Here is a 60,948-nt window from a genome sequence, read left to right as displayed (position 1 = left end):
CCCTTTGTCTTTCTTGCTATTTTTTAGCCTGTAACTGAAGTCAATCTTGAGTATTTGGGAAGGAATCTCTTTTTGAAAATGTTTATTTAGCCAACTTGTCAGCATTTGGGCGGTAGGCTTATGATTTTTTGGTTACTCCTTCCATTCTGAAACACGAAAAGCAGCTAATTCTATCCAATTCTAATTCTTCTATTCTTAAAAAACTATATGGGCACACAAAAACCAGCTAAGGGCATCACTGTAGCGTTGTTAAATATGCAGAAAATAAGTTCACCACACCGAGCTCTGTTCTTCTGTTTAACTGAAGCACCAAGAGATCTGCAACTTCCAGGAAACCTTCCCAAGGTTTTTCCTAGAAGACCTGTCCACCCTCACAAAGGTTGCTCACAGTCCCTGGAAAAAGCGACAATAACCTTGACACAGCTTTGAGCTCAGAAACCAAATGTGCTTTTCATCCTGCCAAACTTTCTTGCACTTTTGATCCTGAGTGAGAATTCCATTGCTCAGAAAGAGATGTTTATGCTGTGGGTACAACTGTTCATCATTCCACAACTATAAAACACACCGATTAATAAACAGAGTCATGACAAACAGTGTAAGAGTACGGGTGTGTTCAGTGGTAGAGCGCTTGTCTACCAGGTTTGAACCCTGACACATTTAATCTAAAGACAGTATAAGAGAAAGGCTGCAAGCCAGACAGTGGTGGTGCACGCCTCTAATTCCAACACTTGGGAGGCAGGTGGATCTCTGAGTTCGAGGCCAGTCTGGTCTACAGAGCTAGTTCCAGGACAGGCTCCAAAGCTGCAGAGAAGTCCTGTCTCGAAAAAAGCAGAGGAAGGGGGGGGGGGGAGGTTGCCCAGGTAATGATTGTGTCAATGAACCACTTCAGGCCATTTGCAGGTGTACCTACCAGAAATTTGCCAAACAAGCAAATTTCTATTTCTTGTATCCCTCAATACAGGTCTTGGAAGTAGCCTGTATTAAACTGAAAAGGATTTGAAATAAAGATTTGTATCCATGTATAAACCTCTTGCTCTCATGTTAAATATAAACACTATCTCTTCTCAAGAGAGATCTAAGAAAGATTAAAAACTAGCCGTAAGATGTTTCCACAGCACAGAAGTCCAGTAACTCCTGGTTTGAATGGTGCATAGGGTGGAGAGGTGAGGGAAGGAAATGGTAAGAGTAAAGCTTTTACCACAATAGTCCCTGGAATAAAACCACACATGCTACCAAGAAGCCACATACATTTATTGCATGAACATGGAAAAGCAAGGTTTTAAAAGGCAAGGTGGGATCTCTTCTCTGCCTTCTGATGGGCTAGACGATTAAACCTCAAAGTAGAACAGATACTGTAACGATGTACTCCTGGACTCACTTTTTCTTTCAAGGTTATGGAAACAAAACAAAACTTTTTGTTCTTCTTTGTACTTCTGGGCTCTTGGTAGGTCGATCAGCCACTGCTTTGTCACCAGAGTTCTCAGCTGAGTTTACAAATGGATGTGTCCAAGGCTGCCATCTGGTGGAAATGATAGACATTGAGACCATTTGCTTCTAAGTGACTAACAGCTAAGCCCTATTTTGGGGGTAGAGGGACAATTCATTCATAACAGCACTAAGAAATATGAAATAAGGAACTAATTGAGAAGAGCAGACCATATAAAGAAAACCCAAACTGTAGTTGGGTTTTATAAACACTTGTGTAATTACAAAGCGTAGCATCTTCCTGAAATGGATCTAATCCCTGCTCAAAATATTACCTGCCAGCAATTTAATCTATGCATGTTTAAACACAGCCAACAGTGAAATACTGCCCACATTATCCAAAGCTCATCCCGAGGAGTAAACACATTTAACTTTTGTTGTTGTTTGAAGTAGAATGAGGGGCACAGATAATCAAATATATTATAAAGCTGATATTCAAGATGACAAGATCCGGCTACAGTACAGTGACGTGTAATGTCCATACAAGCAAATGCAACAGTGAGTATAAAGAATGGGAAAGGCTGGCTTCTGCAAGAGCTGGAACCATGGGGCAATGGGAGAGTTAGAGGAAGATGCTGTGTTAGATTTTGATCCTTAAGTTCCAGTTGTATTAAATGTTTGTACCTGTATTTACTAAAAAGAACAAAGTCATAAAGGAAAAATTGCATTTACTTACTCATAATATGAATACATTGTCAGTGAATGCAATTGAAGGTTGGTAAAACTGTTGAAGAAAATGATAATATTCTAAAACTTTTGAATATACACGACTCCGTACAGTTCATCAAATTTAGCATGTAAGATCTTCACTGCTTATATAAACTATCTTAAAAACTTCAAAGTGAAAGCAAAGAAACCTCACCAAATTTGAGTTAACAATGGACCCTCAAGGGAAGATATTCTGATGAGTAAGAACTCTACAGTACTGTGCACATCTGAGCCTCGCAGCCTTCTGGGGTCCATCTCCCACTATAGCTGAGAGCACTTACTCTGCCAGAGGGAAAGCTGCCCCAGTAGAGGGAAAACCACAGCAGGATCTGAGACACAGGGCGGCTGTGGCGACACTGTGCTTACTTTAGTAGGAGTTTAGTTATTCTTGCACTAACAAACCACAAACAGCATTAGAGGGAGGTGGAGGAAATAACTCATGAATATGTAAGACTAATAGTTAATTTGTTAAATTTAAAGAAAAATTAACAGAATATACAAGCATACTTTAATAAAAGATATACCTAAACAAATGAGATTAAAAGTTCACATACTATAACAAAATAATTGGGAATTAAACCAGAAAAATACATTACGATATTTACCCACCAAACTGGAAAAGTGCAAAATGAGAAAGTGGAAAAAAAGATGGGCATTGTTGTAAACTACAGGTATAAAACTGACACCATCATAAAACAATTCAGAACCATTTAAATTTTATTTCTATATTTTGTTTTCATTTAAAAACTCATTTTTAAAAAAATCCTAGTACGTGACCAGAACATGAACTCTAAATGAATGTGGAATCTCCACCCCACAGAAACTTGGCGCCAACAATCTATAACTCCTATTGACGAGCTTCCCAAGGATTTATTGGTGCTCGACTAAAACAGACACCTGACAACATTTCAATTGAATATAAGTTTATACTTCCTTGAGAATAAAAGCATGTAACAGCAACTTGAGCTTTAATAAAAGGGAAATGAGCTTGAACTGAAAAAGAATTACAGAAAGCGACACTCACTCACTTTATAACTGCTACACAAATTTCACGGGTGTTAAGGTCTTGATGTCTTTTCTGTAAGGAAAAACTTACAAGCTCACCTTCCCAATGCCTATCAGGGAGTCACTGGTCTAGCTGTAATTCCTAAACACTGGAGGCTGAGCCACGGGTGAAGGTACACAGCAAGCCCCGTCTCAAAAAAAGTAGCTAGTCCTGTAGAAGAGTTCATGCGCACAACTTGTGTACTTAGCCCACTGACATACCCATAGGCTGTCAATGCTAAGACTGTACACATTCTTCTGAGGTGTAGCATAAGGAAAAACGACGATCCGACTTCAGAACAAGGCTTTACTAAAATTCATTACACACTACTGTAAGACTTAAGCTTTCACTTACAGCTAAACCAGGGTGGTCCTCTGGAAATAATTTCAAACACCATTTGAATGTAACATATGCAGTTCAACAGGACACAGCACTTAGTCACGAACTAAACTAGTAACAAGCCTGACAAAGTGGGCAGAGCGCCACTAATCATTACGGCTTTGCCAATGACAGCAAAATTCAGATATTATAGAATAAAGCAACTTGTAATCAATTTAAGCTTTTAAAAAAGACATCATCTAATAATATATTTCTCTCATGGGGCTACTCTTCCTTGGTAACATCTGCCTTAAATTAGGAAAGTCTAGAGATAGTCACTTCAAATACGTTAGGGTGCACCTGAAAGACACTTTACCTGATGACAATTAAGGAGTGGGAATTCAGTATCTTAAATGGGATAGTTTTTAAAATATAAGAATAAAAGGTCAAAATCAAAACGATATTAAATATCCTAACTTTGATTAACAATTAAGACTAAATTTTCCTTTTGCCCAAGCTGTAACACGGCCTAACATGGTAAAGAAGGGAGCCATGGGGTGGATGAGATTGAATGAGCAATACAGCACTCTACTGTTCATAAGTACACAACACAGGGGCTGGCAAGACAGCTCATCGGGGAAAGAAGTCTGTTGTCAAGAATGACATGAGTTTGATCCCTGGGACCCACACGGTAATAGGAGAGAGAGAACTCAGTACTGCATGTTGTCCTAATTTCTATGTGTACTTTGGGGCATACATGCCTACACACATAGACACACAAATGACATATATACAAAAGAAATATATAAGGCAATATTCATGAGAAGGCACCCAATTTTAGATTCCAAATGGATCTATTAAGAGAATATATATTAATTCCATTTTTACTAAAAAGAACTAAAGTCAAGTAAAATGAAGACATGACCACCAGGAATCGGCTTTTGAGGCTATAGTAGCTAACAGACAAAAGGCAACAAAATGTAGGTAGCAGAAATGGACCATGCATGGTTAGGTAAGCAGTATTTGATAAGAGGCTTGGTGTTGACACAGCAGCTACATGAAAAAGCAATTATCAATACTATGAATCAAAAAACAAACAAAAACCCTAGAGATGTACATGGGGAAAGAAAACTTCCAAAATCTCAGGACGAGGGCATCTTCCTGTCTGCTGTCAAGGCTTCCTACTCAGATCCAAGAGGCTCTGCACTTTCTCACTGTGGCATCCAAGATGGATTCAACACAGCGAATGGGGCAACATGGAAAGATCTGGGCAGTGAGTGACCTTGTCAATAGGAGTGCAGCCTGCTTACTTCAGAGCTTGAAGCAAACAGATGCAAGGAATGCTCCCACTCACCAGGACTGGATCTCTAAAAGCTTACACAGCAGGCAGCTCAGCATGTACCCCTGGCAACTGGGAGGCTGAGAAAGAACTGTCCTGAATTTGAGGCCAGTCTGGACTAAAAGACTGAGTTCTAGACCCACAAAATAAAATATCCCTCAACAACAAAAACCCAACCAATTAAAAATGTAAGAAAACATAGGGAAAATGTTAAATAACAAGAGGCCCCATGTGCTACTAAAGTAACAAGTGATAAAAAACAAAGATAGAGTTTGAACTCAGCAAACAAAGACTAGAAACTAAAAAAGACAAATGGGGAAGAGACTGACTCAAAAGAACAATGTGCAAAGGATTTGAGAACTGACTTCAGAGAAGGAACTCAGAAGGCCTATACACATTTTCACATGCAATGAGAAATCTGAATTGTATGAGGTACTGCACCGCCTGCCTCACTGATGAAACTCAAGGTACACAATATGGAGTATCAATGAGGATAGAATGGGACGGATTGGAAACACCAACTTGGAAATATGAATCCTTAATGACCCAGTCATTAAGTCACCTTATTTCTAGAATAAGCAGTATTACTACATGCCCAGAGCACATGCAGGATGCCTGGTGCAGTACAATCTGGAATTTGCAAATAACCAATACTTGAACGGTACAGTCACAAAACTGAATACTACGCTTGTTAACAACTCTCTTTCTCAAAGAGGGGGATATAGAAGAAACTTAACAGGTTAAGTTTAAACCTGAGGCTAGGAAACACAATTTCCTCTTCATAACACCCAAAACAAAACATGGTGGGTGGATCTGTAGGGAAGGGGCGACAGTTTTGTGCTTGAGACAGGGTTTCTCAACTATGTAGCTGAAGCTGTCTTCAAACCTGTAATCCTTTTTGCCTCCTATTCCTGAACACTAGTGTGCGCTGCCAAGCCAAGCAGTGACAGCAACGATGATCTCTTTTAAGAACACCAGTGGTGGCACACACCTGAAATCCCAGCACTCAAAGAGTGAAGGAGTCGGAGGCAGGTGGATCTCTCCGAGTTCAAGGACAGCCTGGTGGTCTACATAGTGAGTTCCAGGACAGTCAGAGCTACACAGAGTAACCCTGTCTCGGGGGGAGGAAGGGACCAAACCAAACCAAAGAAAAAAACGAACAAAAAAAAACCCCGAATGAACCCCACTTTTCTTTTCCACCTTCCATGTACAATCCCATCACCACTAACAACCAAGGCAAGGGCTTTTTCCAAGTGTCCTTTCTTATAAATCATTTAGTTTCATCTGCCAAAATACTTAGGACAACTGACTTCCTAATTTCCATCTTCTCAAAGTCAGTCTTACTCACCTCTAATTCACCTTTCAAGAGATGGACCTCTGAGTTTGAGGCCAGCCAGAGCTTTGTGAGACCAAACAGGAAAAGACAGAAGCACTCTGGGGTTGAGACCAAGAAGCCATGGAATACACATTAAGGAGAACTTAAGCTTTACTTCTAGATCACACTGACATAAATCACCAAAAAGGAACAAAAACAGACCCCTTAGGCTGCTAGGAAGCATGAGTCTTTCCTGTCATGCTGAAGATCCTGGGTTCGATTCCCAGCAGAACAAAAGCAAATAAACGAACCGAAACCGATTACCTAGTCTTTTCTTTTGGACTCAAAGAAAGAATATTTCTAAATATTAATCTAAAGTTAAATATGGAGGGTGGGGAGACAAGCACGGAAATAAAATCGCTTAAATTCTAGTGTTAATGACCACTACATCTAATTTCCGTACACCTAGGGATTCCTCAGCTTATGTAAAAATTACAATATAATTTTCACTGAACACTATTTGGCTGCCTTCAGCAAATTTAGGGGATCCTAAATCTGAGGCCACTCTAGCTATATATTTATCTATCAAGACCACCTCGAAACAAAAGTAACTTCTCTCCTTAAGCGTACATCGTCTTTAAAATCCTGTGTAAAAATAAAGTGATTAGTACTGGTTCTAAGGGACTATTATTTGAGCTGTGCACTGAACTAGCCACCTTTCATGGGGGAAAAAAAAACCAAAACCACACTGCTAATGTCAAAGAATGACTGACAGGCTGTGATTATCCAGGAGACATTTTCTCTACAGTAAACGAATCGAACGTGTCGCTCTAGGAGAACAACTGACAGTATTTGTTGCCAATGATAAAATGTCACCTTTCAAAAGAAAATTAAAATCCTGAAAACTCTTTCCAACACCATGAGCTTGATAGCTTCTCAATACTTCCAAGATTTAAAAAAAAAAAATCAATCATATTAACAAATACATTTAACTACTGCATAATAAAAATGTCAGCATTCAAAAAAATTATACAATTCAGTATTTTCTAAATGGCCAACATGCACAGATAGAAATCTGACCTCACATTGACAACACACACAGAGTCTTCTCAAAGACAGGCTTCAACCTCCACAGTCTCTTTCCTAGCTAGTATCTGTGTATTGCCAGGTTTCTACAAACACCAGAATGTGACAGGCAGCACACAAAAGAAAAGACATTTAAAAGGCAGAGAGAAGAATCCAGCCACTTTTTATGTCACTTCCTTTGTTTACTTGGAAAGTTCTTGTCATAAACCAATGTTATTACTACTAACAGGGGTTTTATAGTTCCACATAAAGTGCACTCTAAACTCCAACACAATGAACACCAGTAGAATCCACAAAGCAAAAAGTACTTTGTGACATCTAAAATTTAAGGTTACAAATGGGTGCTGAGACAAACTTTAGAAATAACTGGACTACAAAGTTCACAAGAGTAAACATTAAACATGGATGCAGTCTTTCTACCACGAGGACCACTACCCTCACGTGGCAGCAGCAGGTAGTCTGGAGCAGAGAAGTTAACTAGTACTGCCCTACCTGGTCTGGCTGATTTCATCCATCTATGCTCATATCAGGATTTCACAAGTATGCCAATGATATGGATTTAAACAGCCAAAGTTGCACTTTTATTTTTGAAAATCACACCAAAGAGTAGTATGTCACAGTGTTTTAAAATCAATTCTTTATTTAAGTAACAAGTTGGTTACTGCATCGTACGAAGCATCACAATACCATTCTGGACAGGTACTCTCAGGACGGGCCGGAGCAGAGTGGAAGGTTAAACAAACCATTTTACGTTCTTCATTCCCCATTTTTTAATACCCCCCAAACCTCAATAAAGGGACAAGTAGCTTTTTAACACCATCATGTAAAGCACTTTAACTTACAAGGCTAAAATCTAAAGAATAAATAAAATATGTTGTGGCAGTAATTCCTTTCAGAGCAAAAATCAGGTGCACAGGAACCCAAGTGGTCAGGAAAGCCATCTGCATGCAAACATGTGGCTCCCAGACAGCTCAGGAAAATGATACAGAAATACCAGGAATTCCATTCTGCGCAGGACCAGATGATGACTCATTTTTAACTACACACAAAGGCAACTACAACCTGTTCAAACACAATTAAACAGAGAGGAAAATGTTTACAAAGCATCCACAACATGTAAACCATGTACAAATGGATACATTCACCACTTCTCTGAACTCTGGTAACTTCTTTTTGATAAATATTTACTCTTCAAGTTCAGCACTGACTGAATTTAATACATGCAAAACTGAGGGATAAAAACAGAACTAAATAATTTAGGTACCTTATGTGACGGCCACTCTGTACCGTGCTCAATGTTATAAAAGGTTACTGAACCCATGAAAATATCTCTGTAGATTTCCCTTAGATCTAAAATAGATGCTTTTAAATGTATTTATAGTATTTCAATGTGATATTCGGAAACTTTTAAAATAACAGTTAAAAATTATACCAAATTACATAAAACTTGTATCTTAAAAGCTGAAAAATCAAAACTATAGAAACCCACATGTAAAACAAAAGGAAAATCACAATTTACATTATAAAGGCAAATCTCATCAATTAGAAGAATTTGAAGCATTAAGATGACAAAGCAAATTATAAATAGTCATAAATTAATTCATGTGGTTTCAAAAAAGATCTAGAAAGAGTTGAAGGATGTAGTAGATACATGCATAAAATTTGTAAAAGTTTATATTATTGCCAAAGACCGTATCTTGAAGCAAGGCAATTTTACAAAGTGAATATTATTGGAGAACCCAGTTTGGTAATACAAGGAAATTGGAAAAAATTTAAATAACAGTAATAAATACATATTCTATAGTAAATTGCTCAAATGAAATTAAAACCCACAAAACTACAAAAAGCTTCCAACTTGGTGAACTGAAAAACTGGAACTTTTCTTACAGTTCTTTACTCTTATATGCTTATATGTCGTGTTTTGTTTTGCTTTAAAAAAAAAAAACCCACAATGTATCTTCGGAGTATAGCTAACTATATTCCCATGCACCTTAGGCACATGTTATTTGTGGTATACAATTCCGTTGTTTTCTAGGGCCAAAACCTCACTACAGCTGTAACCAGATGCCTGAGCTGTAAAATACTGTAGAGAGCAGGCAATGCTCTGCGTGGGGATTACCAGGAAGTACAAATGGGACAAATAATGGGAAGGGCTAGCGGGTTCTGCTCATATCACAAAACAGTGGGAATCCAAAGAATATTTCCCCTTGTATTGAAGAAAATGTGATTAAAAGTTTTTCCCCCAATTTCAGAATCAAAAGCATTTTAGAAGGTTTCTAAGGCTATCATGGGTCTTCTAGATCTCCAGCGCCCTACAAGAAGAGAAAAGGAAGAATATTGTTATTATGTACCTGTACCACTCCGGGTGGACTGACTTTCAAAAGAAAACAAATTAGGTGAACAATTTACCTTCCTTTCTTTATTAGAAAAGGTCATTTTAGCAGAGAGGTGTGTGTAATGTATACTGTGTGCATACATGTATATCGAATATAGAAAACTGTTGGGATTTGTCCCCTCCCCTCTTCACCTAATGGCCTTCCTTTCTCAAAAACACTTTAAAAATATTCAGGCTTGGGAAAAAAATGTATCAAAATATCAGCTACATGCGAAGATTCCAAACTTTTAAATTATGTTACCTTAAGCAACTTTAAACATAGACTATCGAATAAAAACCTAAGTTAATGTATAGCAAAAAAAAAATGTTTAAAATATTTTGTAATTTAAATTATCTATTTTAAACAAGGCAAAACTTAAATCTATTTTTAAAACAGCTTAGGATTCGTACATTTGCTAATTAATGCCTGATGAATACTTATAACGAAACTGGAAAATGTCGCAACCTTTGATGTGCTCATGGGAAAGCTTTCTTAAACAGCTACATGTGCCAAACTATTTGAAAATGAGTGTTCCACACCACAGAAAAAGGCAGCAGAACTGAGGTACTTTTAAGTAAGCAAGACCTATTTTTTAATTAAGATGTTTTTCTCTTTCGTTGATAACAGCTAATCCAAATTGTTCGGAATTTAATAGTTATAAATTTACTTTAGTTTTCCAGTATCCCGAACCTGATTGTTAAATAAATAAAAACTAAAAAAAGTACAACATGCATAGATTATTCCACATCACATGCTTTATTTGGACTTAACACTGATAATTTCATTCTAAACACTTGGTTGACATACATTTTTATATGTATAGTAATAAGCTATACAGAATATACAGATGAAAGCTATGAGTAGTACATAGTTCTTTTAAAAATGTTTCATAAAGAATACAGAGAAAGGAAAAATAACCACACATCCAGTATCTCAACAACTTCTAAAAATAAAACTACAGAGATGTAAAATATAAACAAATCAAACAGCACATAGATTATCAACTCTGAAAGAAAGTTATAGGCCAGCACCAGCCATTTTTTCAAGAACTAAAATAATAATTAAACACAAATGTATTACAAAGCTAACTACGCATGTATGATATATAAAATAAGCAGTGTAATTCTACATTAACAAGTTTTTCACAATGTATAGTTGTCTTTCCAATCAATAATTTCTAATCCTAGTTATTAAGAATTAACTGCTGACTTTCATAATGGCAACCTAATTTCTGGCATACAATGCAAAATAACTTCATTAAATTCAAAATACTATAAATAGTCAATTTTAAACTATCATAAATGTTTATTCAAAGGCCTTTAAAAAAACAAGGCTATAGGAATATAAGAAAACTAGTTTTCCAACATTCAAATAACAAAATGGTTATATAAATGCACACATTATACTTCCTAAGTAAAAACTGTCAAATCAAGATCACAAAAATATTACCCAAAAAAGGTCATATTTTTTCACCACTCATCTTTGTCCCTGCATCTTCATTACAGCTGTCTAATTCACCAAGACCACTTTCTGATTCAGTGAGTCTTTCCTGCATGGCCACTGGGTTTTCAGCGTCACTGTTCGAAGCAGCAGCTGCAGCAGCCGGGTCGGCCGGGCCTTCTTCTCCCTCTACTTTAGCTAGCCTGTAACTAGTCAGCATCTCCTCCAGAAGTTGTCGGTAGTTTCCCCTATGATTAATTCTCATTTGCCTGAGAGCTTCCACCAATTTTCCCTGTGATCCACTTTCCTCTGCTTCATCGGAGGCCTTTTTTTAAGATTTAAGACCCCAGCGTCAGTAGACAAACGAGGATATCACATGTATCTCATAACATCACACAAAGCACTATTTTTCTCTACCATAAGCAACACAGTTAAGCGAACATTTTCATTAATTATCAGTTCTTACCTGTGCAGATTAATAAAAACTTGTAATTAAGTTATTGTTATTTTTAGTCAATTACCATGAACTAGTTTGTCTTATTCTAATTACTACTTGAAGTTTAATCTGAAACTTTGCTTTTAGAATTCTTGTACGAACATTTTCTAAAATAACTTACTTTTAAAAAATTGCAGGCTTAAATGACTTAGTTCAAAGGGAAACAGTGTTTGAAAGCGAGACAGAGGACAGGAGAGCGGTCATCAGAATGTTAGTGTCTTCATTGCTGCTAATGGCGAGCAGGAAAACAGAGAAAGCAAAACTACAAAGATTGAAACTGGATTCTTTTAGAGATTTAAAACTTTTGAAAGACATTTTTACTTGCCTTAAAATACAGTATTTTAATAAAGCCGCCTCTAGATAAATTATTTTAAACCCTAATACTGGAAATTCCACAGGTTTTTGAAATTATGACTACTCTTAAGTAGTCTTAAGTATTCTTAAGCAGTCTTCTTAGCAAAGAAGGATCTCATTACCTGATGAAGTGAACACAAAGCAGCCTCACACGTGCCCCTCCTGCACACCACCACGGCAGCCTCACACACGTGCCCCTCCTGCACACCACCACGGCAGCCTCACACACGTGTCCGTCACGCACACCACCACGGCAGCCTCACACACGTGCCCCTCCTGCACACCACCACGGCAGCCTCACACACGTGTCTGTCACGCACACCATCACGAGTCTCACACATGCCCCTTTTATGTACACCATCACGAATGAATCATAGCATGCACTCTTTCCAAAATGTGCGATAGAAACCTAATTGCCCTGGCTTTCTATGTGCCAGAAAAGAGGGATGGGGAAAGTAACACTAATGGAACCGTAAGAAAGCAGTAACGCAAATTCAGAAAGTAGGCTGGGATACAGGAAAGCTGGCAAAGGCTCCTCAAAAGTGTCAAGCACCAAAAAAACCCACAGCAACAGTTATTTCAGGAACAAATAAGAAAATTTAGATTTGGCATTTTATGGAACTATAAAATTTCATTTCCCTAGGTATAATGGTATTATTGCCACATAAAAACCATTCCAGTTCTAAAATAAGCCATGCCCTGAAATGCTAAACAGGCAAAATACTATGATGCCTTTAACTTGTTTTCAAAGGGTTAGTTACAAAAAGACTTGATATATACTGTATATATTTCAGATATTAAGATATACAAAGAAACTAAAGCAAAATGTGGACACAACTGAAATCTGTAATAGTCGTTGTCATTTTAATGTTTAACCTATTAGGAAGTTATCACCACCAATGTTAAGAAAATTTTTAAAAAGGTTATTGATGGAAACTCTAAGATACAGTCTCAACTACCCTTGGAGACCCAACATTAATAAATCCACATATTAAAAATTGTAGTGTTCATGAAAAAGGTAGAAAAAGGACCCACGTGCTTAAAAAAAACTGTCCTCATGGCAAAAAACAAAGAATGAGTGTGTATTCTTATGTGTCTTGGGTTGTTCATTTTCACATATTTAAAGTGCTGGGAAAGAGGTGAGAGAGATGGCTCAGTGCTTAAGAACACTAGTGGCTCATCCAGAGGACACAGGTCAATTCCCAGAATCCATGTGACTGCTCACAATTGTCTGTAACCCCAGTCCCAGGAAAATCGAAACCCTCTTCGGTTCCCTGGGCACCAGGAACATAAGTAATGCAGACATATATGCAGCAAAGCACCCATTTTCATGAAATAAAATAAAGTGCTTAGAAAGATAAACATGATGATACAATGGCACAGCATAAAGGGTGGTGGATTATGCTTTCTTTCAATTTCCTATATTTTCTATATGCATATTATTAACTATCAAATTAACTACTTCTGCAGAATAAGTTCTCTGCTAAGATTTTCTTACATATTTCCCTTTACCCTTCTACTGCTAAAAGATGTACTCCCCTCAGGCTCCTCATCTGACTGCATTCAGGAAGAGCTATGATTGAGGTAACTGCGTTTCCAATCACTGTCAGTTTTAATCTGATCTTCAAAAAAGAAATGTTCCATTTAAAGGTGCATCAAAAGCCCGCCCCTCCATCTGTAATAAACAAAAGGCTTCCCTATTATTTTAAAAATAAATTGTAGGACATCAATACCTACTTCAAATGGGCAATGACATACACGAAGAGTAACTAGCCAGACTTTACTCTACAATCACGCACAAGGCCTTTAAATTATAGAGACACCAAAGCTCTATTTCAAGACACAGAGAAGCAGAGGCTCTAAGTATTTTATAACCTACTTTGTAACTCTGACATATAGTCATGGCCTACTAAACCTACTTCAAGTTGGACTGGAGTAAGGCTGTTATGTGAGTCCATTGTGGTGAGTTATCGTACGTCCTTTACACTAAAAACAATCTGCCAATACAGTAGTGGCAGCTTTACAAGAGTAGTTACTCCCCCGCCCCCTTTGTCTTTTCAAAACAGGGTTTGTGTAGCCCTGGCTGTCCTGGAACTCACTCTGTAGACCAGACTGGCTTCAAACTCAGAGAACCACTTGCCTCTGCCTTCTGAGTGTTAGAATTAAAGGCCTACACCAACCCTGCCTTGAAAAGGAGTAATTCATCTCTTAAAAATTAACTAAACCAAACCATGAAATAAAAAAAGGGACTATTTATAATGTCTGGCATCACAACATCATTACACTAAAATGACCATATTTTTAAAAATTTAACCATATTTAAAAGTCATTTTACTTTATAGGAAATTGTATTTTCCCATTGTTTGGAATAGGTGATGGGCAACTAAAAAAATCTTCCCCAGCAATTATAGCTCTCAAAATACTAGTATGGAACTCTCTTGCTCATATCACAAGACGCTATTAACTAGGTTGTGCTTTCTTTACTTGAACTTTAAAGTTCACAGAGTACAGCTATAATGTACCTATTATAGTAATTAACTCTATCTTGCAGGCACATTTTTTTCATACTCTTTTCTATATCATTGACACCACTCAGGAGGGAAAATCCAACATCTGTGCTAAGAACTTTACAAGGTCATTTCATCTTCACAGGCACTCTCTGAAATAATACTGTTTAACTGACACTCTATACATGAAGAGATCTGTCCTTTGTATTAATGAGGTGCAGAGTTCAGGCCTGTGACAAGATACTAACATCAATCTGAATGCTCCAATGAATGCATTATTGTGAATTAAAAGTTTTGCATGAGATATGTCCCATGTATCTAGATACTTATTTAGAATGGATGTTTAAGAGGCTGAAGAGATAGCTCAGCAGTTAAAGAGAACTGGCTGCTCTTCCCCTCTTCCAAAGGACCTGGGTTAGATTCCTAACATCCATATGATAGCTCAAAACATCTGTATCTGTCTTCTTTGGCTTCCTCAGGTACCAGGCATACATGTGGACAAAGACATGCATACAAGTAAAATGGCCATGGTTTAAATTAAAAAAAAAAAGTATCATTTACAGGAATCTGAAGGGATGGCTCAGCAGTTAAAAGTGACTACTGCTCCCACAGAGGGATTAAGTTCCTAGCACCTACACACAGCTCACAACCATCTGCAGCTCCAGTTTCAGAGGCTCTGACCCCCAGTTCTGTCTTCAGACACTGCATCTCATTGTACACTTAATATACAGACAAAAACACTTGCATGCATAACAGTAAATAAATCTTTATAAAAACTTTATGCAAAAAATTTAAGACACAGTGACCACAAGAATTAACTTCCCTTAATGGCTCTGTCATCTAGATCAACATAGTTTAACAATCAAGTAATTTATACAAAACACATCCTTGGCACTAGCTGCTCAAGCCTGAGGACCCGAATTCAGACCCCATAATGCACAGAAGAGATGGGTGTGGCTGTGTGCATGCCTATAACCCCACTGCTGTGAGACAGGAGAATCACTGAGGCTTGCTGTCTACCAACCTGGTGCTGGGTTCATTAAGAAACCCTGTTTCAAAGGAATAAAGTGGGGGAGCGACAGCAGGCCACCTGACAGCCTCCTCTAGAATTCCACACACATAACACATTCATACACAACCCCCCATAGCAATACCAAATAAAACGTAAGAATATAAAGTAAATCAAGTAAAGAACAAATAGGGCAATGAAACTTAGCGTTGAAAAGATTAACTAGTAGGCTGCTGAGATGGCTCAGTGTTAGGTAAAAACACTTGCTGCAGAGCCTGTCATCCTGAATTATGATCCCCAGAACCGACATAAAAGCACAAGACTATAATACCAGTGTACCTAGGGAGATAGAAGGCAAAGATAGGAGAATTGCTGGAAGCTTACAGGCCACCTGGTGTAGCATACACAGAGTAGAAATAAATAAGAGTTTGTCTCAAACATGGAATGCAAGCATGGACACCTGAGGACACACTGACTTCTACATGCCTACATTCTCATTCATTCATTATCCTCCCTCTCTCCCTACACACACACACACACACACACACACACACACACACACACTCCCTGAAGTTCGCTGGTCAGCTAATCTAGGCCAAATTAATAAGCTTCAGGTTCAGTGAAGGTGGAGAGCAACTGTGGAAAGTTACCTAGCCTGCAGCCATGTTCACATATGCATGCATAACTGCACATACCCACATCAACAAGAACACACATCACATGCCAATATACAAAAAATCTAGACTATCACGTCACTAGCCATCTCTGAGGGTTAAGTCTCGCCTTTAACAGCCAAACTATCTCTCCAGCCCAGCAAGCTTTTGTTGCAGGTGTGAGCAGGACGGAGGTGAACTTCTGGTGTCATCCCTCAGATGACGTCACTGTATCTAAGAAAGTGTGTTACCTGGACCGAGGATCACAGGTTATGCTAGGCTGTAGGCCAGTGCGATGCAGTCATCTCATCTCCAGCTCCCCAGGGCTGGGTTACAAGCAAATACCACATGCCTGGACTTTTACATGGATTTTGGGGGTTAAACTCAGGTCTTCCTGCTTCCGCGACAATCACTTTATCAACTAAGCTACCCACCTAGCAATTATTATCTCAGTATTTATGGTTTGGGGTTTTTTGGGTTTTTTTTTTTTGTATCTGTGCATGTACATGACTGAGGAAGATACTGGACTCTGCCCCCTACTTGCATGCAAGCCTTTTCATCTCTCAGTGAACATGAAGCTCACTGATTGGCTAGCAAGCTCCAGGAATGCTCTGGTCTCTACCTCCACTCCATTTTTAATGTCCATCCATCCCATGAATCAAACTTAGGTCCTCAGACTCTTGTGGTAAACCAATTAAGTCATTTATCCAGACTCACTTTTCAAGGTTTTTTAAAGAATACTAGACCAAATATTCAACATGAACAAGACTCTGTCCTAGTCAAGAAGGGTTTGCATTATTTACTATTTACTTATTATGCTGGAGACTGAGTTTAGGGGTTTGCATCTACAGCTGATCTACATCTACCCCTCCTAACAAGCCTGTACTGATCTTTTCTTTACTGACTGCTATGGGTGCTGGGGTTAGAGCCAAAATAAACAAGACTAAGTCCCAGATCTCATAATCAACATTTTAGAAAAAGAGGAAGGGTGTAACCACAGGCCTGGCTACATTAAGAACAACTTACGGCAAAACATAGTTTTGCTCCCAGATGTTATGGTATAATGGCCAAAATCCTTTAGGCAATTACTCTTGGGGGGGGGGGGCTTTAAAAAACTAAAGAAAATCACAGATAAATTTGTTAATAAAGAATACACACATGGACATTTTCAAAACTGTCTGGGTATTTGTGGACCCCTTGCTCAACAGTCCCTGAAAAGAGTCTTTGACAACTTTTTGTTTTTCAGTGAGGAACTCATCAGTACTGTTTGTACTAGTAAGACTGAAGATGCCCTAAAACTCTGAACTAAAAGAACACTGCTAGCAAACAACCTAAGAGTCATTTAAGCCCTCCTCAAGCTTTCGGGGTATCTTTAAATTATTAAATCTCTGGCTGATATCCAACTGGACTTTTCAGCATATACTCACTATCACAATTTTTTAGTTATCTCAATTTTTTATTTTAAACATAAAACATAAGGAAAAATGTAAGAATAAGGTATGGTTGTACATGCCTATAGTCCTAGCACTTGAAGGGGGCAGGTAGAAAGATCAGGAGTTCAAGCGTGGCCTGAACTAAACATCTGAGGCCAGCCTGGGCTACAGGAGACCTTGATGCAAACAAACAAGTATAGAAACAAACAAACCAAACAGCCCTAAATATAGAAAAAAATGAATGAATGCTGATTTCTAATGGTACTATTTAAAAGTATTTAGAAAAGGAACAATTCTATCTGGTAGAAAGCAATTATTTGTAAGTTAAAAACCTGTCTTAACTGTGAATAACTTTAACTCCAATTTTTTAATATCCTAAATAAAAAAAAAACCTTCCCCTTTAAAATAATTTTGAATACTCTCTTCTGAATTTCTACCACACTCTTGCTCCTCCGTCTCCTGTCAACACAGTTTCTCTATCTGTCTGTGGAGGGCTCAAAACTGTGTCAATCTGCTGACTGGAATTCATCAGTTTCAGAACTAGGAAGTAATTAAATGCTTACTTAGATGTCCATCATTCCTTTGCTTCTCTGCTTTTCCAGTACATGTCTCTCAGTGGCTACTTGCTCAACATAGGTGTGCACTATTCTGAAAGAGTATGATAATGCTTTCCAAAACAGGATGCTAGTCTGCAAAGTCAACTTTTATAGTGAAAGAGTAGATTTCTCTAATCTAGTATCTACTAAGAATGAATTTAGACTCATTATTTGATCTGTACAGTTATTTCACAACTATTTGACTTCTAGCATCTACCATTTACTACTATAAATGTTAAAGTGACAGAACTGCCACAGATGGACCAGGGCTCAGGGTTAGAATATGTGCCTAGCATGTATAAGGTCCTAAATTCAATCCCCAGCAGGGAATGGAGTGTTTACAGGTATGGTTTTAGTCTATCATACTTGAATCCTAATAAATAGTATGGTTCTTCACTTGACAATTCACAAGGCCACTGTCTTGATAATAGCTCTGAAACCATTTTCATTATTTCTCACCATAGCTGTTCTTTATTCTAGCAAGTCAGAGCCACAAACACCACACCAACTACTGCCTCCATCCCCCAAAACCTTACACTTTGACCCTGTCTTTCTCCTCCATTAGAAATGCCACCTTCCTCATCTTGTCTCTTCAGATGGATATATATTTATATCCCCTTATCAAATTATTTGGGTGCTGGGCACTGAACTTAGAGCCTAACATGTACTAAGCAAATGTTCTCCCCCAGGGTTACAGCCCCAGCCTATCAAATTCTGTATTGTGCCTTTTTTATAAACTACAAGACATACCTTTTTTATTTACTTATATGAGTGTAAGTATAAGGTAAACAGTATGAACAGATGTATAAGATAATGTTTCTCCCTCCATCAATTCACTGTTTGTCCGACAGGGTTTAATTTGTTAAGATCAATGGAAAGCTTATACATAATCATGTAATCCTCAATCTATGCAGCCATACAGAACCTTACTAAAGGCAAATATTTTACCCTTAATCTCAAGGTTCTGTGGCTTACTTATTCACTTTGAAGTAGCTATCATGTGTAATCGTTTACTCTTTAAAAAATTCAAGTCACCTCTGCTATATGTTAAAAAATGTAGAGATAGTAAGCATTTTCAAATTGTGTTTGGAGTAAAAAGACTTCTTGAGAAATTAGGAAATTCAGCAGGCTGTCGTATTTTTAAAGGATTGCTCACCAAAGCTACATTCTGAAATACCTGAGGAAATGGGAGCGTGTCCACAGCTAACAGTGACCGACCACATTCTGAAATACCTGAGGAAATGGGAGCGTGTCCACAGCTAACAGTGACTGACCACATTCTGAAGGATTATTGCTGACAGCAGTGATGCTACAACATAGCTGTCATCTTTCAGATGTACAGCAAACTTTTAAGTTGTCAACATTCTTTACATATCTGTCTCAACTTTCCCTCAAGTTTTCACATCTGTATTTTTATATTAAGGCTCAAAGTTATGAATCTAATTCTTTAATACTTTGAAGTAGGAACAGGTTACAAAAGAAAGAATAAGAGTCACTACAATAGAGTAAGTGTTGTTAAAGCAATGTCAATTTTATTCAACTCACTGAAACTTCATTAACAGGGAAACATTTTATTATGACTTGTTTTGGTTTTGTTTGGACATAGAGCCAACCTCTGGCTGGCCTCGAACTCACAGAGATCCACCTTCCTCTGCCTCCTGAGTGCTGGGATTAAAGGTGTCATCATGCTACTACACTTGATATTATACTTATTAAGAAATTGTACTTATGCAATAATGAATCCTAGGAAAATGATGCAATGGAAAAAAATTCTATGTACTGGCTACTCTATCTACCAAGTCAACTGAGCCTGCAAATATAGGTGGTGAGTCTATTTCTTCTCAAGAAATTTCTTAGCCAAGTATGGCTCCCTTAAAGCTTTGAAATATACATATTAAAACATATTGTTTATTTTTAGATACCCCCAAACTTGAAAGCCAATCACAAAATATATCTGATTAGCTTTAAAGCTAGGTCCAACTAAAATCAGGGGGATTGTTTCCTCTTCTGCCTGAGTATTAAAAGGTATGTAAAGGGGCAAGCTACAGCTCATCATTTCAGGGTCAGCGGGGTAAGAGGTGAAGGAATGGAGCTCAGCTCTTCATTCACACAGCCACAATGCATGACTACTGTGCAAAAGAGCGTCACAATCTCACCGGGACACACACGGGCACTGAGAGAGTAACTTACTAACCTCTGCTGCTGGTAGCTGAAAAGTATTAGTTATTTGAAAGCACATTCTTGCCTCAAAATGAAGGCATGAGAGAGGAAGACGAAGAAAGGCAGACAAAGGAAGAAAACAGAGATAGCCAAACAAAAAAGGTTTCCTGAAAAGCTAAACTAACAACAAAGCTATCTACAAACCAGTGTTTATGTCTCTAATACATTTTCTAAAACTTCAAGTGACTCCTTAAAAGGGCAAACAGCAGTCAGTTATTACATAAACATCACTATGTGAACTAGTCATATTTAACATTTATATTATAAAACTACTTTAAATCATCAAGAAATAAACTACAACTTACCCCATCACTGTCTCTGTGTGGATTCAGTCTACTATAAACAGCTTCAATAACATTGCGCCTAAAAAGATATGTTTTTATTATGTATAATTTTAAGATCATGTAGTCTTGACTGTCCTGGAACTTTCTTTAGACCAGGCTGGCCTTGAACTCAGAGATCTGCCCGCCTCAGCCTCTAGGAGTAAAGCGCTGCTGAGATTAAAGGCATGTGCCACCAACCCAGTCACTCATAATTTTTGATTTTATAAACTCTGTTCGTTCTTATTAAGCAAAAAACTTGTCTTCAAAGAATATATTTCTTAAAAAAAAAAAACAAAACAAAAAAAACTCCTGGGCTGGTGAGATGGCTCAGGCTCAGTGGGTATAAAAGTGTTCTCTACCAAGCCTGGTGATGTGAGTTCAGGAGTTGGAGCTCACATGATGTCAGGAGAGAACCAATTTTGCCAAGCTTGTGCTGACACATGAAGAATGCCCAACCCCATCCCTGCATACAGTCCATCTTTTCAGATGAAGTATTTCACCTTTATATAAGTGATCTACTTCTGATTTTTTTAGTCAAAATGATTTAATTACTAATTTAAAATAAATTTAAAATTAGCTCTTTTTGTTCTACTTACTTGCCAGCAAGTCCTCCTCCAGGAGGTAAATTTGGGATGTTTTCTGCAGACAAAATGCGCATAACATGGGCAAGATCAGGCATTCCTTCCTCCCCAGACTTCTCCATAATTTCTGTAAATTTAGGAACAGGACATAAAAAGTCATTGACATACACATGTTCACCCTAAGATATTTTCATAAAATACAAATTAGAACTAAATGTTCAATAAGAGGGCAGAAAAAAAAAACGTCAGCAGCGAGGCAGTGGCAACATGCGGCTTTAAGGACAGCTCTTGGGGAGGCAGAGGCAGGCAGATCCCTGTGAGTTCAAGGCCAGCCTGATTTACAGATAAGAGGTCCAGGACAGCCAAGGTTGTTGCATGGGAAGGTGGGGGGGGGGGGGCGCAAAAATGTCAATGATACAGTCAATGAAATGGTTTATACCCAATAAAAATAATTCTCACAAACATAGTAACTCATGAACGAACACTGTAGCATATGTGCATGGCATACGGCAGCTAAAGGTCAGTGTCCAGTTTCCTCCTTGATTACTCTCTACCTCTCAGTGGACCTACAGCTTTGTCATCTGTCCCTCTACTGCTGGGGATACAGCACCACAACTGACTTTTACATGGGTGCTGGGGATCTGAACTCACATCCTTATGCTTTTGTGATAGGCACTTAACCAAATAAGCAATTTTTCCAGCTGAGAATTTTCTTGATTTTATGTGAAAATAATATAAGCTGCAAAAGGTAAGCTGAGCACTGTGGCACATGTCTGAAATCCCAACAGTCAAGAGGCAGAGGCAAGAGAATTAGAGTGGCCTGGGCTACAAAATGAGTTCAAGCTCAGCCAGAGTTAGTGAAAGCAGTTACAGTGAGACCGTCTAAAGTCATTATAGGCAAACAAAAACAATGGTTGCATAACAATCCTGAGAAAAAGGAAATTTTAAAGCATTTTTATATATTTATTCTTAAATACTTATGTTCTATAGCAATTTAAAGAAAACGAATCATAGTACTTGCAAAACAACTGTACGTTCTTCATTTTTATATGTAACTTACAAAAAAGAAAAATGTGTGTATGCATACATGTGCATGTTTATATGTGTGGAGGCATGTATCTAAAATGAAGACTCTGTGGTTTTAGGAGGGAATGGTAGGGGTGAGAGCAGGTGGAGAGGTTGAGCCCAGAGCCAGCAGATATCTAACTTGTATGTGAGGTCCCTGTCCTCTTCTGGTGGGCTGACACACCAGCCCAGCCTCAGCTGAACTCCATTTTCATGCTTGCCCTTTGTGCAGCAAATGCTGTAACTGCTGACCCCATTCTCTCAATCCCACTCCAACCTCCTCCCCTCCCCGCTCCACCCCAAGACAGTCTTGCTTATATAGCCCAGTCTGTCCTCAAACTCCAGATAAATCCTCCTGCCTCTGTTCCCAGTGATGGGATCACAGTCTAAGAAAGCCTCTTTTTCATCAGAGACAATGATCTAACCAAGCTATCCACATACGGTAAGCACTATAGCACTGAGTGACACTCCTAGCTCCAGTAAATCACTTTAAAAAGAATCTTTAAATTTCATTTTTAAAGACTTTTATTGTAGCTGGGCAGTGCTGGCGCACACCTTTAATACCAGCATTTGAGAGGCAAAGGAAGGTGGATCTCTGTGAATCGGAGGCCAGACTGATCTACAGAGAGTGTCAGGACACCCAGGGCTACGGAGGAAAACCTGTCTCAACCGTGCCCCACGAAAAAGATTTTTATCGTACATGCATGAGTATCTTGCCTGCATCTGCATGTCTGTATGTGCACCACATGTATGCCTACTGTCCACATGTGTGCCAGATTCCCTGGAACTGGAGCTACTGGAAGCTGTAAGTTACCACATGGGTACTGGAAGTTGAACCCAGATCCTCTGTAAGAACAGCAAGTGCTCTTAACTGCAAGAGCCATCTCTCCAGCCTATTTTATCTATCTTAACTATATGTGCCTTTATGTGGGTACTACCTTTAACATAAGAAACCAGTGTCCCAGCCGGGCGGTGGTGGCGCACGCCTTTAATCCCAGCACTCGGGAGGCAGAGGCAGGTGGATCTCTGTGAGTTCGAGGCCAGCCTGGTCTACAAGAGCTAGTTCCAGGACAGGAACCAAAAGCTATGGAGAAACTCTGTCTCGAAAATTAAAAAAAACAAACAAACAAAAAAAACAGTGTCCTAAGCAGCCTCTCAAGATACAAAATAACAACCTTTACCAAGCCTCAATAAGATTCTGGCTTTGTCCTTAGAATCCATCTCTTCCCCTTTAATTCCACCACGACTCCCTTACTTCTAAAAAAACTGCCTGTAACCAGGTCTTCAGACTCCTGACCGCTTTTGCTGCCAATCCTATTCATCTTTTAGTTGAAACATCACTGTTACTTTTTAAATCCTTCACTTAGTCACACTGCTTTACACTCCTACATGCAAGATGTTTACTGGTACAAGACTGCTGAAGGCTTAGTCCCTGGCTGGAGACACTATTAAAAGCTGACTGAATTATAAGGATCCAATCGACTAAGAAGTGAGTGGATTATCACAAAGTGATGCCTAGCTGGAGAAAGCAGGTCACTTTAGAAGGATAAATCTTCCCCTTGGTACACCAGCATCCCTGCCCGCTTAGTCAACGATGGATGTTCCTACTTCCTTGCTTCATTTGGGTTCGATGGGCCAAAACACTTACTAAACTAAAATACATCTTTTCTTCTTTAAATTGTTGATCTCAGGCATTTTTAGTGTCAGGAAAGATAGATGCCACTGCTAATGTTTTGGACCAGGCAATTTTTGTTGTGGTATAGTCTTGAGCATTAAGATGTAAAGTGGTGCCCTGATCTCAAACTCATATGCCAGTAACACTGCCACAAGTCACATGGAGACTAATCTCCCCAAATAAAAACCACTGCAGTCTGGTACATTATCAATCAATTTTCATTCCTTCTACAAGTATCATTTTGTTCCAAATCACCACTACTACCTGGCAACTGCATTAAGAAATTGTACACTGACCTCCACCCTAAAACATCTTTCAAAGAGGGAGAAACCCCTTTCTCCTTACATTGATACTAATCTAAGACAGCATATCTTAGGCAGATGGATATTTATTTTTGAAGTACATTTTAATATACTGAGAAAATTTAAATACTGAGAAAAATTTAAAAGAATCATCTAATAATGGAGATTATTCTTTCTTTCCTTCTGAACTGGGGAAAAAAACAAAACAAAACAAAACAAAAAAACACCTTACCTTCAACCCGAGACTCCAAGTGTTCATCCAGCTCTGAATCTCTCTTCACTGCTTCATCTGAGACCTTGGGGGCGTTTGAAAAGCAAACTAATACAATACTCATGTTATCCCGACTTCCCTGAAAGAAAAGGCAAAGTTTTCTATGTTTCAACAATTGGCTATTATTTAGTTCCAGAGTTACTTTAAGCAGTTAAGATTTATTTAGCCACCCAGAATGTATACCTTAGGTAATCTTATTGCAAAGGCTTAAAATACAACCATAAGGAACAAGGTGTCTAGGTATGACTATAAATGTAGTTATTCTTGGATTTTAATTCTGTGTAACTATTTTTACCCACCAGCTCACATCCTGAGAAATGAAGACAACTTTATACCTATTACATCTTCCTCACTGTTTTTCATTCAAAATTGCATAATCCTAGGAGTGGCTTAAGCCTAAAACACCCTCTTAAACATTTGGAAAAATTCATGCTAATCAACATAATGCAACTCTATTCAACTTTGCTGAAAATCTGATTATCATAAAACTCAAGACGCTACATCGTAGAAGGAATCAACTTCCAAAAGCTGTCCTCTGACTTCCACATATGTACCGCACACTCATGCAGACACACACCTACTATAAATAAATGAAAATGGAAAAAACTGGGGGGCGTTGCATGCGAGAGAGAAATTCATTACTTTAATATTCTTAAGTCACATCAAACAATGGGATATGAACACCTGGGCAACCGGGTTTTTTGCTTTTATTCTGTTTTAGAGATAAGGTGTCAAAGCTTGCTTTAAATGTGCAATCCTCCTGCCTCAGCCCAGCAAATGTTTAGACTGCAGGCATGTGCCACCTGAGTCAACAGGGGCAACTTTTAATCCCAGGGTGTTTAGAAAGGAGGAAAAAGTTTGTTTTATATAAGAATAAATTTTACTCCTTTTAATTATGACCTTAAAAATTACATTAAAATGGAAGTACAAAATACATTCTTAAAGTGCCATGACTGGGCAATAAATTAAAAAAATTTTCTGCCCTTTCTTTAGGTATATAATGAGTATCTCAACATATAAAACTGCAGTTAGACTTTTTCCACCGATGACAGTGTTTTTGTCTTTGTTCCTGAGATGCTGTCACTATATTATATAGTCTGAATTGGCCACGAAACTCAAGCTTTCCCTGCATCTACTTCTACTGAGTTAACAGAAATGTGCAACTAAGCCTAGCAAATTCTTTCTTTCAAGCTCTAATAAGTTTGAAGGGGTAAGAGGTCTTCTCCAGATGTCACAGTCTCTCTATAGACTCCTGAGCTTTGGTAGAAAAACCCATCAGAAATATATAACCAGCTGCTAAAGTGTCTGAAAAACCAGAACTCTGACACTACCCAAATTTCATTACTGAACAAAACCCACCAACTTTTATGACTCACTATTAGATACACTTGGTTATATGACTACACACATAAGTGTATCGTATGAGTATAGTTAAAGCAAAATTTTTTAATCTAAAAAAAATTTAAACTATACAGTAGATAATGAAAACATCAAACATCGCTATGATTTTTTGAACAATTTTTATGGACACACAGAAGGGTTGGCAGACACTTAACAATAATAGTATCTTTTAACCATTTCCTTTTGTAACACCAAAAACATTATTAAACAATTCCTAATCAATATGCTATCTATAAAAACTCCACTTGATCCTTATAAATTATAAAATATAGACCCTATCAATTATAAAAATTAATTTACACTTAGTTCCCAGTCATGTGTGATTTCAATGCTGTTTCTATTTCCAGGGAAAGAGGACTCTTCCTAAACACAAAGCACAAGTGTTTCACAGCAACTGAAAAAGAACCTTCCTGTTTTTCCTGTTTATTAGAGACAAACCATAGTCATTTGATTGCATAATCAACAGTTTTCATTAAACTCAAGGTTGAAATTTGTTTCTATAAAAATTAAGAACAAGATATTAGCTATTTATTTCAATACCCTTTCTTTTATACTTCAGTAGATAGCTATAATATACACTGAAGAATCTGAGCATTAATAACTAACAAATTATGTTAAAGAAGGCATTGCCCTACTATAAAGAACGGTGTCTGAATTTAGGTAAAGAGATTTTGACATATTTGGTTGGTTCTGAAGCTGAATGTTGCATGAATACAAAGGAGAGTTCAGAAGTATGTCTCCACACAGCATATGTGATAGTTTGGGACGATGTTACAATAAAAGCAAGTCTTCATAATAGTAATAATAACCAGTGTGATATAGAAGATAAGGCTTCTATGTTCAATTATGTTCAATGTTCCCAAGGTTTGAGAGGTTGTGTAATATACAACAGGAACAGAGTCTCAGTAGCAAGTGCATTTTCAAAAGAATGAAGTAAAAATACATTATAATATGTAATATCTTACTGGGACATGTAGATTCATTAAGTTTGAATGTACTTGAAACTGGTAACAATCAATCTGGGCTAAGGTGAAATTGTGAAAAAATACTCAGGCACTAGAACAAGATGATGAAGAAAGCTGAAATCTCCCCCACTAAGCTGTACTGGATTTATGTAAATTGTACTTTCATCATCGATTCTCTCTTCTTCTTAAAACAGCCAACCAGGGCCAGTCAGACAACTCAGCAGATAAAGTTCTGTTGAATCACATGGAAGGTGAGAACCAATTAATACAAGTTCCCCATACACTTCCACTTGCGGGGCACATGTGCAAACACACACACACACACACAGACATTTTTAAAAGAAATTGCTAACCACAACCCACTCCAATATTTTATGTTTAAAATATTTTGCCTTTTTAAATGAAGATATTTTTCACAAATTACACCGGAAAAGGTTTAGAGTTAAAGTGAGTTTAGAACTAAAATATTTCGGGGATAAAGTACATTTTTCATGTTGTAGGAATAAATCAGAGTGATACTAACTTTCAAAGACACCTTCCTAAATTTTATCCCAAGACTAGATCTAGTCCATGTATTAAATAAGTTTCTGTATATAACTTATGTTAGCTCCAGTATATAACTGAATTTAAGAAAATCAAATATCTTAGAATATCAAGGAATATTGATTTTTATAATGCAAGTTAAAGCAAGAAGCATATTATGTTCCATTTCTATAAAATACAGTAAAAAACTATTTTTATGTTTGTACATGTATATTAGTAAACAGAACTACATGGAAATAATACAGCCAGCTGTCAGCAGCTAATTTTATAACTGGGGAAAAATTCCCCCACTACATCAGAGAACAAATTTTTCAGACCTTTGGTGAATAACATTCACCAAAATGCACATATGCATAGAATCAAGTTTTTCTGATAATCACTTCTAAAAATAAAGTCAGAAAATACAAAATCAAGTCTTAACTGTTAATGTTTAACTGTACCAACTAACAACTATTTTTCCATGTCAACTTCCATTTCTTTCCTTGTAAACTACAAACTTTCTTTGCCCAATTACTATAAACATTAAATACATATGACCTATAAATCATAAAATGTCACACAAATAGCAGTTATATACTTTAAGAAATCTTAGTCAGTTGGCAATAAACACCATGATGAGCAGCAAAATAGCCCTTGATTGGTTAGTAGTGGTGCATACTTTTAATCCCAGCACTCAGGAGGCAAAGAGAGGCAGGTGGATCTCTATGAGTTCGAGGCCAGCTAGTTTCAAGACAGCTAGGGTTGTTACACAGAGAAACCCTGTCTTTAAAAAAGCAAGCCCTTGTTTTTTGTTATTTTTCTAGACAGGGTTTCTCTGTAGCCTGGCCATTCGGAAACTTGTTGTATATACCAGGCTGGCCTCAAACTCACAAAGATCCACCTGCCTCTGCCTCCCGGGTACCAGGATTAAAGGTGTGTGTCACCACTGCCTGACTTAAGACTGTTTTCTTAGGGATAATTTAAGTAGTATAATATCTGACAAAGTCATAATCTAACACAACAGCAACCTAAAAGATGATTTATCATTAACAACTCTAATGGCTGCTATAAAAATTAACAGGCATAAAATACAAGTTAAGTGCAAAGACAACACAGACTCACAGAAACCAGTAACTCTGTAATACTGTAATTCTGACAAAGATTATTACCACAGTCTTTCAAGGCTTTATTAGTTACCATACACAAGCGTGTGTGCTATTAAAAGGCATACTCAGCGTAGAAACACGGACTTCATCTCAATCTCCTGGGGGAAAACTCTACTTAATTGGATATTCTTTGGCTCTCCTATTAAAGCAAGCAACACTGACTAAACATCTGTTTTACATGGAATTAAACATATGTATGTATGGCCGGGCGGTGGTGGCGCACGCCTTTAATCCCAGCACTCGGGAGGCAGAGGCAGGCGGATCTCTGTGAGTTCGAGGCCAGCCTGGTCTACGAGAGCTAGTTCCAGGACAGGAACCAAAAGCAACAGAGAAACCCTGTCTCGAAAAGTCCAAAAAAGAAAGAAAAAAAAACCCCACATATGTATGTATATAATATTCCCTTCTAAATTTCAAGTAATCATGTTCTATTTTACAGTACAGCCAACCCTTGGTTTTATAATGCAAACAAGTAAAATTTATGGAATTAAAAAAAGCAAGCATAGGCTTAATTCCATAAATAACATTCAGTCATTAGGGAAAAAATAAGCAAACCTGTAGTTCTACCCCGACCAATTGAGTTTTTCAAAATTTACTTCAATCTAAATGCAGATTCAATCAAAGGAACTATGCTGATCAATTTCCACTAAAGTGGAATGAACTACCTGCTCCAACCTCTTATCTGTACTGTTACTCCTTTCTGAGATTCTAGGACAGCATGTAATCTTTTAACATCACTGCCAGAGACATTAAATTACTTTAAACTGGTAAGAGCTATATTGTAAAGATATACCACCAATATCAATTCAATCTCCTTCAAAGGGTATTCCCAGTTCCTGAAAACTAGCATACTTTTGGGATAGAATGTTTTGTAGTAAAACAGAACATTAGTCCAAGCTACCATCCAGATAAACTTCCAGCTATCCTCATGACCACCTTCTTCAAATATTAGAATGCTATGCAGTCATGACAAAGTTCACAGCTCTATAAACAGAGATCTCTCTCTCTCTCTACACCACACTGCTGGAAAAAGTAGGCTGAATAAAAGCACATATAATGAACCTCATGTTAAAAAAAAATATACAACTTCAGACAATAAAACTGTAAAACTGGCTATCGATTTAGCTCAGCAAGTAAAGGCACCTTCCGCCAAGTCTAACTACCTGAGTTTGATTCCCAGGACTCACATGGTGAAATAAGCACGAACTCCATCAAGCTGTCCTCTGCCATTTGAGCACTGGGGGGGGGGGGGGGGGGGGGGTAGGGGGTGTGAGGGTAAATTTGCACCCAAGTACACACATAATAACTAGATATTCAGTAAAATTTATAAATATATACTGTTAAAGTGATTGTGTGAAATGACACACATCTATAATACCATCGAGGGGGCAGGAAGAACAAAGGAAGCTTCTGGAGCTAGCCTGCAAGTAAGTGTGTGTGTGTGTGTGTGTGTGTGTGTGTGTGTAGCTATGGTGACCGAGTTTCAAAAAGCTCATTAAAAAAAAAAAAGCTAGAAAGACTCATGAATGCTAAGAACCTGATTTGGGTGAGAAGAAAAATTGAGTGTATTCTTTGAATTTTCCATTTTATCTAGATATTTTTCCACTTAACACAGACACAAGTTTTTATAATTTGGGGAAAGGCTACTTTTACTTACTAGTCAAGCAAAAAAAAAATGTCTGCTTTGCTCTCAAAAGGCTCCAAATGAACTCTAAGAGCCTAAGGAGACATTTTAAGAGTTGATGCCTATTTGGTCACTGACAGACATTCATTGATGGCTTTTGTACTAAACTCACCCTGAGAAGTAAAAAGGACACATAAATTAGAAAAGAAAACATCAGAAAAGTGGGAACTGTTGCCATTTGAATCATTTAAGCTGTACAATGTGGTAACTAAGGCTAGGCCTTAAAGTCTTCTTTGGAAGCTGGCTCCTTTCATTTTATGGTAATGAGATATTTCACCCACACCCAGTATTTCCAGGGCTCCTCCTCTTTTAAACTTTCTCCATTTCTCGACCAAGATGCATTTAAAAAAATATTTACTGGGGATCGGAGAGCACATTGGGATCAGAGGACAAATTGTGGGTGTTAGTTGTCTCCTGGGGACTTAACCATGCATGGAACCATCTCATGAAATGGAATATTATTTTAAGGTGTGCTGTATTTGTTTATGCTATGGAACATTTGTTCTAATGATGCAGAGACGTGTTGCATTCTTTTATGTTGCAATGTTGCACTTGTTTTAACTCTTCTAGTGAAGAAGCTGGTATTACTTTGTCTGTCTAAAACACCTGATTAGTCTAATAGAGAGCTGAACAGCCAAAAGCAAGTTAGGAAAAAGGATAGGTAGGACTGAGGGGCAGAAAGAATAAATAGGAGGAAAAATTTGGGAAGAAAGATCAAGGAGAGAGAAAAGTGGCCAGCCACCCAACACAGCCAGACAGGGAATAAAAAGGGAAGAAAAGATACACAGAAACAGAGAAAGGTTAAAGCCCAAAGGCAAAAGGTAGATGGTGTAAGTTAAGAAAAGATGGCTAGAAATTAGCCAAGCTAAGGATAGGCATTTATAAGAAAGAATAAGCCTCTCTATTTATTTTGGAGCTAGGGGGCATGTCCCCCCAAACAGTAAAACAACTACCACAATCTCACTGTTTACAAGCATCCTTCTTAGAGACTTGCTGACTATGCTGCACTGGGTACATGTGGTAGGAAACAAAGGCTCTCAGCTAGCAAACAGAACCAAACACCACACTCTTTAGTTAACAGGCCAGTTTTGCCTTTAGTATCTTCAGGCACAGAGCACTTAATCACCTATCTAGATACCAGTTAAATCATTTCTATAAAGATGTTGTTCAAAGATCCACATGAATGAACTGAATTTTCTTTCTCTCTTTTTTTTTTGGAGACTATTTTATCCTGGTTGTCCTCAAACTCACAAAACTATGCCTGTCTCCATAGGCACCTGTGTACGCCTGGCCCAATGAATGATGTACTGAATGATGTAAAGGTATTTAATGGAACAGCTAAGTAACTGGAAATTTTTTCATTTTTTTGCTATTATTTTGCGGAATTACAATTCAGACATTTTAAGAATTTCACCAGAAATTTTCCTAGGATCACATTTTCCCATAAGGCTTTAACTTTAATCAGAGATAATAACATCTACATAAAAAGAATTTTAGTTAACCTTCTATGCGGGTGATTACTAACCTTATACTGTTTACAGTTAGATGTAAACTCAGTCCATAGCTTACTAACAAAAAAGGAGACGCAACTCATTTGTTTCAGTTTTTGTCTTAACCACTATGAAGACCAAAACACAATTTTACCCTTGTGGCTTTTGGTAAATCTGTCAGTATTTCCTGTAGCTCTTGATATTTTAATGTAAGTAACAGAATTGTACTACATACATGTTTTAAGCTGTTTCAAATCATGAGTAAGACGGTTACTGCCAACATTAAGCATGTAGATCAGAAGTCATCGTTCTACATAGCTATTTCTGAAATATCAACAAGTTATAAAACATTCAAGCTTAATAAATTTGAGATATCTGCTTGTCACTTAATTTTCAAATTAGGTTTGGAAAGATTAAATTGGCAAAAGGGTTTAATTTTCTTGAAGTATGTATCTGAAAATATGTTCTCTACATAAAATAGTAAAAGTTATAAAATTTTAAGTTTGCTTAAATTTACTTACCATGTCTTTTCAAAATCAATAGTGTGTTATGTTAGTTCAAGCAAAAAAGCTTACATACCTTATGTAAACAAGTGTCCACTACCCAATTGCACACACTCTCCAGGTCATCAGAGACCTCAAGCCTAGACTTAACAAATTCACAGAGCTCCTCATTACTCATCACATCCCAGATCCCATCACAAGCCAGGACGACAAATTCATCCTCTTCTGCTCTTAGTATCTCATAAACCTCAGGCTCTGGAGAAACAAGTTGTTCTGTTGGGCCCTTGCCATCAACACACTTGTAATCAAAGTCCCCCAGAGCACGAGACACTGCTAATGAACCATTCACACGCTGTATCATTACACTGCCTCCTGCATTTTGGATTCGTTCTTTTTCCACTGGATTACAAGGTTTGTGATCCTGGGTAGAGAAGCAGACTTCTCCATTCCTACACAGAACAGCTCGAGAGTCACCACAGTTGATAAAGTAGATATGTGTAGGTGAAATCAAAACACCCACTGCCGTTGAACCGCTCCTGTCCATCCCATTTCTGAGGTCTGAAAAATTACGCATATATTCATCAATTTTCAAAAAGCCAGTTCTGATACCAGTCTTAACGCTTTCCACCGAAGGTTCAAGAGTAGAGCCTGGTTTGCCAGCTGCCCTGAAGTCTTCATTAGTAGTGATGTGTTCCAATAAATGCGCTGAACAGTAATTTGCCACTCGGGATCCAGCATGACCATCATAAACTGCAAAAAATGACCAGTTTTCCAAGCCGTGAGGAATACCCACAACAGCTGTGTGTGCATCTTCCATTTCCACTCTCCATCCTTGCATGCTGCTCAGGCCATACCGCAAACCATTCCCAGCACCATGAGCATTGTGTTTTTCAGTTTTGGGTTTATCCAAAAATGCACCCATGTTTAGTAATGAATCTGAAAGAGAAAAAAATATGGTGTTAAATGTTTAAATTTGACATAGTTTATCTACAGTACTCCATTTATTCTGGACCAACTCATTTCCTATGTATTTTCTACAGGCCCTGACTTACTGGGGTGACAACAGAAGTTTCCTGACACTCTTTCTAAGACACTGATTTCTTTCTTTTCCTTTCCTCTTCCTTCCTTCATTACATATACAGTGCTATGTCTGCAAGCATGACTACAGCCCAGAAGAGGGCACCAGACCCCATTACAGATGGTTGTGAGTCACCATGTGGTTGGTGGGAATTGAACTCAGGACTTCTGGAAGAGCAGACAGTGCTCTTAACCGCTGAGCCATCTCTCCAGCCCCTACTGATTTCTTCTTAATGATTTGATTTTTTTTTATGTGCATTGATTGGTGTTTTGTCTTGTGTATGGCTATGTGTCAGATTCTGTGAAACTGGAGTTACAGTTTAGAGCTGCCATGTGCGTGCTGGGAATTGAACCCGGATTCTCTGAAAAACTCTGAGCCATCTTTCCAGCGCCTAAGACACTGACTTTTTTCTTGTTTGTTTGTTTTGGTTTTCAAGACAGGGTTTCTCTGTGTAGCCCTGGCCGTCCTCATTACTCAGAGATCTGCCTGCCTCTGCCTCCCGAGTGCCACCACCACCCTGCTAAAACACTGATTTTAAAACCAGCACATAAGACAGAATCCAACCAATTAAATCAGATATCAGTGGATTTTTGTTACTGTTTGACTGTGTCTCTGTCACCCAGCATCCTAGAACTCACATAGAATTCACAAAGAAAAATCCATTTGCCCCTGCCTTCCAAGTGCTGGAATTAAAAGCATGCACTACCACCCGCCTGTGATCCTTGGACTGGTAAAGAGAAGCAAGAGGATTAAGAGTTCAAGGCCACGAAGTTCCAGAACCACCAGAGCTAAACAATCAGAGAGTTCAAGGCCAGCTTGGGCTACAGGTCTCAAGAAACTAAAGAATGTGAGCATCCAAGTTCAGCATTTCCTATAGGAAACTGATGAACATAACTCAGTTAAGATTTTTTTTTTTAATTCAGCTGGGCATGGTAGCATATATCTGAAATCCCAAGTACTTAGGAGACTGAGGCAGGAAGATCAAGAGTTGTCTCAAAACAAGTCAAGCAGCCTCTGAGCAAGCGCCCAAATGAGTCAGTTACTGTTCCTCACTGCAGTTCCTTACTCTAAATTCAAAATTCTGAATGCGCCAACCGAGTTTAAACCACCCATGTTTAAAGTGGCTTCCTTTCCCATCCCCTAGGCTCTTTTATCCAAAGTTTGCTATTAGTATTAGTGTCCCTTATAGTTCAACCATATTCCTGTACAACTTAGTTTTACACACTTAGCAGGTTACACTTTAGTGTTTCTGAATCCAGCTCAGCAGAACAGTGTGCTTTACCTCTAGAGAAGCACTTTTATTTTTCTGGCTGTACTACTGACCAAAACAAACTTAAAAAGTTAAGATGCACTTTTGAAGTGACAATTATTAAGATACATTAAAAATTACAGATTTGGGCTGGAGAGGTGGCTCAACTGAGTTGAGTTTCCAGCAATCATATAACTCCAGTTCCAAGGGATCCAATGCCCTTTTCTGGCCCCGTCAACACCAGCAACCCACACAGTCCACTTACATCACTTGCATGCATGCAGGCAAGACACTCTTACACGTAAAATTAAAAAGAGCAAATTAATCCTTAAAAAAAATATCTGGGGGGCTGGAGAGATGGCTCAGTGGTTAAGAGCATTGCCTGCTCTTCCAAAGGTCCTGAGTTCAATTCCCAGCAACCACATGGTGGCTCACAACCATCTGTAAAGAGGTCTGGTGCCCTCTTCTGGCCTTCAGGCATACAGACAGAATATTGCATACATAATAAATAAATAAATATTTAAAAAAAAATATCTGGATCTGGGAGGAAGAGGCAGGTGGATTCTCAGAGTTTCATATCAACCAGGGCTGTACCCAGAAGTAGAGAGGGGAGATTACAAGAGGAGGGCAGAGAATATTAAGTTTAAGACTCTTGCCTTGTTGACAGATTTTGGCTGATCTTATCAGTCAGCTGTAAGTGCAACACACCTTCAGTTTACAATCATATTTAATTATGGTCATATTTATAAACATTCATAAGACGGGCACAATGTACGAAACAAGTTATCAAAAATAGATTTTTATTTTTTTCAAAGAGTGACTTAAAACATAAAGACAAAAAAAACACAATGGTACACTAGACATTTATGTATTGAGTCTCGTAGACTCAAAATCAAGAGTGAATATTTTTATCTACTACAATTTGGACCTCACAATGTTTTGTTGTTGGTTTTCGAGACTTTGCTACTTTTAGGTTACCATCCTAAGTGAGCTAGGAAGACAACAAAAAGCAACAAAATTCAAGTTCAAGGCCACACTAAAAGATCTGGCATTAGTGGCAGCTCCAAAAGTGGAGGTGAAACTTCAAAGGCGAGGCACAAACCAAAGGTGGCAGAATCCCCAGCACCAAAAAAGTTGAGACACAAAAGAATTGCAAAGTTTGAGAACACAATGGGATATACCAGTAAATTCCAAGACACCCTGGATTACACTATAAAGCACAACCTCCTCCCCACCTCCCACTATGTGCTCTCCCCCTCCCCCAAAAAGAGGACAGACTGACTGAAAGTCTATTTAGGAAATGGTTGGGCTAAGCATAGTGTCTCCCAGCACTATGGAGGCAGAGGCATGTGGATTTCTGCAAGTTTGAAGCTCACCTGGTCTATATAGTGAGCTCCAGGACAGCCAGGAGAGGCCCTGAAGGAAATCCTGTAGGCAATAGGAAAATCAGAAAGCACACCCTTAGGGGAGTAGGCAGAGAAGAGGGGAATCCTTGGACTAGAGCAGGTGAGTAAGAAATGAACAAGCGCATCCAACAGCGCCGATGGGGACACTGAACTCCAAGGCTTGTTCATTCACTCCGGGACCCAGACCCAGGACCAGTAGTGGATAAGAAGCAGGGTTCCAGTCAAACATCTTTTCACCCATTGCAGTGCTGAGGATCAAACCAAGACCTTGCACAGATTAGACAAGGCTCTACCACTGCTGCACCCCCCAAAATATCATCTTATTAAGGAATGCTAAAGAAATACAGTCAAGTTAAAAGCGGAAGTACAACCACTTTATCACTCAACTAACATTTAAAAACTTACATGCTTGGATCAGTATGGCGATTTCTCAGAAAATTAGTAAACAACCTACTTCAAGACCCAGCAATATCATTTTTGGGTATACATCCAAAGGATGCTCAATCATACCACAAGGACATGTGCTCAACTATGCTCATAACAGCATTGTTTGTCATTGTCAGAATGGAAAAAACCTAGATGCCCCTTGATCAAAGAATGGATAAGGAAAATGTGGTACATTTACACAATGCAGTACTGATGTGGGAAGTCCTTCTGTGTATGTGTTACTTGTACTGGTTAATGAATAAAGAAATTGCTTTGAGCCTATAGCAGGGCAGAACAGAGCTAGGTGGGGGAAACCAAACTGAATGCTGGGAGAAAGAAGGCAGAATCAGTTGAGAGAAAGAAGCCATGTAGCCTCACCAGAGACAGACACCAGACAGAACCTTGCCGGTAAGCCACAGCCACATGGCAATCAATACACAGATTGATAGAAATGGGTGAAATTAAGATGTAAGAGCTAGTAGTAGCAGCTGCAGTCCTCACTTGTAGCAGTCACTGCTTTAAGTGCTTGGCATCTATCACTTCTAAACACTACTCTTGAAATCAAAAATAAACAGACAAAACACCAAGGAAACAACCAGAGAATTGAATTAAATATCACTAGACAAATTTTAAAAAAACATAACAAAAAAGGCTTCAACAAAGGGTATTTAGATACTGAAAAATTCCCTTGGCTGTAGTTGACATACTTTTGGAAGAGGAACATGCGGAGGCTTTCAGGCTGTCGTTAAGAACAGTACAACCTGTCAATCCCATCCTATCAAAAGGATGAAGCAGTGCCAAAGATCCCTCTGGTTCGTGGAAGAGACTTCTTCAATGGTTCCAGTTCTTTTAACTTAAAAACCAAGTATCAATAGTAATGCCTTTTTAAATGAAGTCTACAAGTCAGACACTCTATCATTTAATACTAGTAATAAAGTAAGGTTAGTATTTTTTAAAATACTTTACTACTTTTAATTGTGTATCTCTTTGTGCGTAAAGTCCATGAATACCAGTGTCTTCCAAAGCCAGAGGCATCAGATCCCCCAGGAGCTGGAGTTACAGTTTTAAATTACCCAATGTGGATGGTGGGATGCAAATGCAGGTCCTCTCAAAGAGAAGTGAGCACTCTTAAAAGTCTCATTTTATAACTGAGAAAAGTGAAATTTAAAAGAATTTACTAGGAAAACTGATAAAAGTTCAAATAAATTCTCAAGTTTAGCTACTAGAACAGTAACAATGGAATCTTTAGTTCTGACAGCTGTACCACAATAATATAAAGAGTTAAATTAGCCTGGCGGTGGTGGCGCACCCCTTTAATCCCAGCACTTGGGAGGCAGAGGCAGGCGGCTCTCTGTGAGTTCGAGACCAGCCTGGTCTACAAGAGCTAGTTCCAGGACAGGCTCCAAAACCAGAGAAACCCTGTCTCGAAAAACAAAAACAAACAAAAAAAAAAGAGTTAACATTATACAAACAAGTTAAGTCTGAGGGAATTCTCAGTATTATCTCCATATGTTTCATTTATGTCTAAAATTATTTCAACATTGCAAGTTAATCTTTTTCAAAATGGAAAGTAAAGGGCTGGGAGACACAGCTTGATTTCCAGGGGCCCACACCGGTACTCCCAGCACTAGGGAGGGGCAGGAAGACAAGACATTCAAGGTCACCCAGGACTACGGAGAGCTTTAAGGAGAGCTTTAAGGTCAGCCGGCACTCTCAACCCCAGATACACACAAACTGTAAAGTTAAGGCAAGCCATAGTTAAGTCTTTCCCACCACGATGCTGGATAAAGTTAGGTTTTGGGAAAATTCTTTTCACTTCTGGTTTTGCCAGTCTTACTACAGTAGCCAAGATTATATAATTGCAAACTCAGATTCGAGTATATTTCTAGGGTGTATTCAATACAATTTTCTTTTTTAAACGGACAATGTGAGAAACAGCACTTGGATTATATTCCTGAGAATAAAACAAGTATCCACAAATTCATGCTTATAAAGATAAATACCTGAGTGGTGCATGGTGGGACTTGCTTTTAATCCCAGCACTCAGGAGGCAGAGGCAGGTGGATCTCTTGAGTTCTGAAGCCAGTCAGGGCTGTTACATAGAGCAACCCTGTCTCAAAAAAAAAAACAATAAAAAAAATAAATTGGTGGGGAAAAGGAGTAACTTCATCATAAGCTAAGAGATGAAGGTCAGCACCAACAGTCATGAACCCCATCCATATCACGTTCATCACCTGACACAGGATAAAAGTAGTACACTGCGTCTGCGGTCTTTCTCCCCTAAATAAACCTACAGCTTCTAATCATAAGAAAAGCATTAGATAAATCACAGTATAGGAACATTTTGCAAAACCCAACCAGCACACCTCAACTGTCAATGACATAAAAAGCAGGGAAAGTCTGAGAAACTGTCACAGGCAAAGGGGGCTTAAAGAAACATGACGACTAAAAATATAATGTAGTAGAACATTTATGTAATTTGGCACATTTACATAATGTAGAACATGTAATAGGTTCAAGGAACAGTAAAGGGGGTGAGGTAAAATAACAAAATATGAATACAATACAGGTTTCAGTTAGTAAAGTGTCAAGAGACCAAGACTCTTTCCTACACAGTATCTGGATTCAGTTCCCAGCACCCTATCGTCTGATAACTCATAACTACCTGTTAACTTCAATTCCAGTGGATTTGACTGTTTGGACTCCAAAGGCACCTACACACATAAGATGTACATTAACTCACACAGGCACACATACACATAAAAAAATTAAAAAAGAAATCTCAAAAAATAATGTATCAACATTTGCTCATTAATAAATGCAGCTAAACAGTTCTCATGAATTTTCCCATACTATCAGCTATTGATGAAGAGACAATCATTGGAAGCCCATTTACAGGACTGGGAATAGACAAGGAATGTTAGCCAGAAATCCCCAAGGTACTGTCCCATGGAGTATTTCCATGTGGGCTCGCCTTTTTGAGAACCTCAGCATTGCGAGAGTTTTCTCAGGAGACATCTTAGGCAGAAACCTTTTCTGATCTCTTGGAGGTTGCAGTGTTATTTATACTGCATTCTTGGGCCACTAAGACCCAAGCAGATTAGAGGGGAAGGGAAGTAAAGAGGTAAATCCTACTTATTAAAGAAGATTAAAAATTTACAGGTATGTACCTTGTTAAGAAAAACCATGTGTACATGCAATAGGCCCTGTGCTCAACTCCCAACATGATTTTTTTTTTCTTTGAGACAGGGTTTCTCTGTGTAGCCTGGAACTCATTCTGTAGACCAGGCTATCCCCAAACTCAAAAAGATTTGCCTGCCACTGCCTCCCAAGTACTGGAATTTTTAAAAGGCATAGGCCCCCACCACCCAGCCCCAACAGGATTTTTAAATATAGATAAAAGTGTATGAAAAGAGATTTGCTTTGAAAAGATAAACTACAGAGGGTCTGGATTTAGAAGGACCAGGTTTCACTAGGGACCAAGGTGGAAAGCCTTTCTAAAAGGCTAGCTTACGGTCAGGCGAAGAGGCACACAAGAACAATCCCACCACAGGGCATCAAGGTCCTCCTAAGCTTTAAAGTAAGTTTAAGACCAGCGGGGGATGGGGGGTGGGGAGGGGCTGGAGAGCCGGAGAGGTAGCTCAGAGGTTAAGAGCACTGACTGCTCATCCAGAATTCCTGAGTTCAATTCCCAGCAACCACGTGGTGGCTCACAACCACCAGATAATGAGATCTGGTGCCCTCTTCTGGCATGCAAGCAGACATGGAAGGAATGTTGTGTATATAATAAATAAATCTTAAAAAAAAAAGAAAAGAAAGACCAGCCTGAGCAACATGAGACACTATCTTTAAAAAAAAAAGGCTGTAAATTTGAATAAGTAACATCACAATGCTTTTGATAACTCAGCTTCCAGAAATCTTGGAAACCTGAGGGTATCCACTAATTTCAGATGATTTAGAGACTGACTGCTTAAATGCAAAAACACTCCATGAAAGCTTAGAGCTTGCACAATCACTCTACACAGTGATGAAGTCTGCTCTACTAAATGACATCCTAACTCATCCTATTATCAGTGTGAGCTTCCTTCATGAATGACAGAAATGTGAACAGAATATGGACACATGGACTACCATACAACCTTAAAAAACTTGTTAATATAAGAACATGGACTACCATACAACCTTAAAAAACTTGTTAATATAAGAACATGGATAGACCTTATATCAAGTGAAATATGCCAGGCAAATATAACTTACAGTAATTAATGTAACTTAATACTATATAGTTATTATGCTGCACTGTGCAAAGAATTCCAAGAAAAGAAATCTGGACACATTCAGCACAAATATAGTAATTATAGGCCAAATTGTGCAGTTTACAAGCAACAAAGCAAACAGCACTCGAACTTACAGTGCTGGAAGCTGAGGAGCCTACGTCTACCGGAGGGAGGCTCCAGCAGTATGCCTACACACCACTGCTCTAACACCAGCTAAATAAAAAGCTCAGCAAGCAGTAAATCTAAGTTCTGATCTGGGAACTTTCTGGCATTTTTCCCCTCCGAATATTTCCAGTCCAGAGCTGCTTGAATCCATGGAGAACCTGCAGATACAGAGGGCCAACTGTGTAATGAACCTAAAACAACCAAACTTGGAAGCGGAAAAGAATGGTGGATAGGGAGTGGGAGAGACAAGGAGGTGCTGGTGAAGGGATAGAAATACTCAAGTCAGACAGGTGTAAACCACTATACATTTAAACTGGCTATGGTAGTGCGAGCCTATAATCCCAGCACTTGGGAGGCCAAAGAACAACACAAATTTGAGGCTGTCCTGAGCTACACAAAAGACCCTACCTCACAAAACAAATACAGGAGCTAGAAAGATGGCTCACAGATGAAGAACAACACATACTACTCTTAGTACCCAAGTTCAGTTCACAGCACCCAGGGTGGCTAGTTCACAGCTGCCTGTTGAGTCCAGCTGAAAAAATAAAAACTTCTGATCTTCTCAACACCCACAAACAGACACACCCGTAATAAAATAAAATACATCTCTTAAAAATAAAAATGTTCCTAGAAGTATTTTAGGTAAGAGATATTAGCTTAATATAACCATTCCATATTATATATGTGGGAATAAAGGAGACAGCACACAGCACAAACAATCACAAACACATCTTATTTTTTGTTTTTGTTTTTAGACAGGGTTTCTCTGTGTGGCTCTAGCTGTCTTGGAATTCTGTAGACCAGGCTAGTCTTCAACTCACAGATCGGCCTGTTTCTGCCTCCAAAATGCTGGGGATTAAAGGCATGTGCTACCACCACCAGGCAACAAATACAATTTTAAACATGTAAATTCGGGAGTTAAAGTAAGAAAGAGGGAGGGAGGGGGGGAGGGGGAGGAGGGAGGGCGAGGGAGGAAGACAGGCTGAGAAAACCATCCCCAAAGTGTGATTCCCCATATTCTCTCAGAGAAAGAGTTTACAAACAATTTCTGAACAATTAGTTCAAAAAGCAGTCAATCAAAGGAAGGTACAATATCTAACTACTGCAAAAGAACACAGAAAAGAAATTTATCAAAGAAACAGTTGAGAAGTTTCCCAAAGCTAACCAGCACTACACAGAAAGACTGAAAGTAGAACCAGAACCAAAATAGTACTGAAGTTTCAAAACATTAGTGGTAAAGATGTAATCCTAAAAATTCTCAGAGAAGGGGAAAAACTAGGTCACACTATTAAACCAGAAACCAAAACAGCATCAGCAATCTCTAGAATATTATCTGGTAAAGTAAACATGCAAGTGACTTCCTGAAGTCCCTATTGGTAGAATATTCTCTCACACACAAGATAATGCATACCTTACACATAAGGCAACACTCTATAGAGTTAAAAGTATGGTGGATATTCACATGCATCACTATGAATATACCTAATAAAAACAGAGTATGATGCTTTTTATTTTTTTAAATTTAGAAAACTTATAATCAATTAGTTTAAAACATGAATATGTAGCAAAAATATGCAAAACATATTTGAATGGTGTAAAATTTGATAGTAGTTACTTCTAGGGAAGAAAGTGACAGAAGAATTTAGATGCAAACAGCAAAATGTTACTATCTATCATTTTGGTGACAGGATCATAGATCATTAATCAACTTAAAACTACGCTGTAGAGGTGGGTGGTGGTGGTGCACGCCTTTAATCCCAGCACTTGTGAGACAAAGACAGGTTGATTCCTATGAATTTGAGGCCAGCCTGGTCTACAGAGCTAGTTCCAGGACAGGCTCCAAAGCTACAGAGAAACCCTGTCTCAAAAAAACAAAACAAAGCAAAACAAAACAAAACAAAAAACCAACTACGCTGTAGAACTATTCAAATTGCCTGCATACATAAACATAAAGACTCTTCTCTCAATAAAGCATCACCTTAGCACACAATTTTATGGTCATTAATACCCATATCTTTGACAAATATTACAGTAATACACCCCCAAAACTGTATTTGCTCTGTTCAGTTGTGGAGTATGAAAATGCTACTACATAAACACATAGGGGGAACAGAAGCTGCTTAGCCAAAACAAATGTCACTTCTGTTTTAACACAAGTCTGGTCTAACACACACAGACACACACACAAAAAAATCAACTCATTTAAACTTATCTGCTTAGTCAATTTTTTCGAATGCTCTATAAAGCTACATTCAAGATGAATGAGAAGAGGCAGTCTGATGGTATCAAGCAAGCAGGAGGCCAAAGCAAAAGTATGGGTATATAAGGGGGGAAAGGGGTGAAGGAGATTTTATGGGTAATTTTAGTATTTTCTCAAAATTCAAATATACACAAATTTATAACTGGCAAATCATCCCATACAAAAAGCATATTGTAGCCTCTGAGTGTTAGGATTAAAGGCATGTACCAGCACACCCAGCCTAGTTCTGTTTTGTTTCTAAACACAATTTAAATTTTCCAAAAATGCTTTTGGGGATAAAAATGGGATTATAATGTCCTCTGCACAAAAAAGGCAGAATCCATATTACATAGGAAGAGTTCTCACAGCAAAAGGAAAATTCCTTTGATGTTTCACAGCAGAAAACCAAGTGATGTTTAACTGAAAAATTATTCAACAGTTACACAAACATTTTACTTGGAATACTGGACAGTAAGGCTGGGTGGCACAGTTCAGTGGTAGAACAGGAGCTGACCATAATATATGAGTCTGAGAATTGATCTCCAACTCTCACTCCAGAAGAAGAGCATCAGTTCTAACAGTAAAAACATAGAACATTTAGGGAAAAAAAACTAATGCAAAATAAATGTAAAGGGTGAATATTTACTAATAAATACTAATTGCAGAATTAATAAATGACAGCACTGAGGCTATAATCAAGCTACTTAGAATATTAAAGCTGCATAGGTCAACAGAAACAACATAATTTTTTTCTTTTATGTACTTGTATAGGCACAAAGGCCTGAGGATGCACATACCAGAGAGCCAGAGAATTTTAAGAAGTCTTACAAATAAACTGTTTAGAATAGTGCCTTTCTAATTTCAAATTTTAACCGAGGACACAGTGTATAAAGGCTCATCAAGACAGAATTCCTATGGTCTAGCCCAGTGCTCTTGACTTCAGCCTGTTGCTAGACTAATCTATGGCTAGTGCTATTAGTCTTCAGCCTCAGCCCACAAACGGCTGCACTATTCTAGCTGTCATCTTAAAGAGCAGAGAAAAAGCTACACACACCCTCCCCAGCAGAAAACTCACAGAAATTAAACAATGGTCTCATCCTTTTCTCCAACTTTTTAAACTTACGTTTTATTTATGTGTAAGTGCTTATGTCACGTGTGCTTGTGGGGGTCAAAGGACATTTTGAGGGAGTGGATTCTCTCCATTTATTAAGTCACACGTTTTGTGAAATGGCCTTCCATGTGAGAGCGATCACAGGATGCCTCCTACTTTCTTTTCCTAGTTTGACAGCACAGCCAGAATGAATTTCCTGTGCTGGGAACTAGAGGCAGAGCTTCACACATGCTAAGCTAGGCAAGTATCTATTTCAAGTTCAGGACAAGAACAATCCCTTCACCCCTTCTAAGTACCACATCAGTTAAGCTACAAAAAGAGAATTACAGCGTTGCTGATGGTCACATTTTGCTTTGCTAGAAATTTTACTTGGGGAAAAAAAGTCCCATCATTGTTTGCTATGAACAGTGTGGTATAAAACTCAAATTACATGCAGATTTGAACTATATAAAGAGTATACACATATACAGGCTATAGCAAAACAAAACACCACCACCAAACTGTCTGGTAAACTTTTATTAAATTAGAACTTCCCAGCACAGGACAATGTAGCATATAAAAGAGGAATCAGGTAGTTGGTATTGGCTCTACCCTATAATCCCAGCACTCGGGAGAACTTGAGGCCAGAGAATTGCTGTGAGTTTAAGGCTAACCTGGGCTACAGAGTGAGAATTTCCCCCAAGTAAGAATTAACAACACTTGTGGTGCTTTTTCCAGACTGTCCTTATCTTTTAATCATGGTATGATTCTAAAACTATAAGGCATAACTAACAGACAAGAATACGGAAAAACCTCAATAACCACAATGAGAAAAATCAGGTATCAAACTTATATACTGGAGGTTTGGAGAGATGGTTCAGTAGTTAAATCACATTGACTGCTCTTCCAGAGTACCAGGGTTTTGACCTCCAGTGCTTACTAGCACTCTTAACTCCAGTTCAAGGGGACCCAACACCCTCTTCTGGCCTCCACAATTAGTGCACATATATGGTACACATAAGTACAAGCAGCTAAAACACACGTACACATAAAAACAAATTAATTTTAAAAACTTCTAGTATATATTGTATGATTTAAGTGATAGGTAAAAACAGGCTAAACTATTATAATATATGGGATCAGAAGCCAGAAAACAATAAAATGCATATGGTAATCTGGATTAACTATAGACCTCAGATAAACTAACATGTCTTCACAGGACCTAGTGGCAGGCTTAACTCTGAAGTGGTAGCAATGAGTTTGGCAATATTCTGAGATTCTTGTAGTGACTATAATATGTTTTCTAAAAATGACAAGTCAGAAAGTGGTCTTATGCTACTGGAATTTGGATATACTATACTTGAAAATACACTGCTCAGAACTGTACTTGATAGCAGAACCACAGAATAACTTAAAGCATTTACTCAAAGCCAACAACACTGCATATACTTACACAGAGAGGTAAAGAAAGGAGTCAAAAATTCAAGCTGGGCGGTGCTGGCACACACCTTTAAACCCAGCACTCGGGAGGCAGAGGCAGGAAGATCTCCATGAGTTTTGAGGTCTGCCTGGTCTACAAGGGCTAGTTCCAGGTCAGCTAGGGCTGTTACACAGAGAAAGCCTGTCTTGAAAAACGTGTGTGTGTGTGTGTGTGTGTGTTTGCACAGGCGTGCGTGTATAAAAAACTCAGGCAATCAAAGTCCTCTTTGCCTCACTCCTCTCACTCTCAACTGGAATAAAAACTCTTTGGATAATTATCTCCCTTATTCCTGGGACTAGGAAACTTGTATTTAAATGATAATGAAGCAGTAGTTTGAACCAGGCATTCCTGGAATTCCAACACGGGGGGAGGGGGGGGGGCGGGGCGGGGGGGGGGGCGGCAGAGGAGCTGAGTCAGCAGCAATGTGATAGTTTACAAATAAGAGGAAACCAATGCAACGTAACGAGCAAATGCTAAACACTAAAGTCAAGAAAGCTTTCCTGACAAACTACATACTGAATGGATGGACCATATATTTTGGGAAAACCGATTCAATTATCAGCTCAACCACCTACTATGACTCTAACTCTGACCCAATTATTTAAATCCTCAAAAGTTTGGTATTGCCTACGGTTGAGGGCGGGCAGAGAAAACTCCACACAAGCAATCCTAGCACTTGGGAGGCTGAGGCAGGAGGCCCAGGCCAGTCTGGACTATAGAGACTGTCTCAAAAAATAAAACATGAAAACAAAATGCCTTTGTAGTGTAGGCTGAGAGACAAGGAGATGCTGCTTAAATCAGTACTTGACGTGAAATGTATAGGTCACAGCCTATTATTACAACCACCCAAGACTGAACATAAGATCTATGCAGCATCTATTATCCTCATACAATCGACAAATGAATACATATCTAATGTTTAAAGTTCGGGGTACACTGGTTTGACTTCTAGCTTCTGTCATTGTCTTCCTCCCAGATAAACAGACCCCAATTATAAAACAAGTTCAGGGTACACTGATTTGACTTCTAGCTTGTCATCGTCTTCCTCCCAGATAAACAGACCCCAATTATAAAAGGCAAATTAGGGTCGGGCGGTGGTGGTGCACGCCTTTAATCCCAGCACTCGGGAGGCAGAGGCAGGAGGATCTCTATAGGTTCAAGACCAGCCTGGTCTACAAGAGCTAGTTCCAGGACAGGCTCCAAAGCTGCAGAGAAACCCTGTCTCGAAAAACCAAAAAAAGAAAAAGGGAAAAAAAAAGTCAAATTAGGGGGGTTTCATGAGTCTTTTAGAAAAAAATGTTACTTACAGATCCGACTGTTCACTTTAGCGTTGTTTAAATCAGTTCATGAAGAGGACTAGAACAAGAATCTATCTATGCACAGTCACAGTCCTAATACACAAAGGAATTGCCCTGGAACACAGCTGTACAAGGTCCAACATGTCTAAAGCATTTGGTACAGAGACGGTTCCTCATGAGAAAAAACAAAAACCAAAAAAGTAAAAACACTAACTAAAACCATACCAAACAGCCATTTCAGCCTCCAAATCACCAATTTATCCAGGAGGATAACGCAGACATCTGATGTCCTGCTTTGCTGAATTAGCCTGTTTATCAGTGTGGGGTCCCAGAGGAAGGCTTAAAGTCAGGTACTACACAGCACAGCACTCCTGATGACTCTTCCTTCTGGAAACTAACACTTCTTGTACCCCAAAGCAGAAATCAGCATTTTTCAGATACAAATCCAACCACCAATTCCTGAAGTCACCATGTTCCATTAGTGTTGTCTGTTAAGTATTTGTTCCAATCTTACAGCATCCTCACCCAAAGTACCTGTCTCCTCACTAGACTTACCTGACTGCATCAGCTGCCCTTTCTCTAACTTCTGATCCATTCATGCACCAGCTTGTTTTTTTTTCTTAAATCACACTCTAAATGTCCCAAGAAAGATATGATAGCTTCTCATTCCTAAAACAAAACAAAAACCCACTAAATACTAAATACCCAATCTATCAGAACCTTAGCCTCTAAACTGCCATGCCTCAGTCCTACACAGCTCAGATATACTGTACACAGCCCCACCTCAGTCTACTTCTCCTATTAAATTCTATTTAGAGATGGAGGAAGCTCTATTAACCAATCACCTTTAAGAAGTGGAACCTAGTTAAGGCACGGCTACCTGGAGCCCAGGAAGAAAAACTGGGACGGACCAGGTGCTCGCTGTTCTCTCTGGGTGATTCCCGCAGGACACAGCAGAACTCGGACTTCCCATTCTTGTGGCGTGAGTTCCCCTTATAACAATTAAAAATATAGTTGTTTATCTTTAAGCTGGCCTGGTTATTTCCGAAATCGAGTGAACAGTTACAATTTAGCTAACCAATCCTTCAAGGTACCTCAAAAATAATATCATCCCAAATTCTCTACCCTACGCTCTCACCACTTTCCTTCAGTGATTCCTCCTAGTCCCTACTGGTCTAGATCTTAATCAATCTCAATCCAATCTTCTTAGGGAAACTTGGGGTTTTAGGGACAAGGAAAGAAAAAGCAAAATGAAGAACAAATTATGAAATTTCCTTAATGAAAAGAAATATAACTGCTTAGTTATAATGATATCATCTTGCCCTCCCCACCCCTACACATATTACCTAACATTAAAGTACTGGCATTCTAAGCACTCATTTCAGTATTTTAAACTATTTGGGGGATTTTAAACTATCTTTAGGTTAAAATCTTCAATTTGCATCAGAGACACACAATCCCTAGGAACCAGAATCCCTAAATATGCACAGTAACTGACACCTGTACTTATATGTTCATATATACCTACAATCACTTTTCACCATTGAAAAAGCCAGGAGGGTAGAAAGTTAGATGGATGATCATGGCAAACATACAAAAGGGAAATTATGGCCAATAAACAAGAGAATGCTGACTACTTGTAAGGGGAAAAATGCAAATTCCCTACCAGGAAAACACAAAACTAAAGCCACAATGGAATAATCATTTAACATTTCGGGAGGGACAAGATATAACTCAAATTACCAAATATAGACAAGAATACAGAGCCGAGCTGGGCGGCAGTAGCAGGCGGATCTCTGTGAGTTTGAGGTCAGCCTGGTCTACAAGAGCTAGTTCCAGGCTTCAAAGCTACAGAGAAACCCTGTCTCTAAAGGCCAAAAAAAAAAAAAAAAAAAATACAGAGCTGTGCTGTCCAGTACAGTAGCCACCAGTCATATGTACCTAGTAAGAATCTGAAGTGGGGTTAATTAAAATTGAGATTTACTATAAAATCCTTCCAGTCATTTTTAACATGCAAGGTTAATATGCTTCCGGTAAGCTTTTCATAATTAACTAGCCAACTCCAATACTTTATATTCAAAATATATAATACTTGACTCCCATAATTTGTATATATGCTATAATTCTGAAAGATACACATTTTTTCCTATAGGTTGATCATGTCTGAAAGCAGATTTTTTTTTTAAAAATCCTGTAATAAATCATCAATAAACTATTGTACAGACATCTGTGTATCCAAATCTGGTGCTCATCCTGTATTTAAAAATCAAGCAGGGCAGGAGAGACGGCTCCGTGGTTAAGAATACTGGCTACTCTCATAGAGGACCAGAGTTCTAATCACAGCACCCACAGAGAGGCTAACAATCATTCATAACTTCAGTTCTTGATGATCCAACACCCTCTTCTGGCCTCCACAGGCACTGCATTCACGTGATACACAGATATACATGCAGGCAAAACACCCTACACATAAAATAAAAAATTATATAAGTAAAAGACTTCATTGGCAAAACACACAAAACCTGCACTACAGCTTAAGTGCAGATGAGCAAATAGCCTCAACTACACACAAACCTATTATCTTGGAAAGGAGTCAAGATACAGATAAAGAGCAATAACATAATCTAAGTCATTATTGACCCATATAAACTTATACTACCCTAACAAACTTGATTTTATAAAAAAAAATTGAAAACTATTATATATTAAGCTAAAATTTGTTCTTACACAACAATTTGATTCAAGACACTCCTGACTTATGGAAAGCCAGTTTCCAAGTTTAGCCTCATCAACCATTAAAACTTTAACCAAGCAAATGCTAAGAGGCTGGGTGTGCAGCTCAGCATCAGAATATAAGCTCAAGACCCTGAGTACAAGAGTCCATGACCCCTCCCCAGAAAAGGGAATGTGTAGGCTGACATGGACAAAATTAACATGGTCTCTTGGGTCATAAGTGGAACTAATGTTCATTTTTATATTATAAATAAATACAGCCAAGCAGTGGAGGCACATGCCTTTAAACCCAGCACTTGAGACGCAAAGACAAGACATCTCTGTGCGTTCAAGGCCAACCTGGTCTAGAAATCAAGTTCCAGGACAGCCAGAGTTACACAGAGAAACCCTGTGTCGAAAAACTAAAAAATAAGCAAATAAATAAGGTAAGTTCCCATTAAAGTAAAAACCTAATCTTGATTCACTGCAATGAGGATCACAAATCTCATTGACTCATAAAGATCATCATGAATTAGAATTTAAAAAGACTCAACTCTGTCAAGTTTAATGTGGCATGTTTGTGCAACTTCAAGATAAACATCTTTCCGAAACTGTATCATTACATAGAAAGCTACAGGGCTTTTGTGGCTGCTCAGTTGATTATAAAAGGCAGAAAGCAAGCACCTGCTTTACAGGCAGGAGTAGGAAACCTCATGCAGTAATTAATAGTGCAAAAGCACCTCAAGTAATATGCCACTGCCACATAACAACACTAATAACAAATTGACCCTATCAGTCTTCCTTTAGCTAAACTGTCAAACCACCAGAGAACATAAGGAGAAGCCACAAGTCAGTGACAGGATTACCAGATCTACTGGTCAGCCATTAATCATTCAGCTATGTTCAACTAAGAACAGAAACAGAATAAGGTCCTTTCCCAACACAAATAACACGCCACAGGTTTTCTTGTTGTGGTGCTGAAGATCAATCGAGGGTCCACTGCCCAGCTATTCCACTCCCCATCTCTTAACAGCCCCGCTGAAGTGCTGTTCTTCCACCATCCTATCCCTTCTCCCTCTTCCCTCCTAGAAACTCACTTCCATGAAATTTGACCGTAAGTGGAAACACCCACATCTCCACAAGGACTGCTTTTCTTTCTGGGTTCCACTGTAAACTGAAATCCACGTCTCTTATAAGTAAATTTCCTCTTTCTTAACACTCCAGTTTTCATCCAATTATACAAAAACTCTTCCTTTCCATTTTTAAAACTAATGAAGCTCTGCAAGACATGGGAGTACAAACCTGTAGTCCCAGCTACTTCAAAGTCTGAGGTGGGGGTCATTTGAGCCCTGGAGTTCCACAGCAGCCTAGGCAACAGAGTGAGAACAAACAAACAACTGCTGAAGTTCTAATCAGTTTTTACGAGCGTCTAGAAAACAGACACATCCTGAAGGTGTCTGAAGCCTGCATGAGAGGAAGTTCAGCTGTACAGTGAACCCAAGACGCACTGGCTATCCTGAATGGAAGATCTGCCGGGGGAAGGGAGATTTGTCTTTTTGTTCACTCCAGCCTAAAAGACCTTGCAGGCACCAAGCACTCAGCAAACCTAAGAATAACAACAGAAAGCACACATTAAATACGTTACTGCTGTGAACCCTGCACTTCTCTGTAGACTGTAGCCTAGAGTACATGAAAGCAGAAAGCATCCCCAATAGTAAGCATATCATTTTGAGTTAAATTATTTCTCATTTGTAGGAATCTATAAGGGACTACATGTTCAGTAGAAGTACTAGGCCCTTACCAGATGTGACTGTTTTATTTGGGGTGGGGACCTATGCTGCCCAGAGGGTCAGATACCCTCAAGTGACAGATTAGCTCCTATGGTCTCCAAATCATAAAAACATCTAGTAACTATTCCTTTCCAACATCAGGAACACATCACACTTAATCAAGAAAATAAAATGTAATTCCATTTAAGTCAGTGATAAAGTAGCTTAAAACTACTTTGAAACCTCTTAAAAAAAAAAAAAAAGACAGAGATAGGGTTTCTTGTATAGCCCTGGCTGGACTCAGAGATCTGCCTCCTCTGCTTCCCCGCCCAATGTCCTTCAATTTTTTTTTTTTTTTGGACTTTTTCCGAGACAGGGTTTCTCCATAGCTTTTGGTTCCTGTCCTGGAACTAGCTCTTGTAGACCAGGCTGGCCTCACAGAGATCCGCCTGCCTCTGCCTCCCGAGTGCTGGGATTAAAGGCGTGCACCACCACCGCCCGGCTGTCCTTCAAATTTTTAAATTCACCTATATATTTGCTATTTCTGCTTTTCAGGTACTCAGCACCTATCAAATACAAACTACCCACTTGCTTCACTTTCCTTTATATTACAAATCTTACTCTATAAACCTGAGAATTCAACCTTTTTAGTTTTTCATTTAAAAAAAATTTTCCTGTTTCTACGATACAACGTATTTTTCAGTAACAAACTATTTTGTAGTGAAGGTCATTCTAGATAAACAAAAATCCTAACACTTCCAGAGATAATAATTATCCTCCCTTTCTCTCTCAGTAATTGGCTCCACTCCTATAAGAAGCCCCATTAACAGTAGACAGCTTACAAGAACCAGAGCTCTGTGCCTGGGTCCTGTTCTGCACACAGACACAAAGTAAGCCTGCTAAACAAGCAGTAATGTTTCCAAAGTCAAGATTTTAATTTTCAAGAAGTTAATGTAAAGCCAAACATGAACACCACAACCTTGATGATACTTCCTTTTGTTCATTTGGTGTTTGTTTTGTTTTTGAAACAGAGTCTCACTATATAACCAAACTAGCCTGAAAACCTGATTCAAAATTCTCCAAAAGAAAACACTGGATCTGTTTTAGTCTTAACAAGTTAATACTAAAGTATTTAATATTTTGGGGTCGGGAATGAGGCTTCCTGTTAGTGTACACTCATGCAAGGACAGTGTCCAACCCCTGTACAACACACACATACAATCTATTTGGCAAGTCATAAAAGCTTCAAACTGGCAAACTGCTTTAACTATCACAAGCCTTAGTATTTAGTTAAACCTAGTATGTGAACCTCAAGTGTGAACAAGCTATTTATTGAGGTCTTGAAGTTAAATTATTCAAAAATGCATTTAAAAATAGCTATTGTTGCAGGGTTTAATGGTTCACATCCTTTAATCCCAGCTCATAGGAGGTGGATGCAGAGGCAGGAAGTTCTATGTGAGTCTCAGGCCAGCCTAATCTACATATAGTTCTAGAGACAGCCAGGGAGGCAACTACATAGTGAGACTCCTCAAAAGAGGCTCAACAAACAAAAAAAGTAAGTTATGACAACATACAGTAGATATGGTCATATATTACCTAATAAAAGTTTACTTCAAAAGAGTTTTGTGTCATGACCATATTTCAGAAGCAATGTGTTTTTTTCTTTTTTCTTTTCTTTTTTTGGGGGGGATGGGGGTGTTTCAAGACATGGTTTCTCTGCAGTTTTGGAGCCTGTCCTGGAACTAGCTCTTGTAGAACAGGCTGGCCTTGAACTCACAAAGATCTGCCTGCCTCTGCCTCCCAAGTGCTGAGATTTAGGTGTGTGCCACCACCATCCGGCTGCAAAATGTTTCTATTAAAATTAAACTGGGGAAATAGAGCACTCTGAAATAGGAAGGAAAAAAAAAGGTATGGGCTGGGCATGTAGCTCAGTAATAGATAGATGGCTAGTCTAGAATGTATGAGACCCCGGGTCGAATCCCACCTCGACCAAAACAACAAAAGTGAGCTATCATGATATTCATATGTTCTAGGACACTGGGTGTTACTAAAACTTAAATAACCAAATCTCCAACATTAATATTACATACAAATTTGTAACTGGTATAAATCAAGAAGTTAGTAAAGGATCTTTTTTTATCCTCCCCGACCTAATGGCCTGATCATACTGAGAGGGAATCCAAAAGGTATTCTTTCTGGGAGGGACTAGGGAGGGCTACTGGAAAGATGGCCCTTCTCAACTCAAGCTACGTAAAGACATTGACTCAAATAAGAAATGCTTTACCAAAGTACATGGTCAACAAGGCAAAACAGCAGCCTACAGAATGGGAGAAGATCTTCACCAACTCCACATGAGGTGTGATCTCCAAAATATACAAAGAACTCAAGAAATTGGACACCAAGCCAGGCAGTGGTGGCGCATGCCATTAATCCCACCACTTGGGAGGCAGAGGCAGGCGGATCTCTGTGAGTTCGAGACCAGCCTGGTCTACAGGAGCTAGTTCCAGGACAGGCTCCAAAACCACAGAGAAACCCTGTCTCGAAAAACCAAGAAATTGGACACCAAAAGATCACATATTCCAATAAAAAAATGGAGTACAGACCAAAACCGAGAACTCTCAACAGAGGAATCTAAAATGGCTGAAAGACACTTAAGGAAATGTTTAACATCCTTAGTCATCAGAGAAAAGCAAATCAAAACAACTCCAATATTCCATCTTACACCTGTAAGAATGGCCAAGATCAAAAACACTGATGACAACTTATGCTGGAGAGGTTGTGAGGAAAAGGGAACATTCCTGCATTGCTGGTGGGAATGCAAGCTGGTACAGCCCCTTTGGATGTCTGTGTAGCGATTTCTCAGAAAACTAGGAAACAACCTTCCTCAAGACCCAGCAATAGCACTTTTGGGTATATATCCAAAGGGTGCTCAACCATGCCAGAAGGACATGTGTGCAACTACGTTCATAGTAGCTTTGTCTGTCATAGCCAGAACCTTGAAACAACCTAAATGCCCCTCAACTAGAGAATGGATAAGGAAAACGTGGTACATTTACACAATGAAGTACTACAGAACAGAAAAAAATGACATCTTGAAATTTGCAGGCAAATGGATGGAGCTAGAAAACATCATTTTGAGTGAGGTAACCAAGACCCAGAAAGACAATTATCACATGTACTCACTCATAAGCGGTTTTTAAACATGAAGCAAAGAAAACCAGCCTACAAATCACAATCCCAGAGAACCTAGACAACAATGAGGACTCTAAGAGAGACATACATGGATCTAATCTACATGGAAAGTAGAAAAAGACAAGATCTCCTGAGTAAATTGGGAGCATGGGGACCTTGGGAGAGGATTGAAGGGGAGGGGAGACACAGGGAGGAGAGCAGAGAAAAATGTAGAGCTCAATAAAACCAATAAAAAAAAAAGAGAGAGCGAGAGAAAGAAATGCTTTACTTATAAAAAAAGAGCTGAAAACAAGCTGAGGTTGCAACTCAGTGATAGAGTACTTCCAAGTATTTTTAGGTCCTAGGAATACCATGGGCACAGGAAACGGGGAAGTTGGCTTGTCAGTGGGCATGAACATGGTGATTTCAAAACAACTACCTAAAGAACGAGTAAGTGAGTAAGATCACCAAAAGCAAGCAACAACCACAACACCACAGACAAGGAGGTGGAAAGATCACTCACCTGCCCAGCATTCTCAAAGTCCTTGCCCGGTCTCCAGCACCACACACAAACCAGACAGGCCGATGCACTCCAGCAATCCTAACTCTCCAGAGGTGGAGCAGAGGGTCAGTTCAAGGCTAGCCTGAGATTTGAGGCCAGCCTGAAATAAAGGAGACCCTGTCTAAAAGTGGAGGGGGGGGGGGGGAAAGTGCAGATTATGGAGCTTTTGGAACTTTAACTTTCTCAAATGTACTCCTTAAACTAACTTCTAGGAACTGGTAAGTTTCTGTCAATTTAAGATGTTTTGTACTCAACATAGAAACTCTAAAATCCAAATAGTTCCCAATCTTATTCTATCTTATCTTCACTGGGTTTATAGAGCAGTGAGATGGGAAGTAGTCTAGATCACATAACTGGGGTCTGCCCAAATTTCTAAGAACCTTAGGCTATCCTCAGCTAACGAATGCAGTTCTGCTAACAGGTTATCACGTCCATATTCTATGGCAAACTTTAAACAGAAGTATTCAAGGTCATTCTAACTTCTTTTTTGTTTTGCTTTGTTTTTTGAAGATAGGGTTTCACTGCTGAACAGTTTTGGCTGTCCTGGAACTCACTATATAGACCAGGGTGACCTCAAACTCACAGAGATCCGCCTGCCTCTGCCTCCTGAGCAGAAGCTAGGATTAAAGGCAAGCACCACCGCCGCCCCCACCACCACCACCAATGTTCACCTGGGTCATTCTACTTCTAAAATTAGTTCACTAAAAATAAAGAGCTGAAGAGAGGCCTGGGGGAGTAAGAGTGCCCTGGCACCAAGTCTGATTCTCATAACCCATATGATGGAAAAAACTAGGTCTGACCCCACACACACACCGGAGCATATGTGCTAGCGCACTCTCTCATAAAATGAAAAAAGAAAAACAGGAACAAGGAAGGATCACTTTTTTCTGTCTAGGCATACCCGAAACTACTGTATGAATAAATTCTCAAGTTGAAAAAAAATCCACAACCAAAAAGCCTTGTATTAGTCTTAGACCACTGTTTTTTCTAATTTCTCTTTTAAAAAAAATCAAAACTATTTTGCAGAAAACATAGAATGTTTCCTAAGAAGTTAATTTTATTCACTGTACTAATATTTTCAAGGCAGCCTTGCTCTGTAGCCACTAAAACTTGCGGTCACATTGCCTCAATTTCCTGAGTGCCAGGAGAATAAAAACCGCTCTGCAAGGTAGTTACAATGTATCTTTAAATGATTACACATAACACATAAATATTCATGAACCATAGATTCATGTTACAACATCAATGGTAGGAGGGGGAAACATTCACTCCCAATATCATATACTATAAAAAAATGTTTATCAACTCATGTGCAAGGACATGGACTCCAATAGTTTTTTTAAGAAATCTCCATATGTAGGTAATACTATGGCAGTCTGCCATAGTACAGCCAAACAGAATTACTGTTGAATTCATAGGTTTCCACTAAACATTATACATCAGAGGAAACACTGTAACTTTCAAGAGCTACTTTTTCTGACCATATCAACTTATGAATCAACTGTTCTTAGAAGCACAGCTATTTAGACACCATCCCATCCCTTTTGATGATATCATCTCAGGGATTTGGTAATTATGTGGCTGACTACCATAAAACTGTGCGCTGGCATGCTGGCCACAGAAACTGAGCAGCACTCTCACTTCAGTAACCTGCAGTCTTCAGAGAAACAAGACACCCAACGGTACAGCTCAAATACAAACGCTCATGTGAGAACACACAATGAACACAAGGCACCAGGCAGAAACTATTAAGACTTTGAGAGAAAAACAAAACAAAACCCCACTAAACAAAGAGAAAACACAACCATTAAAAACAAGTAAGAGCCGACAAGATTTAAAGTTTTATATATAGAGAGAGAGCTCAGGGGCTGGAGAGCAATTACAACTGCTCTGGCACAGGACCTGGGTTCTGTAGGAGCCTGTAACTCCGGCTCCAAGAGACCTCCTGCCCTCTCACTCCCTCTTGGCTTCCACAAGCGCCAGGCATACACGTGGTGGTGCGCATGGAACATTTACACACATGCAGCAAACACTTACAATACAAGCAATATAAAAATGAAGAGAGACAAGAATGGTGAAACACTGTGATTCCAAAAATCTGAGGCAGGAGGATCACTTTGAGACCAGCAGAGGTTACACAGTGAGCCCAAGGCCAACCCCTTGTCACATTTTGAGATCCTGTCTCAAAGAAAAAAACAAAAAACCCTTTAAGGGAGGGGAGGTGTTGATACCAAACAGGCAAAGGAAGCAAACAGCAGCACCCTCACTGCCCATTCGGAAGGCCTACAAAAGCATTTCTTTAAAGAAAGAAAAAAAAAATCACCATTTAGCTGGGGGTGCGGGTCCAGGCTCTAGCTCAGCACCCAGGACACTGAGGCAGGTGATCTCTGGGAGTTCAAGGCCAGTCTGGTCTACCCATAAGTTACACACATGCCAGCCGGGGTTACATAATGAGCCCCCCACGCCCCGGTCTCCATATGCATAAAAATTATCATCTAAGTGTTGCAAGAATGTATTTTTATGTCTATGCTCTTGGAAAATTCTGTAATAATCAGAATAACTTCCACACTTGTTTAGAGGTGGTGCAGGCCTACAAAAGGAACTCTGATTGCACAACAGAGAAAGTAAATGAAATAATATCTATTAACATTCAGAGGCCATGGCATGTTTCTGCCAGAACATACTGTGACTCACTCTCTTCGCTGCGCAACTCGCCACTTCTCCATCCATGGAGTCGCTCAGATAGAAAGAGTTCCTGTGCTAATCCCACAGTAAGCCTCAGTAATTCTCACATCACAGTAGCTGCAAACCTTTGTTAACAGAAAAAGAATGGTTTTCCCAAAATAGCCACAAAACACGAAGACAACTCAAATTCCCTAATAATCCCTTTACGAGACTCCTGCCAGCTTTATTTTGATACATTAAACATGTGGGGCCTATTTTAAAAGTTCTCTGTGACTTAACAAGACAGCTTTGTAGTTGTTTTTAAGTTCCCAAGCTGGTTTCAGAAGCGCTTGAATACTGATCAACCTGGGCTGCTAGCGAATGCTTAAAGGGACATTTTTTTTTTTTTTTTTTTTTTTTTTTTTGCCAAATAAGATCGGCAAACTTAAGACCGGCAAACTTTGTAGGGGTGCTAAAACTGGTATTAGCGGTCATTTTTAAAACTGAAGAAGTTGGTCCAACATCCATCGAGCCTTTCATCTGGAAATTTATTTCACGGTTATTTTCACTCTATCCTTAATGATACTTTTAAAGTTAAAAGTATATAAAAGTGATCCGGCCACATAATACTGGTCAGTCTATTCTTAATGGACCTCCAATAGATTTGGGATAAAGATCGTAGCAATTTCACTTAAGTCCACTGTTAAGCACGACACCCTAAAATTTCTGACAGTGTTTCGGGCGTTTGGAGAGAGGGTATAACCACACACACAGACACGAGCCGACTCTAGTTAGGAGGAGCAAAAGAAACGGTTTAAAGCACTTGAGGAAGAAGGCACAGACAGAAAAGCAAGACTTCACAAGGAAGTGAAGCGGAGCGCAGGGGAGGGCAGAAAGCGACCCGGAGAGCAAAGCGGAAAGGTGTTTTCAAAGGCGGCGTGCCGGACCAGGGGAGCCGCGGCCTGGAGTGGCCCGCGCGCCCATGGGCGCTGCCTACACGGCGCAGCGCTAGGGGAAGCAGCCGACTTCCACGCGAACCGGCAAACTACTCGCTCGCCGCGCCCCCCAGAGCCTCGAGTGCGAGCGGAGGCGGCGGTCCGGGCCGGGGCCTAGGCGCAAGTTGGCCGGCCGGCCGTTCCCCACTCCGCGGGGCGCCGGCCAAGCGGCCTTACCTGAAGCGAAGGGAAGAGGCGAGGTCTCGCAGGCTCCCCCGCCGCACAGCCGCCCGCGGCCCCCGGCTTCTTCCCGAGACGCGCCCCTGCCTCCGCCGCCGCCGCTTCGCCCTAGGGGGCTCGGCCACCACCGCCGCCGCCCGGGCTGTTTACACCGTTCGGCCCCTCACGCCGCCGCCGCCGCCTTCTCTCCACCCTAGCGCCGCTGCCGACCCGGCCGCCGCCACCTCCTCCGCCGCAGCCTGGTCTCTCTGGAGCATCTTCCAGCCACCGGACACGGAGAAACAGAGACTCCAGCCGCGCCGGCAGGAAACTCCCCCGCAACTGCCGGCGATCAGAGCACCAGCGGCTTTTCCGCCATTGAGCAGCGGCCGCACCGCTCCTTCTGCAACCCCCTCCCAGCACCTCCGTCTTTCTCCGCCCCTCCCCAGGCTCCGCCCCCCGCGGCCACCCATTGGGACGCCGCGCGTATCGCCACGGATCACGGTTTGCTGAAAGACACATCAATCTCCGTTCTCCAGTCCGGCCCCGCCTCTGTGCCTTTAATTTCCCCATTGGGCGTCTTTCCCCACCTTTAATTGGCAAGGTCACCTATCCATCAAGCACCGCCCACCAGTGAGGCTCAACCCTTTATTACCATTTACTTTATTCAGCCACGCCTCCGCTTCGCTCTACTTCCCGACGTCGCCGGCCTGCCTTCCCTAGCAGCCATAGGTAGAGTCCTCCGTCTGTCAAATTACGCCCACATGGAGGCCGGTTCCGTTGTCTGATTGGTCCGAATGGAGGCCTGACCCTCGGGTCATTGGCTTTCTCTACTTTTTCATCACTAAATCAATTTCCAAATCCGTCTCTCCGGCTTTTTAAATAAACGCGCAAAAGTATCGTAAAAGCGATTGGTTAATCTCAGGAAGCGGCCAAGCCCCGCGTCTGCGGACCCTACACTTCTGTGACCTCTAAACCTCGCGGAAAACGAACACGTAAAGGAACCAACGGGCAGTCCTGTTATAGGTGGAAATTGGTCCCACCCGGAGTGGAGAAAGCCGGCTCCTGATTGGCTAGAAAAGTGTCCCTAGGTTCTCATTGGAGGAGACAGACGCCTCTCTTCGGCGTAGAGACGTGAAGGGAGAGCACCGTGAGGACCAAGAAGGTGCCCGGAGAGAGGCGTTGTTGTTTAAACTACGGGTGGGGCGCGCGCGGGAGTGGAACACTGGGCGCGTTAGGGGCTCTGGGGAGGTGTTGCAGGGAGGGTGAAGGGCCCGGATGTTCCTAACAATGAAATCATCTCTGGCCAATCAGTGCCTCATTGTTGGGATACCTGCATGACCTGTCTCCAGCAGGGGAGAGTGGGCGGGAAGTTGAGGAGGCTGAAAAGCCACTTGAGAAAAATGGGACAAGTAATCCCTTCAGGAGGGTTGTGTGCTGGTTCAGATTGTTCTTCTGTCTTACCAGGACCGCCTGCCGTTCAGCCCTTGGCAGCTGTGTGCTTTCTCAGGGCTGATTTTTAAAACTCCTGTCTAAGCACTTGACATTCACTAGGTCATTCCCCTCTTAAAAGAGCACCTGCTGTTTGCTAGGCTCGGCGGGTAGAACTGGAGGTACTAAAGTAAACTGGTCCCAGACCGGGATGGTAGGTGTGTGTAGGAAAACGTGTATTTAGGGTATGACGGCATAAAGGATTCTCCCTGGGGGGATGATTACAAGGAAGGCTTCTCAAAGACCCGGGTGAATCCAGAATAAATTACAGGAGTTCTATAAAGCAGATGAAGGAAATGGTCATCTAGCAATCAGATTTGGCTAGAGAGTGAACCGGGTTAATTCCTCCAAATGAAAGTGTACTGGGGCATTTAAACATTTACCTTAAGAGTC

The 60,948-nt window shown here is 39.5% G+C and overlaps 1 protein-coding gene across 10 annotated transcripts; it reads right to left on the bottom strand.

Annotated features, from left to right (window-relative positions):
- Positions 1-1,230: 1,230 nt before the first annotated feature.
- Positions 1,231-60,083, bottom strand: Ppm1b (protein phosphatase, Mg2+/Mn2+ dependent 1B). 10 transcript variants are annotated; one of them, XM_075955261.1, is made up of 7 exons: positions 59,083-59,214; positions 32,401-33,260; positions 24,558-24,675; positions 21,299-21,410; positions 20,685-20,742; positions 2,162-2,209; positions 1,388-1,519 (listed from the first exon to the last, which is right to left on the bottom strand). In XM_075955261.1, exons 2-6 carry the CDS (start codon positions 33,244-33,246, stop codon positions 2,162-2,164), a joined length of 1,182 nt encoding a protein of 393 aa, XP_075811376.1. In that variant the 5' UTR covers positions 33,247-33,260; positions 59,083-59,214; the 3' UTR covers positions 1,388-1,519. The 10 variants fall into 10 exon arrangements, with proteins under 10 accessions (XP_075811377.1, XP_075811375.1, XP_075811376.1 ...); XM_075955262.1 differs by lacking the exon at positions 2,162-2,209 and having other exon boundaries at positions 1,231-1,519; XM_075955264.1 differs by lacking the exons at positions 1,388-1,519; positions 2,162-2,209; positions 59,083-59,214 and adding exons at positions 7,911-9,608; positions 59,720-60,083.
- Positions 60,084-60,948: the final 865 nt, after the last annotated feature.

Source organism: Microtus pennsylvanicus, chromosome 21 (assembly GCF_037038515.1).
Source record: "Microtus pennsylvanicus isolate mMicPen1 chromosome 21, mMicPen1.hap1, whole genome shotgun sequence".
NCBI lineage: Eukaryota > Metazoa > Chordata > Mammalia > Rodentia > Cricetidae > Microtus > Microtus pennsylvanicus.
Note: the sequence above shows the minus strand (reverse complement) of the source record. Positions and strands in the feature narration are given on the sequence as shown.

Excerpts from the sequence above, each read along its gene's own strand:
- Ppm1b (XM_075955259.1), bottom strand. The coding sequence starts at position 33,246 with ATGGGTGCATTTTTGGATAAACCCAAAACTGAAAAACACAATGCTCAT. Across the intron at positions 24,676-32,400 it reads TGGACACTTGTTTACATAAG|GGAAGTCGGGATAACATGAG; the intron begins GTATGTAAGCTT and ends CTTTTCTTTCAG. Across the intron at positions 11,437-20,684 it reads CACACAGAGACAGTGATGGG|GCCTCCGATGAAGCAGAGGA; the intron begins GTAAGTTGTAGT and ends TCTTAAAAAAAG.